Raw genomic sequence first — 72,089 nt, 5'->3', positions numbered from 1 at the left:
TTGAAGGACCTGAAGGCTGAGCAACAGTGGACTAGTCAAATAAGGTTCAAGCCAGAGGGTTTGCATAGAAAAAGCCCAAGAAATGAGAATGGGAGAAAAGCATCACTGAGATGGTTATTTGCATAACTTTAATGCAGAGAAGGGGGAAAATAAGAGAGAAAATGGAAAAGTAAATAACACCCTCTTCCCAAACATGTCTTTGAATACATTGCCAACAAACTAGATATGGGTGAAAGAATTGCCTTAGTGTAATCTGTATTTCAAAGAAGGATTTGATAGCATGTGACATGACAGATTGACTTTTAAGATCAAAAACATAGCTTACAGGAAGAACTATTGAAATGGATTACAACTTGGCTTAGGGCCAGGAACCAGAGGGTGTCCATGAAAGAGAGAAATTCAGGGTGAGGATGAGTAACAAGTGGGGTCAGTATTATAAGACCACTTTTGATTAATCTTGAATATAGGTGATCTTGACGAAGGTGAAATTTCAAAAGAGGCTTGCAAAGTGCTAATCACACAAAACTAGAATGTGGCAGCCAAATATAACTAAACAGAACAAAAAGCTCAGAAGGATGTGTTTAAGTTTAGCATAAGGGTGAACAAGTGGTTCATACAGTTCAATGCATGGCATGGAATATAGTGACAACAGTTCAAAGCACTGCAGTTAAAAGGTGATGTAGAAGGAACCAAAATATTTCAGAGATTTCAGGGTGTCAGCAATAAAGAAAGCTTACTTGGTTAAGGAAAAAAGAGGGAGAGGTCAGGCCTAATCTAAATTAGATATAAAATCTTGTCTAAAAATAGGTTAGCTAATAGGCAAAGTATATTTAAATCTTAACTAGTAGAGAATGGGTGTAACCCATACTAACCCAAAAGGCTCCTTGTCTCCCTCTAGCGGCCATCCAACACAAAGATGCTTAAGTGAGTCAGTTTATGATGAGTCCCCTAATCTCAAGCAGTAGTTAATTAGGATTTAGATTCAGTAATCTTAGGTTCAATCCCCCAAAATGCTCCAGCTGGAGGCATTGGTATACAAACATGGGTATTTTAAAATTTTGTTTTATAAACTGTGCTTTAGAAAGTCACTAGTCAAACAATTTAGGTTTAAGCCATGTTAGCAAGTACCATTTTTAAACCATGCTAACATGTTTTTATACTCTGGCTAGCTGGAGACTGAGGAAAACTGAAGTCAAGGGACATTCTGTCTGATCAGAGGGAGTGAAATTCAGGACTGGGGTCCTTATTCCTGTTCAAGTCCCTTTGAATCTTGGGTAATTAGAAAATATTCAGAGTTTTTGTTAATACATCAGTGAAATCTGGTAGAGAGCAATCCTGCCTGGGTAGAAAGGTGGACTGGTTGATCTAATACCGTAGGTCATTTCAATCTCTAGCTTCCAAGATTCAGATAAGATCCCAAAAATTGAGATGCTTATCCAAAGTCTCTCCATCTCTCTTTGGCAGCCCCAAGAGGTGCAATGTCATAAGAACAGGTTTTCTCATGAGACTTCTAGTATTTCCTATGAGAGATGGGCCTGGATCCGAATACCTAGATGGGCCTGGATCCAAACATCCACTGAACTTGGAGGATGTTCAGATCTGTATATGAACTTTGCAGCTTGCCTATTTCTTCTTGCTTCTGGTCATTAAGCAGGAAATACTACTAAACCAGACTTTCTTAGGGTATTTTAATGTTTCTGGTTAATAGCTGGAAACACAGACAGGCAAGAAACTCTGTGGGAGGCAAAAATTAATTTTTTCGGACCTCAGAAAAGATTTGATTCTGCTTTCATTTTTTCCAAGCCAGTTTGTCCGTCTTTAATGTTAATGCAAATAGTGTAATGCAGTTGACTTGTAAATGTATGACTTCTATGAAAAAGTGTGTATATATAGCCTGAGTTCCAAAATCAATGTAGTAAACTCTGGATACTACATTCCAAGCTTTATTGCTGCTTTGACACATCTTCAGGTAAGACAAAGAGTCTATTACTTCAGACTTTGTAAAACACAACAGTTAAACACATTAAACACAACAATTTACATATTGTTGCAAATGTATAAAATCCATATTCCCCCATCATGTTGTTTAATAAAAATCTTGTAGGGTATGTTTCCCAGGAAATCCAGTGTTTTATACTACATATGTCAGATCTCTGGTTTTGTTTAATTTAACACAGAATTTGTGGCTTTTGCATTTGTTGGCACACATACTAAATGGCTAGGCAAAGTCCTGCCAATAGTACAGCTTTTTGTGATTATTTATGATTAAACCTTTACAGTCCATTCAAACATACACACTTGGTCATAATATTCATAAAAGTTGCTTTCCAATTTGTATAAATGTTTTTGTTAATATGTAATGTTGGTAGAAAGACCATGGCGTTTAAGGGTATGAAACTACCATCCAACTCTAAGTTGGCTCCCCAACCCTTTTTTATAATTTATTGGCAATGGCCAGTACGCCAGCTATAGGCCCGAATCTGCAAACCCTTACGCACATAACTTCTACATAACTATTCAAGTGAGCAAGGGTTTGCAGGACTGAACTGTAAGTGCGTCTGAGATGCTAAACTTGTTAATTCTTTTTCCAACCACTACCTCAATATTAGTTGTAATACTTTGCTTTCAGGTTATAAAGCAATGGAAAAAGGACATTTTGCACCAATGTTGTACACAACATAACACATTTTATAAATCTGTTAATTACACAATTTAAAATTTATTTAAACCTAAAATTACAATTTCCCAAGATGCATTAAGCCATCTTTTTTTTAATGCAGTGTGATTTTGATATATATCTATTGCTCTAATCAGAATTGGCTCTGGGTGTATGTCATTAAAGGACATCTGCTCAGTGGAAGGGTTGGAACTGATGGCTACCAATGTGTTTGGAAGGATAATTGTGTTAGCTCACGCTACGTCCAGGCACTAGAAATGCTGCGCAGTGCACTGTCAGAAGTAGGTGTAGGTTCTGACAACAGCAGCACCTGCTCACTGTCGCTTCTATGAGCCATTCCCATAATAACATTACTGCACACAGTGTAATCTTTATTTAGAGAGCCAGAAGAACTGGAGTTGACTATGAATTCCAGGTTGGTTACAGCATGATTTGTAAGTTTCTGGGAGATAGTTTGAAGAAGGTTTGACATCAGAGCATTTCAAAGGTTAGTTCCAAGTAAAGGAGACATAGAGGAATACCTGTTAACGACAGCGACTTTTAAAAACATTTAATACTATAGAAGAACTACTACATTATTGGAGGTGAAATGGATAATGAATTTGATTATAAAAACAACAAGGAGTCCGGTGGCACCTTAAAGACTAACAGATTTATCTGGGCATAAGCTTTCATGGGTAACCCACGAAAGTTTATGCCCAAATAAATCTGTTAGTCTTTAAGGTGCCACCGAACTTCTGGGTTTTTTTTTTTATCCACGAAAGCTTATGCCCAAATAAATCTGTTAGTCTTTAAGGTGCCACTGGACTCCTTGTTGTTTTTGTGTATACAGACTAACACGGCTACCCCCTGAAATTGATGATATTTTTATACTTGAAATCTGTTTTATATTCTATAATCAAGGAGACACTTAAGGCATAGAAGAAGAAATAAGTAGAGGTGAAACAAAGTGTTCACCATAGCTACAAACTCATATAAACAAACTTCTCAACTTATGAGCTGAGCTGTCTTCTTGATGTTCATTCTATGCAGTTAGTTTCTCCTAGGGCTCAGGTGAATCTTATTTCCTGGCAATGAAGAGTGAATCAAAAAAAGCTCAAATATTGTGCCAAAGAACTGAGAAGAAAGGAAAACAGATCATTTGGAGAGACCCAGAATAGCTCTTGAAAAGGAAAATCCCAAAATTGGCCTAGTTGGAAATTTTCTGTTGGATAGCAAATTGGGTTTTCTGCCAATATTTCACACCAAAAAATCTGCTTTCCACTGAAAATTTAATATTTTTTTTCATGGAAAACTTTTCAACCACAAGAACTTTTGGATTTTGGCCAAAAATAATAATATCTGTATGTGTGTTGTAGGGGGATTGTGTGTGTGGCGTTTCTTTCTGCCCAAATCTCTCCAGAATAGATCCCTGTGTTGCTTACAGAGTGAGACAGCGCAATGTGAGCATTGTTTTGGTCGGTGGTCCTCTGACAGGCTCCATTGAAATCAATGGCAGAAAACCCACTGACTTAAATGGGGCCAGAATTTCACCCCAACTCAGCATGCTAAGAGGGAAGGATGTACAGTACTTGCATAGTTGAAATGGGGATTGGAACTCAAGAGTCCTGGGTTCTAGTCCCAGCTCTATCCTTGAGTGATTTTGTGTGTATATGTGTGATGTCATATAACCACTGTGTATTTCAATTTGCCCTTTTGTATTTGTGAATAACAATTAATTTACCCATTAATTCAGTCCACAACAACAGAACAAGGGAGTTCTGGGAGCTGTAGCTCCCAGGATGCATGGGAGCAGTATGCCTGATAACAAGGCATGCTGGGAAGGAGTATCAAGGGGTATAAGTAATTCTTCTCTTAGAACAGGGAGAGAACAGGGGAAGGAAAAAAACCTGCTACAAGTCTCTACAGGCACAGATTAGGAGAGGGAATTGTACTCTGAGTGTCTCCAGTCTAGGAGAGTCTGTGAAAGGTTTTTGAAGAAGCTGGTGAAAGGGACCAGGAAGAGGCCTAAAAGACCGCAAACCGAAAGGAAAATGGACCCAAAGGAGGGGGTGTTGCATTGGCTAGAGAGCCAGAGAGACAGCGAGCTAGCTCCCAGGGAAGAGAATTGAGGGACTGTGGTAGAGCAGAGGTAGATTTGCTGGACGAGAAGGGACCCAAGACTGGAAGTGGTGGTAGAGTGAGAGTGAAAGCTGCCCTTTAACTCTGAGGGATCACTGGGGACCATTCCAGAGAGGGGAGAAATTTGACAGCCTCTTAAAGAGAGGACTGTGAGAAGTCTGGGAGACAGTTTTGTCCTTTGTTTACCCTAGAAGGGGTGGAGTTTTGACTTAGTTGGAGGGCTGAACTACACAGCCAGTGAGAGGAAAATTGAGGCAGCAGCCACATTATATTGTATTTAGTATTACAGTGAACTTGGAGAATATCTTTTTAATGTGTTCAGTGATTTGTGCAAACATGCCAGTACTAGCAACATTACTTTCTACTTCTGAGGCAATTCAAGTTAAACTTCTTGCATATCTCACTTTGATCTAGACTTGGCAAATACAGGAGTCTATTCCAATCAGGATCAACGTTGTTTTTTTCTCTTAGCTTTTGAAGTGCTATAAGTGCATTTCTACTGACATGTTGGCATCCGTGGTGGTACTTGTAAACCGTTCATTTCAGAAGGTAGACTAGAAGGAGGTGAAGTGAGAGAGAACACAACAGTTGCAGTTACCTTGCCTTTTGCAAGATAATTTCGTAATTATAGTTTTAATATATGTATTTTTTTAATAGATGAGATGGCTCTGATACTGGTTTGGCTGACTTCACTAATAAGTAAAATAGGGTTGAGGAACTTCAGCCCATTATTTTGCTGGTTTGTGGTTATAAATAAAAGAGCAATTGTACTTTTCTGACCTTCATTTACAGTATCACTCAGTGGGTTTTTTGCAGTTTTACATTTGTCTATAAATATTTTAGGAACGGAGCTCTTAATTTATATTAGATCCCCATCCTGTTGTGTGTCTGTCTTTTGGTACCTAGCACAGAGGCACACTTGCTAATGATGTTGCTTTTCCCTCATGAATATATTTAAAAGTCTGTAGCAAGGAGAATAGTATTTACTGTATTAGCAGTTTCAGGGCATTTAGTAGAAACAAATGGTCTTTGTTTCAATCTGATGATCTATAAAATGCCTTGCAAAGGTTTGTGTGGGTGTCATTTATCTTTTAAAACATGATCCTGTGAGGTGCTGAGCATGCCTGTAAAGTGTTGAATACCTAAACTCCCATTGAAGTCAGTGGGAGCTGAGAGTGCTTGGCACCTGGTACTATATAGCTCTGCCTGCCACCCATACTTTTTAAGACATGGATTGTGAAATCACATTAGTATGTGCACAAGTGCAGCTGCTGCTTAAGTTGGGGCTGAACCTGTTTCACAAACATTGGAAACTTCCAAATTTTTGTAATACTTGTTATCTTTGTAAGGCAGCAGGAAAGGCTGGTATTTCACTACCCACACACCACTGGAATCAGGTAGTTGATAGTGTATCATTAGCCTGAACTGGCTTTGGAGGAATTAGCCTCTACATGCCAGCCTTTGGTTACTTGACCCACCTGAAGATGCTGATTTCATTATCTCTGTTGTGAGATGAATGGCCACATGTTGGTAGTATCAGTGTTATGTCATGTTACCAATATCTATTTTAAAATGTTTAATAGCATTAATCACAATTGTTACATGTATGTATCTGAGCACATATTGCACTTCTAATTATCTGTACTGTGCTGCATATCCTGGGTTCACTATGGGACTACCTTGCCCTTCCTATAGTGCTAAATGGGAGAAGGGTCCCAGCTAGATCTCAGTGAGATGGGAGGGGGTCTGTGTATGGAAAAGATAATGGGAGGGCAGCTGGTAAGGAAAAGGTTGAAAACCATCAAGACTGAAGTAATACATGGGTCACAGAATGAACAGGGTTAAGACCAAAATGCAAGTACCTACCTGAAATTAATTAGCATTCATATGCCATTTGCTCTTTTTCTTCTGAGAAAAACGTGCCTTCTCTATTCCTTCTAATAAAAATAAAATTTGTCATAACAAAATGAGATTCTTGGAAGAAAGACATAAACCAGCTGAACAGATAGTAAAGCCAGTGAGCCCATCCTCTCTATTCATTATAGGTGAGGAGTAAAATCCTAATCCTAGTGGAGTTTTGCCATTGACTTCAGTGGGCGCAGGATTTCATGCAAAGTTTGTAAGGGATTTTGAAAATGCAAGTTTTACCCCATTAGTATAAAGTGAAGTGCATGGGTCTAGATATTCTTTTTACTAGAAAGGGGAAGACAATAAAGCAAATATATCCAAGTTGTTTCAAACCAAGTTAATTTTTTGATGTCACACCAAAGCTAACAGCAGAGGGTTGGGAATTGGAATCCTTTTCTATTTCAAGTTTAAATCAAATTCAGACTAACTTCAGTTTAGATTAACCCATAAAAGTTACTGAAGACACAACTGATTTAAAAAAAACAACCCTGTAAAATGGTCCATGTGTCACAAATCCAAAAAGACAGGCTTCCCCATGCCACCATCTGTCACTGCTCCTTTCAGCACATCCAAATTTATGAGGTGCTAACAAATGGGCTACTCTGTTGCACCATGGAGTGCTCTCTGCTCTAGTGGGTTTTCTTACACTTTTGTTTTCTGTATTGATCTTACTGGGTTAGGTGAAGAATGCAGATTTTAAGGGTAGACAGAGGTAACCATGCATCCTAGCTGCTAAGTTGCTTTACATTAAGTGTTCCCAGTTCCTATACTTGATAAATGCAACCCAGTTGTGCACATGTATCTGTCACCCTGCCTCTCACATTGCAACCTCAAATGTTCTTAAAATAGCTCAGACATGACTGGCAAGACTGTAGTAAATAGCATATACTGTGGCACCATATGCTAGGATTAGGTGACTCTGTTGGGGGCTGGGGTGAGAGAGAGTGTAAATATTTTTAAAACCTATAAACTTTTTCTTTTTTTAACTTTTGGGTCCTTCAGAACTCTTCAATCAAACTATTTTTTTCTTGGCTTTCAAGAGAAACTAATTTAAGATATACATTTCTAGCTAAATAGACTCCTGTGTTATGCAATGATAGTTCTTGTCCTGTTTTTCGAAATGTTCAGTGAATTAAAAATAAAAAATCTGAGCTTGGGTTTGCCAGAGTCAAATGAAACATACATCTTAATTTTTTAAAACCATGCTCCAATTGTAAAACCCACCATTTAGGAGTGGATTCTTGAGTTGGTGAAATGAGTTCTCACCTGATGATAACTTCAGTATAATCTCATTTATATACACACCATACAGATACATACCCTCCATGTGTGTCACATGCTTTTTATACATAATATGAACAATGATAGCACCAAGCAAATACAAAAATAATTTCCCCCACATTCACTCAAAATTTTAAATAAATAAATCTATGTCCCTTTTGTGTGTTCACCTTCCATGAACATTAATGCATTCAAATTGTACTGGCATGAATGTTCGCAGAAAGTGAATTTGTATTTGTGAGTATTCATGGATATTGTATTTTAAATGTGTACATTGGTGAAATTCGCCTTTGTGCATGGTCCTTGCACAAAGGTGAATTTTGCGAGTGTTTGTACCGCAGGTGCTGCTCACTCAGTCAGTCAAGAAATAGTAACATATGAATTACCTGTCAATCACAGCTTGAATAGCAAATAGTGAATATGACATTTTCACTAAATGGTTTACAGTCAATCCAGAAAATTCACAAAAATATTTTGCTGAACTCTTTCCAATAATCAATAAATGTGAGGACATTACAGAAGATGCACGAGAAAATCACAGACAGAAAGAGGATCAGATTAATTGGATGAATTATTACTTATCTTTTTACTTGCCATCTGTGTACATATTGTATGCGTGTGTGTAAATGCACTTGCAAGCTGGCTAGGTAGATAACTGAATCTGTCTAGTAGGGGTATAAATATGATCTAAAAACTGTTAAAAATTAGAATTTTTTTGCAGACATTGTTTCACCATTTTGCAATTTGTAAAATTTGTAGTCAGCTCTAATATTATATATGAATACTGATATATTGAGGCCACTTGATTTCCCCCCCCCCCCCATGATTGGTTAAGTATCAACCATTTGCCAAAAAATATTTGTACCCTTTTCTTTACCCAGAGAGTAAAAGACTCACATATATAGGGAAACAGGCTATGTTGGATGTGATGGTGTCTTCCGAAGGCCAATAGGAGTAGAAGGGGTAAACATTTTAAGATGAAGCTTTATAAGTTTATGAAAAGGACTATCTAATGGGGTTGCCTTGAGGTCTCTTCCAGTCTTATGTTTAATAGCAGCTGACAATCTAAACAGTCATCACTGGCATCAGTACCCCTGACTCACCTCACTACTAGTGCTCCAAGCCCAGGACAGATAGCAGCCAGGCCAGCAAAAAGAAAAGATTGATTTCCTCCTCTGTAAAATACAGCAAGATACTCATCTGAGGCTAAGAGCACACAACACAGCTCAGGATGGTTGCCTTTGTCGTCTTAGAGTCCTGGGCTATTTGTGTGCAAGGCTGGTACCTTGGCATGGGTTAGAGAAGACCGAAGTGCTGGCTATCAATGGTCCTCAGGGCCAATACAACACCTCGGGATTAGCTGAGTCTCTATGAATGTATTATTCACACCACCTTTCCTTGGGTGTGTCCCATACATGAGCTTCAGGAAGAGGCTTGGATGGAACTGCTATGCTGGTTTTACACCACGGTCATCTGCAAGATCCCCCTAATTGTGACAGACCGAGCAGCTATTGTGTAGCTCAGGATCTGGGCCATCATAGGCTTAGCACCTTCCATCTGAGGACCTCAAAGCGCTTACAGACTTTAAAGAGCTAAGCTTCACAACTGTTCTGTGCAGAAGGTAAGAATTATCTTCCTTTTACTGCTCGATAAAATGAGGCACTGAGAGCTATATTACTTGCCTAGAGTTGCACAGTGCATCATTAGTAGAGTGGGCTATACACCCCCAAGAGTATGACTCCACATTCCCTGCTCTAAACATGAGCAAACTTTCCCTTTCAGTAACAATACCCATCCTGTATCCAAATATGTGAAGAGAAAAGGGCTTTGCCATTTACACGCCAAAACAAACATCCGATGCTGCACCACCTTCAGCGCTTCTAAGTAGACAGAAACATTAAAGTTGGAAACAGAAAATGCACTGTTGGTTGTTTTGCTTTATAGGTGCTGACTCTGTGGGTGCTCTGGTGCGGGAGCACCCACAGGGAAAAAAATAGTGTGCGCTCAGCACCCACCAGCAGCCCCGTGGATCAACTCCTCCCTCTCCCTCCCACTGCCTCCTGCCCGCTGTGATCAGCTGTTCAGCGGCGTGCAGGAGGTGCTGGGGGGAGGGTTGGTATGGGGGTGGGAAGAGGCAGGGTGGGAAGAAGTGGGGTGGGGGCTTCAGGGCTTGAGGGAAGGGGTGGAGTGGGGGTGGGGCCTGGGCTGGACTCTCAACACCCTCAAAGAAATCCCAAAGTCGGTGCGTCTGCTTTGGTTATTACACCTAGCCATCTAGATGCTGAATCTAACATGCAATTTTGGAATCCCTGTCACAGCGGGTCGCTCACGATCAGTGAATCAGTAGCTTTGTTTGTTTTTCTCGCTGAGTTCTGTGGTACTGTGTTGTGCTACTTTTCAAATGCAGCTATGATCAGTTTTGTTTTTCCAGTCTTCTGCTCAGTTTTTGCTAGTTTATGCTGTCTCAGGATATACTTTGTCCTGCAGTGGAGAATCCTTCTCCCCTCCCATAGATACAAATAACTTTTTGTGGACTACAGTTTAAATGTGAGCTAGATTTATGAGCAGAACTAAATATTACTTTGCATTCTAAGTATTTGATATTACTCACATATGACATTATCAATCACAAGGCCTTGAGAGCAGTGGTTGTGACTGAAACACTGAGCCTGTTATGAGGATAATTATTATTATTAGTGCCTCTGGGCTATTCTCTCCTTATGTGCCATTTTGGGAGCCTCCTTAAAATCCATCTGCTGCTAGCTAGCTGGCAAAAAGAAAAATAAACATCTGCATTCCTCGTGCGTGTGTGCGTGTGTGTGTGCGCGCGTGCATGCATGCACAACAAAGTATTGTATGGGGTAAGGTGTGCTATTCCCTGTGGCAGCCCAGAATCTATTACTTTGTTCTGTTTTTTTTCTGATGAAATTCAGAGTCAAGCCCTTCAAGTTCCATTACAGAAGATGTGAAGTCCACAGAATAATTAGGAAACATTTTTGCAGGTAATTTAAGTTGTTTGGATAATTTTTTGGTCATAAGATGGATTCAGGTGATCTCAGGACATTTTTGTAATGACCATCGTGAGCACAGGCAGGTGTAGGTGTAACTATTTCACTTCTGGTCCAGTTCAGTGCTGCCTGTGTATAATATATTGTCACACATGGATCTTTGTAATATTTTTGCTTTTGGTCTAACAATCTAGTCCCCGGCAGGCAATTTATTAAGCTGCCAACTTGTAATCATATAGTTGACTTAGAATCTGAATGAGTTTCTAAATATCCAACTGAAGTCAATTGTGACTCTTTATTTTAGGCCTCAGGCAGCTTGAAATTGAGACAATAAATGAGAGTGCCTCATTCCAAAAGAATGAGAGTTGGCAGCTTTGCAGAAGGCTGAAGGACGGGGGAAGCAACCAAAGGCCCAAGTTTCCTCTCCAAGAAAGAACAGTTGACATTATATATGTATCAAATAGGCTTGTGTTTGCTTTTGTCATGTTTGCGCTTTTTGTTTAAAAGGCTTAACTCCTTCCAAGATCTATTGACACTATACATAGACAAAGAACTACTGTCAGTTTGCTGTTACTGTTTTTCTGCCTACTTTTGTATGGTAAACCTTAGAAAAAGAGAGTTACTGTAATAACTTTAAAAGACACAAGGCAGATCTTTAAGTGTCGCCATTATTATTTCTAAGAATTTCATTAACTAAAAAGTTCATATAAATTGATCTTTTAAGATCAATATTTTTGTTAAATTTTGTAACATGCCTAAAGTCTCATTTCTCTAAAGTAACTCTTTCTATGCCAATACATCTAAATTACAGTAGACAGCTACTATTCTAGAAAATGACAAGATGAGTAGTTTTTACTTTTCTCACTCTTTACTATTTGCAAATGTAGCTATGACCCCAATCTAGAAGCCTTTAATTCAATTGTATTGAACAATATTTAAAACTCTGAACAGATGTATGTGCCATGAGATTAGCACAAGTTTTACCATCTACATAATCTCTCTTATTACTGTTTGAAGTTCTGCTAGTACTGTAGGTTGAATTTGTTTGGTATGAACTGGAAATCTAAATAGCTGTACAAACACAATGACAGATGGCAAAATCCCAGTTGGAACGTGTGACCAGCAAACTGGCTGCTATTTGTTTTCACTCCAGGGTAGACAGCAGACATACTGTGTCTGTAGAACAGCTGTGACAAATATTGAATTCCAGAACTTTCTAGCACTGGGGAGCATTTCCAGCTAGCGGGGAAGGGAGGCTACCTGTGTGATTGTTTTGTCCTACACATGGGGGGATTGAGCGTTTTCTTCAACTCTTTCCTAAAACTGAGGAAATAAAAGGCCAGGAAGTTGTGACTGAGTAACAATATACTTGTACTTACTCTCTCAACTAATTATAGTGTGTTGTGTTAACTGATTATGAAATACATAGAGTTCTGGTAGTGTTTCTTCGTGTGAGAACATTTTTTTTTTAAATGCTTGAGAGAGTTTGGATCTTCAGAATGTTGAAGAACAGTATATTTTTTTCTTCTTTTTAAGGCAATGAAATTTTGTTTTTAAAACCTCTTTTCTTTTACAAGATGACTGTTGGAAAAGGACATGCTGTCATGTGAAGCCAAGTCAGCAATGCTTTATCACAGCAAAGCTTTGGAATTGATTCTTTACTATTGGAACAACTTTATGTTCCTTGGAATTAAAAAAATCAAATCAGACACTAATACTAGACTAGAGTATTGTCAGGATTGAGAGAACGAAGCCAACGTAACACTTATAAAATACTAGATATAATAAATCTGAGATTTTTTTTGATGCCTTTGGTTCCAGGAACGGCTAGTCTTGCTAGGTGATATGTGTTAAAGATCTAGTTTCTTTTTTTATTTTTCCTTTTGTTTTAGGAAGAGACAGTTTTATTGGCATATTAAAAATAAGTGGTTTTCTCATCCCCCTAAGGTCACTTAAAACTGATGATCAAATGTTGTGTAAAATATTCTAGGGCCCTGCCATATGCTCTAATGCTCCTGGGCCCTAAAGAGATAATAGCCTGGGTTTTTTCCAGACACCAGCTACTCTGGGACCACTTCCATTCTGTCTGCATATGTCTCTCTCATTCCCTTGGGGTATGTCTGTCACAGAACTCCTGGAATGGGTAGCCTGAATCCCTGTAACTTCCCTGAATCCCTGAAACTTAAGCCTCTGGGCTTAAAGGGCCAGTATACCACGTTACAGGTCCCATGGCAAAAATACAAATCATTTAATTTAGCTAGAGTTATAGGCTTACTTTAAGAAAAGAATAACAGTTGGTTTTTTTTTCCTATTTAAAAGAAAGGCTCAGGACTTTTTCAAATTCTTGGATTTAATACAAAGCTAAATTCTTAAGAAAGGACACTTAAAAGGGGACTAAAAGTATTAATGAATTGTAATTTGGCCACACCTATGAAATATGAAGACATGTTAGCATGTGAAATCCATTTATATATAAAATAAGGAATGTATACAATCTTGGGCTTCTTTTACATTACTAAATGAGGTCTTGGGCACTTTCTCACTACATAGAAAAACTAGGTCACAGATCTCAATGCAGGAAATGTTTATTCTGTTTCTCCAAACATAAGTAATCACAAAACATGATTTAGATCAGCTTCTCTCAATCTCTACCTTTTATGAATTAAACAGCATTAGTGCATAGTCCCATAGTATATAAAACTTAAATTTAGCATCCATTGAGACCCATCATAGAGGCTTCTGAGGTTGCTGTGCCTATATGGGAAGGAGTTTCACAGATTGGGAGTTCATGGAGTTGAAGAAGAGTAGACTTGCTTGGGGAGCTTGGGTTAAGAATGAGAGGCTGAGCTTTATTTAAGAGTCATGGTTAGGAGGGAGGATCTGAGGCCTATGGGAGGGTTTTGGAGAGGCAGGCTAGGCCTGTGATAAGATCATGGAGGGGTGAAATGTTATGGTGGGAGTTTGCTAGATGGCCCTGGAACATGTTAATATATTGCTACACTAACAAAGCAGATTGTATTACAATCTCTGTTAGAACTTCTAGGAATAATAATAATAATAATTAATAAAAAACCCTGCTAGCTCTAAGATGCTATTGATCTGTTCAAATCACAGATGTTAGGGAGGCTACTACCATCTACACCCCTTCCTTCACTTCTGCTTTGCCTAGTGAATCTGTGCTACCCTTTTACAAACTGTTTGTATGTCTGAAAATTATATTTTTGCTATTATGATGAGTCTGCTGAAGTCTGGAAGCCAGTTTGCTAATAAACTATCTCGGTACTGAAGCCCACTGCATACTTTATACACCTCTACTTCTGATAACCTGTACTTTGCTCAGTTTCTCCAGACAGATGTTGAAGTAGCAGAGATGCTGGTGGGAAACATGGTAAAGTTTGCGAAGCAGATAGGCTTGCCTATAAAAATTGACCCCTAAAACTGTTTATTTTTTAAAAAAAATTTTAAAGGAGGAAAATACTTTTTACCCTGACAAGTACCTACACCACTCTAACCCCATAGTGTAGATGAAGACTCTTGGAATGGAAGGAATTTTCCATCATTGTAGGAAGCCCACCTCCCCGAGTGATGGTTAATGCTAATTGCATTTATACTGGGGATTAAATCGGAAGACTATGGCATTCAGGGTGTGGGTTTTTCAATTTATGTTGACCTACATTTTAAGTGCAGGCCAGGCTTTGGAAAGTGAAACTTTTCTTTCAGTGGAAACACAAATATACAGTCAGTCAACAATGATAGCAGTTTTCCACAAACGACATCCAAGAAACGAATTACTCATAAATCTCCTGAGGAAGTTTGATACAGAGTTCGATCTATTCACATATGTCCTTCAGAGACCATATTCCATAGTGTAAGAGTGTAGTCTTTCCTGCTTTCCCTAGGATCTCACATGGGGAGGTCAAAATATTGACAGTGCCCAGAAGGGCCCACAGCACGCTGCTTGGGTGGGAGGTGAAATAAAGTTTACCACAAGGGAGAAGCTTATGGTAATTATCCTTACCTATCATAGTACTCTTTTTTTTTTTCTTTCTTTTTCTTTAAGACATAAATCTCAAAGCACTTTATAAAGGTGATTGAGCATCATTATCCCCATTTTACAGGTGGGAGAAAATGAGGCAAAGAGAGGTGAAATGACTTGTCCAAGAGCATTGGCAGAGCCAGGAATAGAACCGAGGTATCCTGCTTTCCCAGTCCCATGACCTACATGGGAGGAAATCTGCCTCTCATAGAACTACAAAGAATACAAATAATGATATATGTCATCCTATAAAGGTGGGGCAAATGGAGAAATACATCAGAGTAGGGTATTTTCAATTGGCTAGAAATGAGCAATTCTTCTAACTCTGCTTAACTTGCAAAATTCAATTCAACAGAAGCACGTTTTGATAATGACAGACTGCACAACTGCCATGCCATATATGAATCGGAAGAGGGTGTGGAATGTAATATGCATTATGCAATAAGTTCTAAAATGCAGAGAACAATCTCCTATTCATGTGAGCCCACCAGGGGACCTCTAAACTGTCAAGCCAACTTGCTCAGAAGACCAAATAAGCCACATTGATATTGCATTTAGGAATATTCAAAAAAATCACAAGGATCCTAGGCAACTCAAAATAAGTGTGAGCCTGGAGAAGTCAAGGGATGTCTTGTGGCTTTTCTGCAGATGCGGAGAGATGCAGCAACATTAGGAACTGATTTCATAAACCCGTGAAGGACTTTTTCAGTTGCGCCCGACAGACTCACATCTGCACCTAGTCTGTTCCCTAGGATAATTCCACTGATTTTGAAAAACCACTCTGAGGTTCAGTGTCATTGGGATAATAATTTAGTGTACGGGAAGACACCCGCACAACATGAGATATAGATGAAGCTGGCTTGAAAGTTTATTTTTCTAAGTGCCACTTGAGGCATATACAATTTTATTTTTGTGGGAGGATTGTGATACTGGAAAGGGGCATATGGCCAAATTCCAGAGGGAGTGGCTCTTTAAGAAAACCCCAGCATTCTCCAGGAATGACATACTCATTCAGAGCATCTGTTAGCCATTCAAGGAAGCTGGGGGATAGGAATAGCCAAGCCCTCTCTGCCTGTCCCATCCTCCACGGATCCAGGTTTTAAAAGCTCACCAAGAGCCTCACTGTCCACCTCTTCACTGTGCAGCCCCAAGGGGCAATGCCTTTACAATCTCAGGTACCCTGATGATATCTGAGGTTCCCTTTCTCACCCAGAGAATTTCCCAACTTGAAGTCCAGAATATCTCTCTCCACTGCTTTCCTTTCTATTGTTTGTCATACTCACTTATTGAACCTTTTCTTTAATTAGATAGTAAACACTATGGGGAGGGACCAAGACCTTTGTCTTTGCATAATGAACCATCAATCCTGATGGTGGGAGGCTCTGGATATTACTACAATATAATTTATAACAATAGTTTATATGACTATTTTTAATTAATAATAGTTAACAATAGTTTATACAGTATTGTCCCAGCTAATTAGGCACTGAAGGCAGCACATGAGACCACTTCAGAATTATGGCATCAAAAGCAGAAAGTCTTCTGGTTTGATTAAACTCTAGGAAGTAGCTCCAGGCTATATGTAAATTCAGCTTCAACATGTACACAAGTACAGGGCCTGAGTTTAACACATAACATGCAGTGTATGGTCTCTTCTTCCATGACAATACCTCCACAAGATAATTGTTTAGTAGAACAAGCTTGTGGAAACCTAATCAGATCTATAGCCATGCAGCTAAATGTCCTAAAGCAGTGCTGACAACTTGCCCAATGGCTAGTAAATGGTTCTGAATAAATTTATTACATTTATTCACTTCCCAAATTGTGACAAACCACCTGCTTTTCTGTCTTGCTTTAGGAGCTGGTAAAGCGCTCCACCAGTCATATGCTTTTGAATGGCAGCCCACAGAAAGGGTAGACCAAATTTGGAGCTATTTTTGCAGGGGCATAGATTACCAAAAAGAAGACTAATTAGGGAAAAACACATCTTTATTTGGTGTTCTGCAGTAAAACTGGTTAAAGCTTTTCCATTCTAGATTCTTACAGCTGTCTGTAATAAATGTAGCCAAATGAAGACACAAAGTATTTTACAAGGGAAACTTTTTATCACTATCATATGTACAATAGAATTTTTTGAGGGAAAGCTAGATGTTATAAATCCATAATTTTTTTGCTCCATTGAATAAAGGGCTAAAATGCATTAATAATTAATTGTAAGTAATATAATGTGACATTTACACAGAGTGGAAAGGCTAAGGGGAAAATTCAGATCTGGCATAAATGGATGCATCTTCATGGGCTGGCTGGTGCCACTTACACCAGATTTGCATGTGGCCCTAAAGCTATTTTGACAAGGCAAACTGCCAGTTCTTTGCTCTATTCCAATATTCTTTCCAGGTGAAATTCATCATTTTAACATCATACTTCCAGCAGACCACATTAACACTTAACTTTGGTAAACCAGCACCTTGGTTACTGTTATAATTAGGTTAGAGAAAAATATCCATTGGGGGAAAAGATTTCGAAAGGAATAAAGGAAATCACTATCTATGGTGGTGCGTACATTCATTTTATATAAACTATTTTATATTAGGGCATTTGTACACACTTAGCATACAGAAAAGTTGATATTTTTCCCTTAAAAAATTGTACAATGACAAATGATTTTGGGGTGGATCTACTGTCCTTATCCGGGCACAAGAACTGTTGATTTTAGTCATCATTGTCATAGTTTATATGGCTAAAAACAGTGATGTTAAATGTCCCAGGTTGGTGATCCAGTGGATTGATTCAGGTGATGCAGAGTGAATGATAAAGCTACTACCGGGATATGATTGTTTGGGACATTGAAGTCAAGCTCTGCAGTCACACACAGGATTGTGTCTTGGTCCCCATTTATGGAGGAGGTAGGCACATCTGTCATGTGATGTTTGGATGTGATTCAAAGTGGACCATATTTTTGTGAAAAGTTTGGGAGTGAAAAGCCACTGCATTCTTTTGTTTGGTCCTTGATGCAATGTTTAGTCACGATGGTGGTGTCCTTCCCCCTTGCTTGCCATTCATCTGCAGGGGAAAACTGCAAATCTTTGAGCTCTTGCATTGCAAGCCAAAAAGGTTTTTTGGATTTAACTTGGAATCTTGATTATTTAATTTAATGTTAATAGTGTTAATGTATTGGAAGATCTTTGTTCCTTTGGATAAGATGGAACTCCTGAATTCTCATATCATGACAAATTTGGGTGGATGGATATGCACTAGTGGGGGAAGCTGTGGTTGTGGTATTAATTTTACTGTGCCCATAATAATCTGCATGCCAGTGTTAAGTTGAGAATTGACAAACGATATATGGGGGCTATGAGTCCAGACAGGTGGGCAGTATTCTGCAGTAGAGTAGACAAGAGCCAGTGAAGAGGTCCATAAGGCGTTTGCATCAGTTTCCCAGGTAGATCCTGCCAGTTTCTGGATGAGATTTCCACACATCTTGATTTTCAGTTGGGGTCTTTCTTGAGAAAGGACTTTAGAATTGAGCATTGGAAGAAATCAGTTCTGTAAAATGTAATTTGTTGTACTCCTTAGGCATGCTGTTTGCCAGACATGCAAACATTTTTAGATGGGTTTTGGAGCTGGGTTTTTTGCTATTATTTTTTGCTTCTGGCAGATGCCAGCATCTCCCTCCTGACTGCTAATGAGTCCCATCACCCTTCTTGGATTGGTTTGGTCAAGTGGTGATTTTTGGCGTCTCTCCACTCATTGTTCCTTCAGCAGTTTTATGCTCCCATTGTAATTAGCCCTCCCCCTTATTTTCACAAAGTAGTTACAGGCAAGCATTGCATCATTCTTACAGCAACTAGAGCAGCAGGCAACCGTTTCAAAAGACAACCATTAGAAGGAGTTGAGAGAGGTCCAGTGATCAGGTAAAGGATCACACTGAGAATAAAGAACTGATCCAAAGCCCACTAAAGTTAATCAGAGTTTTTACATTAGCTTGAAAGGTCTTAGGCTTTGGATGAGGCCCTTAAGTGAATCAAATGTACATTTCTATATTCTATCAAACATGGACTAAACCAAGAAAGTGGGACAATGGCTGCTTGAAACTTCTACAGCTCACTTCTAGATTTGTTTTGTGAAAATGTTCTTTCATTTACCTAACCCCTTTAATACAAAAAGGAAGTATAGAAATATTCAGCAGCCAACGTTTTACTTTATTTTCAATTTTTATAAATTAAAAAAAAGAGAGAAACTGATAAACATAGAGAAAAGATAACTGAGAACTTATGACCTTTCACATTACATGGATAAAAAAATGTCATGGAATATTTAATGGTTTTCAACTGGAAACAATGTTTTCTGTTTTTTTAATACATTCCCCTGTTGTGTTTGCAAAGTAATTGCTGCATAGTCTGATGGCTGACATATGAAAACGGACAAAAAGCAAAAGTAAAATCCTAGTCTGCTTTCATTATCTGAGTGAAATGCAGAAGGTAAACATCCCCAACAAAATGGGTGAAAAGTAAATTAGATTTGTATAGTTATTTCAGTTTTAATAATTTCAGGTGGTTTTAGCAGTATACAATAGGCCAAGAAATTTGTGTTCTTTTTACATTTTTAATCTGTTGACATTGAAAACTGTCTAAAAAGCTACTTAGTTTACCACACTTACATTATTCTTCTACTAAATATTTCTCCCATCAGAGTGGGTATTACCAAGATTGGTCACCCATTCAGCATGCCAGGTTAAATGGCAGTGTTCCATTTCCTCCATGCTCCCGGGCCACAGTTCAACATTTAAGACTGAGCCTTAGAATTTAGAAGACTAAAATTCACATTTTTGAAGATGAGGCATTAAACTTTTTCTTTAGAAATCTCAATTATCTGAGAATTTAGGACATGACTGCCATTAAACTATCAATATATTTATTGTTAGGTAACCTTGCTTTGTGGTTTCTTTCAGACATCCAGTAATACCAAATAGGATTTTGCTTTGTGTTGCTTATAAGCTTTGCATGTATCCATTGTTTGCCAAACTTTACACAATTTAATAATGAAAACAGGCTATTCAGCTAGATGATAGGAGTAGGTCCCTATCAAATTCATGATCCATTTTGGTCAATTTCACAGTCATAGGATTTTTAAAATAGTAAATTTCATGATTTCAGCTATTTAAATCTGAAATTTCATGGTGGTATAATTGTAAGGATCGTGACCCAAAAAGAAGGGGTGTGTGTGTGTGTGTGTGTGTGGTTTGCACCTGGAAAAGAATGTGAACCAGTCACTCCTTGATCTGCACAAGCTGGCAACTGACAAGAATGACCCTCATTTGTGTGACTTCATTGAAGGGGGGGTTGCGGTACTGCTACCATTACTTCTGCACTGCTGGTGGCGGCGGCGCTGCCTTCAGAGCTGGGCAGCTGGAGAGCAGCAGCTGCTGGCTGGGAACCCAGCTCTGAAGCCAGAGCCACCGCCAGCAGCAGTGTAGAAGTAAGGATGGCCTGGTATAATAATACGACCCTTACTTCTATGCTGCAGCCTGCAGAGCTGGGCCCTCAGTCAGTAGCCACCACGCTCTGGCCACCCAGCTTTGCAGAAGGATGGCAAGGTATGGTATTGCCACCCTTACTTCTGCGCTGCTGCTGGCGGGGCTCTGCCTTCAGAGCTGGGTGCCTGGCCAACAGCCACTGCTCTCCGGCCACCCAGCTCTGAAGGCAGTGCAGAAGTAAGGGTGGCAATACCTCAATCCTCCTAAGATAACCTTGCGATACCCCTGCAACTCCCTTTTGGCTCAGGACCTCCAGTTTGAGAAACTCTGGTATCCCCCGTGAAATCTGTGCAGTACAGGGTAAAAGCACACAAGACCAGATTTCAAGCAGGGGGAGACCAGATTTCACAGCCCGTGATGCATTTTTCATGGCCAAGAATTTGGTAGGACCCTAGATATGAGTGAGTAATGCTACCTCTTCTCCCACATTTAATCATCTCCTGCTATCCAGTTGTTAAGGAGACACTGCTCAGAGTATCACTCTAATATGACTGGTTTACTATTAACAATATACATAAAATACAACTTACAACATAGGCAACATTCAGCTCAGTTTATCTCCGCTTTTGCCAACCGCAAAATGTGTTCATAGTTACTGCATTTAACAGAATTATACTGAGAATACTAACTGACCCTGCTTGGGCCAAAAGTGAAGACTGAAACCTGGGCCTTCAATACTAATGGTCAAATCCTACACAAATTGTAGTCAGTGGCAACATTCCCATTGAATTGAAAGGTTGCAGGACCAAAGAAGCATGGTGCTCTACATTGAGCTTAGTGACTAAGTCCCCTAGCTGGCAGCTGTAGAAGACTCATTAACCTTATGTGTGGACCAGCCACTAAAGGTGAACAAAGACCCACTCTGTGTTAACGACAGTTAAATTTAACTTGTGTGATCTTAAGAGATCATAACCAAAGTGGTATGGACCCACGTCCAGAATATTGGCCATATGCACCACTGCCTCACCTCTACCACTGTTGACATTTTCTTTCATATCTGCATCTCCTTTTGCTTTCATTGCAGTGTGCCCCTTCTCTGTGAACTCCCCAACTTTTGGTTCTCCAGCATATGCAGCATGCTGTTGCCCCACTCTATTCCAAAGGTCAACCAAACCCTCATCCCCTGACAACTCCATTTGTTCCCAAGGGATTAATTTATCAATTCCCTCCATTTGTTTACACTACTGTCCTCTCTCTACCACACGCGTGTTGCCACTTTTGGCACCAGAACCCTCTCTGTGGTTTATGCCATCTGGAAAACCCTTTTTGTATGGTGTCTCTTTGCTTTATTGACTTTCCATCTCACTGCAAATGTCAGCTAAAATCTTATCTTTTATCCCTTGCCAGTACCTTCTAATTCCCCTCCCCCCCTTGGCTTGTATTTGGCTGTAACTGAATTGTTTAGCTCTCTGAAATACTTAGTGTCTGGAAGACACTGTATAGATTAAAGTTGTTTTGTCTGTTAGAGTTTTGGGGTGAGCCTCTGACAATTTTTCTAAAAACAAATATAATTTAAATCAGCAAAAATTTCCTAGCTTCCCATTGTAACATCAAAACTCATATGACTACTGGCTTTATATACATATTCCAGTTGAAATTTCCATCTTCCAGAAGACAATGTTACTCCCCATAAACCGCTAGCTATGGAAATAATTGTACATGGCTATAAATACACCAATCACTTGTAGATTTTTGGTAAAATATATAAACCTGAAGAAAATACTCTTATCAGCTCTATGGGGCTGATCCTGTGGCAATGAGTTCAGTAGCCGCAAGATCAAGCCTTGTAGCACCTGTAACTATCGATCTGGTTAGTTTTAAACTAGAAATTTATCTTTGATCTCTATTTTTCCTCCTTTTCAATGAACATTTAAATGAAAGGTACATATGCATCAAATTCTGCTCTGTTACATTTATGCAACCCCACTGAAGAGACAGGTATAAAATAGAACAGAAATTGCTGCATGTGGAATTTATTGGCAGCATTATTTCCTTAAGTATTTTGAGAATGAGTCTCTCTCAGCAGCTTCTTACATCCATGGCATTAGCAATACATATATAACTTAGATATATTATTTTAAGTTTAGTCTTTTGTCATTAACTAATACATTTTATAATCTTCTACAAAATGGCTTGTATAAACTATTGTTGAAAGAATTAACATTCTCTTACCAAGAATATGGTTAAATAAAGTAGCTCAAACTAAGGAATAGAAACTTTAATGTGAAGGTTCATTGGCCATACTTAACTCATGACAGTTTGCGTTCTTTTTCATAATGCTGTGATTAAAGTACAAAGGGCCAGAACATAACTGCATTGATTTCCATGGACTTACACTCGGGATGAATATGGCTTCTAGTGTCTAGTTTGTTCCTTAGATCAGTAGTTCTCAACCCGTGGCCTGCTTGCGGCCCAATCAGCACACAGCTGTGGCCCATGTGACATCCTCAGGGCCATACAGATAGTATGTATATTATGTGGATGTGACCCACATCACATAGAGAGCTAAATATGCGGCCCACAATGGTAAATAGGTTGAGAACCACTGCCTTAGATGTATACATATAAGAAATCAATACAAATTCCATCTACATAACTCAACCCAAAGTGTCCAGCTAAACTCTGAGATTTTTGAGCTTTGTTAGTTTGTGATATAGCTTTTATATGGTTGAACTGAGGGTAATGTGGGAGGAGGAGAGGCTTATTACCATACTCACCCATATACATTTATGGTTTAATTAAATGTCCTGTGTGAAACTGGAGTCAGTAGAGTTGTTGGTGTAAATGAGGACTGAATTTAGCCCACTGTTTTTTCTGCCTGCATTCTGACTTTGGAGATAAAATAAATGCTACTGGACATAAAGTTTTAGTTACTTGTTGCCAGTTTTGGCACCCTTACTCTCACTGAATAGTACCTTACTCCTTGACTGGTTCCTCTTGCAATCAGTAGGGCTACTTGTGGACTAGGGTATTACTCAACATGAGTAAGGGAATACAAATATCTCCCTTGATAACTCTCTGATATCCCTAGGCCATCTTCCGCCCTCTGTTGCATGCACAGTATTCAATGGGAATTGCCTGTACTTATCTGAAGGCAAAATTGTTCCCGTGTTGTCCCCTATATCCTTATTGTGCTTTGGCGGGGATGGGGTGGGGGGGAGGGAGGAGGATATTTCATGTGTGAAGATGTACATACATTACAATTCAAAGCTATTGCATGTTAGCTATGTCTAGCAGCAATCTGAATTGTACTTGATTAATTATGGCCATTGCTCTGCTAATAGTCAATCAGAAACTCTAAAGTCTGTGTTTTGAAAATTAGCTATTCAACAGTTAAACTTTTAAGAAAAGTTCAGCCTAAGTTTCTTTATTCTCTCATTAGCTTCTTGGAGAATCCAATAGGGATTTTCTTTCAAATGCTGTTGCAATGGTAGTGATTGATTGCCTGTCAGATTTATGGATTGTACAGTGACAGTATGCAAGAGATTTCTCCCAAAGGATGGCATTTACTACTGTGAACTCAGAGTTTGTTGAACTGGTTTAAGAGGGAAGTAAAATTGGGATAACTGCTGAGTAACTTCTGAGAGAGTAGGGGGAGTGGTCACTTCGGATGAGCTATTACCAGCAGGAGAGTGAGTTTGTGTGAGTATGGGGGTGGGGGAGTGAGAAAACCTGGATTTGTGCTGGAAATGGCCCACTTTGATTTTCATGCAGGTTGTAAGGAGAGTGGTCACTTTGGATAGGCTATTACCAGCAGGAGAGTGAGTTTGTGTGTGTGGTTTTTGGAGGGGGGTGAGGGGGTGAGAGAACCTGGATTTCTGCAGGAAATGGCCCACCTTGATTATCATACGCACTGTGAAGACAGTGGTCACTTTGGATGGGCTATTACCAGCAAGAGAGTGAGTTTGTTTGTGGGAGGGCGGAGGGTGAGAAAACCTGGATTTGTGCTGGAAATGGCCCAACTTGGTGATCACTTTAGATAAGCTATTACCAGCAGGAGAGTGGGGTGGGAGGAGGTATTGTTTCATGGTGTCTGTGTATATAATGTCTTCTGCGATTTCCACAGTATGCATCCGATGAAGTGAGCTGTAGCTCACAAAAGCTCATGCTCAAATAAATTGGTTAGTCTCTAAGGTGCCACAAGTCCTCCTTTTCTTTTTGCGAATACAGACTAACACGGCTGTTACTCTGAATTCTGAGAGAGAGAAATTCCTTCTGTGGAAATAGACTGCGTCTTCATTTTCTGGGTAGCATACTCTTCCTTGGTGAGGGCTATATTCTGCCACCCTTATTCACACTGAGTAGCAACTTATTCCATGAATAGTCACATTACTTGCCCCACCAAAATGAATGAGATAGGGTGCTACTCAATGTGAATCTACTCCATAGTCCATAGAAACTGATTTTTTGGATCCAAGTTGCCCTTCCTTGGTTTTACAGATAGTTTTGCCCTTCTTGGTTTTGCATAGGCTGTTGAGTCTTTTTTTTTTTTTTTTTTAAATATTCAGTACAGGCACTTAGTGCCCTGGATAGACTTTTTCATATTTTGCATATTGTGGACTTCTGGAAGCAACATGCTCTTGAATCTAGGTACTGTACCAAGGAACAACATTTGGAGCAGACTGTCAGATTAATCTTTCTGTGCTTTGTAGCAAATACTGCATTCCTTCAGCCATGGAATTACCTTAATTGTATTTTATTGATATTTTTTTGTTTTGTTTTTATAAAGGCTCTATTTGGATGTGTTTGCACTCACTGTAATACTATTGTCTTGAAAGTTAAACTTGAAGTCAAACATAATTGGGTTCACATTGTAATTAGGAGGTGCTGTGACACAAGGAGCAGAATTAAAATCACTATGTGATAAAAAGGAACAGAAAGAAGGCACCCTTTTATGCCACTTTTTATAGGAAAAATATGTGGGTTTGGGTTGTGTTCAGTCACTCAGGAATTCCCGGAGAAAAGCTTCATGACCTCAAAGTTGTTTCAAGAACATGATGGTTTAAAATCAGAGCTGGCTTTAGCAACTTGGACCTTGCAAAATGATTTTTCACCTCTTTCTCCCCTGCCCCCACTAAAGTCACACCCCTGAGCACATGCTGTTTTAGGCCCCCGTTCTGCAGTCAAGTCTCCTGTGCCTAAGGACCCAAAGGTCTTTGCAAGCAGATCCAATTGCATAATAATAAATGCTACTATCCTGATAATGATGGCATTTTTCTCAACAATAAGACAAACTAAACAAACCAAGTGAAAGTTAAATCAAATGTGATATGCTGTGAAGCTCATTAACTAACTTTATTTGGTTTGTTTTTAGTTAATTAATCAAAATGTTTCACAAACCTGCATGTCCTGTAAGAACCCTCTTCAAAAAACATGTATTTATAAATGTAACACTAAGCTGCTACAATTTCCCGCAAGACACTGGGGCCTGATCCTGCTGCTATTGAAATCAATAAGAGAACTCTGGGTTCAGCTAGAGCAGGATCAGGCCCTTGAAACTACTAAGACCATAGTCAGAAAATGATTTGCTAAATCCTGTGAACCTGAACCCAGTTTTGATCAAGTCTGGGTCACATTATGATTTTGTGTTGAAATCAGGCAAGCTTTGCATTTTTACATGGTTTTGGCATGAAAGCTAGTTTCTCAACTGACTTGCACATCAGCTGAATCTGGAGGAAATGTTTGCACAAAACCCTGCAGAGTGAAACTTGGTAGCTTGCTACCCCATTCCCCTCTGGGGTTTGCAGGATGCAGCTGGATGGGCTATTTCTTTGCCCTGGGATTCTGGGGTGAGGCGCAAACTCTCTCCCCACTTCGACACCCCTGATATCTTAACTGATATTGAGGAGTTGAAGGGTTAGAAAATACATGTCTAGTCTAGCTCTGGTTGCGCTGTCTGCCTATTTACTCTGGTTGTGAAACACCCCAGAGTTTACTGTGCTGGGATTTTTCTGTTGAAGTCACAGCTGGTTTGTATCAGCCCCAAACCGAAATAAATTGTTGTATCAGTATGACTAAATGAGCATTTCCTGGCTCTACTTGACAGACTAGGGGTGGTGGAGGCAGGTAGGTTGGCTATTCCCCAGAAGATACCAAGCCAAATAATGGGAGCTGGCCAGTCAGCTATTTAGAAACCAAGATGGCGAAGTAGTCCAGCCAGTTGCCCCTTGAGTCTCCAGGGTCATGTAAATGTAGGAAGGGTAAACATGACTCCCCATCACATAAGGGAGAACTTGGACTGGCTGGGACTCAGGAAAGAAAGCTGGATCCTGAGCAGTGATGAAACGATACATTTCACAGGATTTGCTTGATGTTTTAGATGAACCCTAAACTCAAAGTGAACCTAATGGGCTATGATCATATGTGATCTATCCTCACAGGAATGGTTTGCCAATAGCCTCCATGGTTGCAAGGCTGCAGTAATGACATATGAATCTATCCATTGGTATTACTGAATCAAGCTAATGTAAGAGAATGGTCCCACAGGAGCAATGTCTTCTCTTATGAAAATAAACATCTTGGCTTTGCCTCTGTTTTGCTTTGGCTAAATGTCGAGACGTTTACCTAGCAGCAGGAGGCTATTATGTTCTGATAAGGCTCCTGTGTTGCATTATCACTAAACCAGTTTGGTTTTTTTGTTTGGACCTCTCTTTTGCATGTTTAATGAAGCATTTAAAATCTTCGCAGAGTACATATTAAAATAAGACATTTTATTCTGCCAACATAATCCTTAGACGAAAAGATAAACCCATAGCTGCTGGCCTCATGCAGCATACTCAGAAGCTTTGGAAATGTTGGCATGTCATCAGTCATTATGCACCTGGTTTACAGCTTGTGAGAAAAGCATTTCTTAAATTGCTGCCCATGAGGGGTAGAAACATAAAGGCACAGGGACTGAAAGAGGTTGCTTGCACATGCCCTACTCAGAGATTGCAAGGGGCTGCGTCAGCTCCTTGTGCAAACTAAGGCAGCCCTGCAGGCTGCCATAACTTGTCCCCCCTTTTGCTAGTGTCCCTATAAGCTTTGCGGCAGTAGAATATTGCCAGTGCAAAGGATATAAACAGTTGGCCCCACAAGTGTAGTCAAAATATGTTCAAGATACCTTATCCTGTGAAATACAGGGAAGTCCTCTTGGGGCTTGTCTAGACAGAGAGTTAGTGCCGGCCAACCTGGGGTGTACAACTGCAGGGCACTAGTGTGCCATGCACTAACTGTCATGAGGACCCTACTACTGCACACTAAATGTTCCCGAGTGAACCTTGATCTACTGCTATTTGAACTGGGAGTAGATCAGAGCACACTACAGAACTTCAATCTAGAGCACGCTAGCAGACTCCATGCAGCTAGTTGTTATGCACCAGGCTGGTGTGCTGTAGATTTACACCCCAGTGTGTTGTGCACTAACTCTGTCTACACAAGCCCTTAGTTAATTAAAATGATTAGGAAAGCTCTCTGGGTCAGTAATTACATGGGAGATGTTGGGGTGCACTATGCTGCGGGTATAATCTTGTGCCTACAAGAGAGAGAACTCTTTAAGCGATCTATAGTGAAGGGGTGGATAGGAATGAGTTGTGTCTGGGTCATTATTGCTAAGCAGATGCACAATTAGCACTCCACAACCAGAAGTTTCTGGAGTTGGGTGTGTTAATTTTGGGTATGCTCAATAGGTTCTGTTGCTAGACTTAGACTCCGGGAGGACAAGTAGTCAGGGCAGCTACTTTGCAAAAGGCCATGTGTCACTATGTGGATTAGGAGAAACTGAGCCCCAGGAGCAGAAAGCAGGCTGGTTTGCCCTAACTCTGAAGAATTTGGGAAACCCTGACTGTGTTAATTACAGAAAGGGGAAATTGGGAGGGAAAGCTAATTTCTTTTATTTAATTGTATACTTGGAAGCTTGTTTTTAGCCAAACTGTTTTAGTTAATTTGTCTCAACTAGTATGATTCATCAGCTTTTCTCTTATTTGAATGTAATGATGGGGAAAGAGTCATTTATATTTTGTATCAGAGGGGTAGCTGTGTTAGTCTGGATCTGTAAAAGTGGCAAAGAGTCCTGTGGCACCTTGTAGACTAACAGACTTATTGGAGCATAAGCTTTCTTGGGTGAATACCCACTTCGTCGGAAGCATGTAGTGGAAATTTCCAGAGGCAGGTATAAATATGCAAGCAAGAATCAGACTAGGGATAACGAGGTTAGTTCAATCAGGGAGGATGAGGCCCTCTTCTAGCAGTTGAGGTATAAACACCAAGGGAGGAGAAACTGCTTTTGTAGTTGGCGAGCCATTCACAGTCTTTGTTTAATCCTGAGCTGATGGTGTCAAATTTGCAAATGAACTGAAGCTCAGCAGTTTCTCTCTGAAGTCTGGTCCTGAAGTTTTTTTTGCTACAGGATGGCTACCTTTAAATCTGCTGTTGTGTGTCCAGAGGAGGCTGAAGTGTTCTCCTACAGGTTTTTGTACATTGCCATTCCTAATATCTGATTTGTGTCCATTTATCCTTTTACGTAGGGACTGTCCAGTTTAGCCGATGTACATAGCAGAGGGGCATTGCTGGCACATGATAGCGTAGATTACATTGGTGGACCTGCAGGTGAATGAACTGGTGATGGTGTGGCTGATCTGGTTAGGTCCTGTGATGGTGTCGCTGGTGTAGATATGTGGGCAGAGTTGGCATTGTGGTTTGTTGCATGGATTGGTTCCTGAGTTAGAGTTACTATGGTGTGGTGTGTAGTTGCTGGTGAGAATATGCTTCAGGTTGGCGGGTGGTCTGTGAGCGAGGACTGGCCTGCCTCCCAAGGCCTGTGAAGTGAGGGATTATTGTCCAGGATGGGTTGTAGATCACAGATGATGCATTGGAGAGGTTTTAGCTGACGACTGTATGTGATGGCCAGTGGAGTTCTGTTGGTTTCTTTCTTGGGCTTGTCTTGCAGCAGGAGGCTTCTGGGTACACATCTGGCTCTGTTGATCTGTTTCCTTATTTCCTCATGCGGGTATCGCAGTTGTGAGAATGCTTGGTGAAGATCTTGTAAGTGTTGGACTCTGTCTGAGGGGTTGGGGCAAATGTGGTTGTACCTCAACGCTTGGCTGTAGACAATGGATTGTGTGGTGAGTCTGGGATGGAAGCTGGAGGCATGAAGGTAGGCATAGCGGTCGGTGGGTTTTCGGTATAGGGTGGTGGTAACATGACCATCGCTTATTTGCACCGTGGTGTCTAGGAAGTGGACCTCTCATGTAGATTGGTCCAGGCTGAGGTTGATGGTGGGGTGGAAGCTATTGAAATCATGGTGGAATTCTTCCAGGATTTCCTTCCCATGAGTCCAGATGGTGATGTCATCAATGTAGCGTAGGTAGAGAAGGGGCGTGAGTGGACGAGAGCTGAGGAAGCGTTGTTCTGGTCAGCCATAAAAATGTTGGCATACTGTAAGGCCATGTGGGTCCCCACACCAGTGCCACTGGTCTGGAGGTATATATTGTCACCAAATTTGAAATAATTGTGCGTGAGGATAAAGTCACAGAGTCACAACCGGTTGTGCTGTGCCATCATCAGGGATGCTGTTCCTGACAGCTTGTATGCCATCTGTGTGGGGGATGTTTGTGTAGAGAGCCTCTACATCCATGGTGGCTAGGATGGTGTTTTCTGGAAGATCACCAAAGGATTGTAGTTTCCTCAGGAAGTCAGTGGTGTCACAGAGATAGCTGGGGGTGCTGGTGGCGTAGGGTATTTATATTTTACTATCCTCAGTTTTATATTTTTCTTGTAACAGTTTTTTTTCCTATATACATAAACTGAGTGGTTGGTTAACTAGCTGACTAGCTAATTGAGTGATGTCAGCAGAGGATGAAGAAGAGTCTGCATGGAGTCCAGCTGAAGGTTTCTACAAGCAAGAGGAAAGAAGATATTGTTGCAGTGCTTTTGACTGAGTGGACTATATAAGATTTTTTTGATCAAAGACTGTAACTGAGACTCAGGTGAACTCAACCTTAGCTTTTGGGAACTCTGAGTTACTTCTCACTGTGTTTTTGTGGAGACTGACCTATTGAGATTTAATTTGTTTTCTTTGTTTATGCATAACTGAAGACCGTATATGTGGGTTATAAAGTAGCCATGTTATGATGTTGTAGAAATTAATGACAGGTTTCAGAGTAGCAGCCGTGTTAGTCTGTATTCGCAAAAAGAAAAGGAGTACTTGTGGCACCTTAGAGAATAACCAATTTATTTGAGCATAAGCTATTGTGAGCTACAGCTCACTTCATCGGATGCAATTGGTTAGTCTCTAAGGTGCCACAAGTACTCCTTTTCTTTTTGTAGAAATTAAGTTGATTATAATGTTTCTTTATCATAAGATTTTGTAAACTTTTTACTTAACTTAATTCTTAATTCCTTTTGTTCTTTTTGGACTTGATTTGATGAGGTTGACCCTGTGCAATCCTTGCTGAAAATCCTCAGTGACTGAATTCTAGGTCTCTAGGTGCTTTTCTGTGGGAATTGTTTTTAGATACTGGGAAACGGGCAGTGAAGTAAACTCTCTAGCCTACCCAAAAGTTACACTGGCATCAATTTTCAGATGGAGTATGGGTCCAACTTGCTCATGATCTTTGCAGCCCCCAAGATATTCTTTAGCCACACTACTAGTTGGATTCCAATTCCAGTTTGCATTCTGCCATTAAGAATTATCGTTGCAGTACTGATTGGATGATATCCAATATATCCTTGCAGTACTGATTGGTAGATATTGCTTCCTATCCTTAAATGTGCGTGGTGTTGTGCACTGTCAGAGATATTGCATTCCTCTCTTCAGTTGTCTGCACTTCAAGTGGTGCTAAAGATTTTCGACCTTAGTGCCAAGATTTAGAGTTTGGCAGCATTTGGTAGGCGCAGGGATCCCTCCACTGTCCCTTTTCCCTATTAGCACCAGCTGTGGGTCTCCTCTCAGATAACTTCTATACTTGATTTGTCTCCCCCAGAAGGACACTCCAACCAGCAGCATCACCTGGGAGTAGATGGATGAGGGGACTGGTCTTCCCTGTCCTTGCCACACCTCCAGATTGTGAAGGGGTGTCACTGCACAGACTCCAGGGCCTAACAGCCTACCCCTCCTCTCATCCATGTTGGGCCCCTAACCACTAGCTTCATTAGCAGATGATCTCTTCTGGGAGGTGCTTTTCTAGAACACTCTGCTCCCCTGCAATGACCTTCCAGTCACCAGCCATATCAGACAAGGAGCAGGAAAGTTATATTTTTTACAGCCTGCAATGTCAAACTCTTCTTAATGTTAGGCATCCAAGAAGCAGCTATTCTCCCTGACAGTAATTTTCATTAAGTGAGGCACCATTTCTCAGGAGGGAAGATAAGACTCTCCAACCAGCATAGCAGTTCACACATTTAGTCTTACTTGGGCCATGACTCTATGGGTTTCATGCAAGTTTTCACACAACCTCCTCCCCATAGGCACTCCCTATGGGCTGTAATGTGGGGAGCAGGAAGCCCCTGCTGTAGCCCAGTCCCTCTTTGCATGCTGCTGGATGCCAGAGACTATGATCAATTAATTATTCCCACCCAGTTCACTTAATATTCTGATATCACTTGACTAAACTATGAACATCTCCACTAATCTTCCTGGTCTTTATATCTACCTTTCCTCCCCTGTCCCCAGCCACACACTTATCATCGACTTATCTCTTCTCTCCCAATCCCTTTTTTACCCTCTTATTTTCTGTGACTGCCTGGGGGACCATCTCCTTAGACCATGTCCCCTAGTGGACAGAGAACTGGCTAGCCATACCATCTAGTGATGTAAGTCCAGGGGGTTGGTAGTAGGAGAACCTGGGCCCTCCTGTTTCTCCAGGTTCCAACTCATGGCTGTGGGTGGGCAGTTCAGGTGGGTCACCTGGGCTAGGGAGTCACCCAGACTACTTTCTGGGTTATTTTCTACTACAACGCGGCCTCTCTAGAAGCATGGAGAAGGCTTGTCTTATGGCCCACAAAGTGTCACCCCTAGAAGGGGGCCAGGAAATTCCCTTGCCCACTCAAGAGCAGCTATTCTGCTGTCTCTTCTGTAGTGGCTTGTGGAGCTGAGTTGAAGTTGACTTCAGGGTGGTGTGGGGCTCCTGCTGGATTCTTGCAGGAGCTACTTGTGCAGGTCTGCTCCCTTTCACTGAAGGCCCTGAGTGAGCTAGGCTGCACCCTTTGAAACTCCACCTCCCCTGAGAGCACACCCAGCAGGTGCAGCTGGGCAGAACCACCTGTGACCAGAACTGCTCCTTAACCCCTGCTCTCTCATGTGGGGTTGGAACACCTCATCACACACCCTGGCCCTCAGCTTTGGAGCCATGGGGCTGTTGTCTGTTTGCCATTTCCCTCCATCCTAAGAAAACCACATGCTTGTGCGTCTTCCCTGGACGAGGATGCACTATAAAATCATAGGGTTGTAGGGAGAGATACAACCTCATGATCTGGGCATTGGCATCCTTCATGGAATTCAGGAAGTGGAGGGGTTTGTGGTCTGTGACTAGTAGGAACGTGCTCCCCAGTAAATAAAAACACAGCACATATAGCTCCCACTTCATGGCTACGGCTTCCTTTTCGATGGTGGAGTAGTTTTACTTGTGGGAACAGTTTTCGGCTAATGGGACTGGATGATCCTCACATCATCATTCTGGGATACCACTGCTCCAATGCCCACATCTGATGCATCTGCCTGCAGGATAAACTGTTTCAAGAAGTTGGGGTGGAAAAGTACTGGCTTATGGGTTAGAAGGTTCTCTAAGTCTTTAAATGCTCTGTCGCAAGCTTCCATCCATTTGACCTTTTGGGGGCTAGTGTCCTTTACCAGGTTTTGGGGGGGGCACAGTTGTTTCAAAGTCCAGTACAAACTGCCTGTAATAGCCAGCCAAGCCCTGGAACCCTCATACCTGCTTCTTGGGCAATGGTACTGGGCAGTTCTGCAAGTGTAGTTGTCCTTTCCTCATGGTATACTGGAGGTACATCACTTCACTTTTTCCCAGTCAACACCTGGCTGGATTTGCAGTGAGCCCCGCCTTTTCAAGGCTTCACCTGATCCTTCCAGCTGTGACTATAGATGACTACATCTCTGATATAAGCGACTGCTTATTGGTTGTGCAGTTGCAGAACTTGATCCATGAGCTGCTGGAAAGAGGCTGTGGCTCCATGGAGGCTGAACGGCATGGTTACAAATTGGTACAGGCCAAACGAGATAGGGAAGGCCATTTTTAACGTGACTTTGCTGAAATTGGGATCTGCCAGTACCACTTCATCAGGTCTAAGGTGGAGAAGTATTCAACGGTCCCCAGCTTCTCCAGCAGTTCCTCCACATGGGGCATTGGTTACATGTCAAACTTGATATTAGGTTGACTTTGCTAAAGTCTATGCAAAATTGAGTCTGTTTGTCTTTGGCACTGGTATGATCAAGTTTCTCCACCCACTGTGGGACTGTGTTTCTGAATTCAAAGCAGGCCATTGTCTTAGTCATTGGACTCTTTGCCATTCCCTGGCTATTTATTTCCACGTCCTATTTAGGGTCTGGTCCTCTTGCTGTTTCCTTGCAAAATCCACATCTTCTCTTCTCCACTAGATGCTTATAACTTCGGATGCCACTTGGTTGACAGGGTATTGGGTTGGCTGTGAGGGGGTACCAGCTTCTGCATCTTCTGTCTTCTCACAAGCTCCCATGGTTTCGTTGTTTCCGTCATTCCGAGGTTGGGGCTGGCTTTCTCTGGCTGGTCTCCATCACACAGTCCTCATGATCTCCCTGAAATGCTTCCTAAGATTACAGGATAGGCCAAAGTGACTGACAACCCCACAAAGCAAGACTTTGTGTGGTTCCTGACCTTCAGTTGCACTTCCCTCATGTGGTAGGGGTGCACATTTCTGTGAATGCATTGTAGGTTGATAGAGGAACCTGAGGGGTCACAGGCCTCCACTAAACTCTCCCACAGTAATATTTGACTGCAGCCTGAGTACACTAGGCCTGTTACCTCAGCCACATTGACCCTTGTTTTGGTCAGGTCCCATTTGTGAGCTCTGGTATTGCTGTCCAAGCTTGCCTGTAGCTGTAATCCATGAATGGACATTCATGCTGAAAATATCCCCTCTGGACACATTCAAAGAAGCTCCCAGTTAAGAGTGCTGCTGGCTTCTCCTTTCTGGGGAATGTGGGGCTCCTGGTGGAGTCTCGCTTTCTTTCTGGGACTCTGTTCTCCCTGTTGCTTGCTATCGGGGGGGAGCGGGGGGTTGCCACAGCTTCTGGTTGGGGACAGCCTTGAGATTAGGGCTGCCCTCCCCTCTTCACTTGACCTTTGGTAAGGATTGGTATTCTGGGTTCTGTTGTCTCAGCTCTTGGTGCCATCCATCAGAGTCACCCCCTCCCCTATTGTTGCTGGCTGGTGGCACTTCACCCAGTCCTGTCAGTTGGCGGGAAGTATCTGGCTAAACTGCTCCAGCACAATGTCTTCAGCCACCTGAACTGCAATCTGCTTCTCAGGGTTCAACCAGCACCAGCACTGCTCCTTCAAGTGCTGTGCCACCACCCGGGGTTTTGTCCCTGGCGGATACTTCTCCTTCTGGAAACCTTGGCAGAATGTCTCTGGATTAATGTCCAAGTAATCCAAAATGGCAGTATTCACCTTAATGTAGTCCAGTGCCTTTGTGGGGTCTAAACCCCTGTAGGGTACTTGAGTGTTGCCAATCAAATATGGGGCTGTGAGGGTGTTTTCAGCAGCCATTGAACCGCAGTGCCCACCTGCTCAAAAGTGACCAAGAAGGTCTCTGAGTCATCCTCTGGGCCCTTTTTTGTGAATCTGACTGGAATTCTGGGGCTGAGGAACTGGGGGTCATGGTGCTAGGTTGTTGGATGCCCCCTGGGGCTGCAAGAATGTCAATACCTGCTGGACTAGTCATTGTTGCTGTTCCTGGTGTTGTACCACCAGATCGAAGAGGAGGAGGAGCTGCCGCTGTTGTGATGTTGTGAAAAGTTCCTAAGAACAGAAGGACAATGGAACATACTGCCTCAAAAGCTGCACCCCCAGCTTCTTCACTTGAAGCTTTCGAAAGGAGGCTGGATAGCCATTTGTCTTGGATGGTTTAGCCACAAATCCTGCATCTAGGCAGGGGGTTAGACTTGGTGGTCCTTGCGAACACCTCTAACCCTGTGATTCTATTATGTTTGCTGCTGTTGTTGGGCAGCTATTTGTCGCAGTAGCTGGCTCTCTTGTTGTTGGCTTTTGATCATCCATTTGAGCAGCTTCCCTAAATCTATGTTCTCCCCTGTGTGGTTTGTGGTCCCCCCGCCTCCATTTTGTCCTTCCAGCTGGACTGGGGCTATGCCAACACTCTCCATCAGATATGATGGGAACCATGTCTGCTAGTGGTCAGAGCACTGGCTGGCCACACCAGCTAGTGGTTCAAATATGGGAGGGTTGGAGGTAGTGAGTAATGGTGCAAATCCAAGGAGTTGGCAGTAAGGGAACCTGGGCCCTCCCACTCCTCCAGATTCCAATCCAGGGCTCTGGAGCAAGCAGTTCAGGTGTGTGACCTAGGCTAGGGTATCACCCAGCCTACTCCCTTGATTACTTCATATGGCATCCCAGCCTCACCAGAGTCATAGTGAAGGCTTGTCTTATGGCCTGTAAAATATCCCTCCACCCCCCCAAGTCAGGAGAGTCCCTACCTCACTCATGAACAGCTACTCCACTGTCTAATCTGTGATGGCTTGGAGCTCTGCATTGAGGCTGGCTTCATGTCTGCTCCCTTGCACTGACTGCCCTAATGCACTGAGCTGGTCTGCTCCCTCTTAAGCTCCACCTCTTCTGACAGCACGACCAGCAGGTGCATCTGGGCAGAGCCTCCTGTGACCAGAGTTGCTTCTTAACCTGTTCCCCAATGCGGGGTTTGTACACCCCATCACACATCCCACCATCCATGTATTCTCTCTTGCTCTAACATTCCCATATTTTTGCCCTTTCTTTATCACCTCAAAGCAAATCTAAATACCAACAAAAGCATAAGCCTATAAAAATAATGTATGTAAAGGAAAAAAAATCCAGGAATCCTCTGTATCCCATCAATTTGTGCATATAACTTGCTAGAGTAACCATGAGACTTTTTTTATTGCAGTCCATGCCCTTACTCACCCCTTACTCATTGTTTGCTAAACTCATTTGTGTACGATGGCCAACATTAAATTTTAAACTTTTTGGGGCCTGGTCTGTGTCTTCATATGCTCTTGTACAACACCTTGCAGAGTGGGATCCTTGTCCTGTTTGGAGCCGTTAGGAGCTATCATAAGAGCTATGAGATACTTGGATGTTAAAAGAATATAGAAGAGCAGCATTATTATTTTTTATTACTTATTTTATTATATCATTAAATATTTTATTTCTTGTGCATGTTTGTCATGCCACAGTATCAGCCCCATGATTCCCTGCTTCCCTGACTATGTCATTAATACTAACACCTAAAAATAAATGCTGTCTGTATCTTTGAAAATTAGTTATATTTTATCCTAATTACAAACAGCTGGTGGCTTCAGGGATAATGATGGATGAAGTTTCATTTGAATGACAAGAGTCGATCTAACAATTCTACTGTTGCCTGACTTTTTTTTTTTTAAATAAAAACAAGCAATAGACTGCATGACAATGATCAACTTTGCTACCATGGAAAAGTAAAAGTCACACAGCTGAGCTTTGTTTTAGTGCAGCTGAAAACAACACTGGAATGTTAATTCACTTTTTCTTAAATTACTGTTGGCTTGTAGTGTGTTAAGCCTTGATCCCACAATGAGTTCAATACAGGCAGACCTCTGTGCCTGTGTAGAGATCCACTGAAGTCAGTGGGAATCTGTGCATGCAAGAGCCTGCCTAAATGCAGGAACAGGGCCTTAGCATTCACTTCAGTGATTCAGAACAAATGCTTTTTTCCCTTTGTTACTCCTGGGGGGATTCTGCGCTACTGTGCAAGCGCAAAATTAATGACCCCCTACAGATTTTTTTCTCCCCTGTAGAATAATTGATTCTGGTGGAGAGGAAAAGGGAAGCTTTAATTACACCTTTTGCCCACCATGGGCTGATGTGGGGCCAGAAGAGAAGGCAGCTGGCTCATGGGCTGGAGCAGCCAGCTCAGAGAGGGAGTGGGCAGAGGCTGCCTTCCTCATAGCATCCTGCCTGTGGGGCCAGGTGAGGAGGTATGGGATAAGGTGGGGATGGACAGAGCAGGGTACATGGGGCTGCTGGGGTGGGGTCACAGACTGGGGTTCAGAAAGGTTAGTGGGGGGACAGACTGGGGTGAGGACACAGGAGCTAGTGCGGTGCAATATTGAGCAAGGAGCAGGAGTGGGGAGTGCAGGACCACAAGGGGTTGTGGGGGGTGCAGGGCCACATGGGAACATGTGCAGATCTATCTGGCTGAATGGGGGTGCAGGGACACACAGGAACAGATGTGCCTGACTGAATGAGGGAGGCTAGGGATCAGCCAGAGTCTTCATGGGGGAGATTCCCTAACAATCCTCCCTCCCAAAAAACCCTGTTCCATACTTCTCTCACCAACAACCCTCCAGGTTCACTCTCAGACTCCTTTCCAGAAATTACTTCTTTCTCCCTCAGCTCCTCCATTACTCCAGCTGTTTTACTTGCATTTTCAATTTACCAATATTTTTCTTCTTTATTTTGACAGGATTACTTTAACTTTTTGATTTTCTCTCAGAGATGATATCTAGGTTTGTTCTTCAGGCATTGTGTGCTGCTGTTACTGTTTTTTGTGGGTCACTCTTAAATCTTTTTGGAAGGAAGTGCAGATTATTGATGATCTTTCAACTTGCCTCTAAAATTTCTTGGGGAAACATTGTTTTGATTTACTATTATACAAAAAGAAATGTTCTTACACAGTCATTTTTGAAGGTCAGAAAATCTCTAGTTTCTAATTATTGTTCTCTTTTCCTCTCTAGTGTGCTCCTTGGTATTTTGCTGAGGCTTTTTTAAAGAACAGAAATAATTTCCAACATATACTCGCAGTTATTCAGATGCTTTCTTTCTCACGATTTCTACATTCTGTGTTTTCCTGATCAGAGGTTAGATAGGGAAAAGAAAAAAGAGACATGGAAACAAGTATTTCAACATAAAACTTTTTGCACCTCTTTTAGGAAAGATAACTTGGTTAAGCTTGAAAGAAAAGAATAGAGGAGAGAGTTCAGTATCAGTTGGAAGGGCCCAACTGCTATGATAGCAATTAAAAGAACCTAAGATCTGTCACTGAAACTGAAGGGCCCTAACATTGCCCTATAAGAAGGGTTACTTGGGAAGAAGGTCGGTCTCCTCTCTTTTCCTTTTCAGCTTTTTTGTAAGAGGTGAAAGCTCCTGAAGAGAGAAGCTCTCAGGAGACCTCACCAGAGCAAGGAGCCTAGAAGGTGTGCTCCTATAGAAAGGAATTCCCCTAAGGGATAGGAGCTCCCAGAGAATATGATAGCAGCAGCAGCTGTGGAGTTCAGTGCTGGAAAGGAGGAGCTGTCTATGGAGGTTGGACACTATTCAATGGGCCCCCCACACCAGACCAGGCAGTAGTGGAGAAACTGTTCTTGGGAGTCTCTGCTGCTGAGTGAATAAGCAGAAGCTTCCTTTATATAGCAATTTTGCTCTGTAATCTCAGAGAGATTGGAGATTTGGAACAAGTGGTGGATGTTGTGAACTCTGGAGCCTGAGTCTAATGGAGGGGGTGAAGATTGTGGAGGGGAGTTTTGGTGAGGAGCCTCCCTCTCATCTACGTTGGACTGAGACTTGATTGTTGTGAAGTCGTGTCTCCCTGGTAAGAGTTCATGAAGCTTAAATAGAACTTTTAAGTTGAGAATTGATAGTCATTGATTATTTTGGAGAGGAGCTCACCCTCTCCCCCCTTTAGGGAGTTGCAATAGCACAGGGGTGATGGCTTAGGGTATGTCCACACTAGAATAAAATACCCATTGTACAGCTGAGGCTGACCTGGATCAACTAACATGGGGTCTTTGGGTTTGGACTCTGGGGCTAAAAATTGCTATGTAGACATTTGGGCTCAGGCTGGAGCCCAAGCTCTGGGACCCTCTCCCTTTGCAGGGTCTTAGAGGTGGGGCTCCAATCTGAGCCCGAATGACTACACAGCAATTTTACAGCCTTGCAGCCTGAGCTGACCTGGGCCAGCTGAGCCTGTGGGTGTTTAACTACTGTCTAATAAGCTGGGAAGGAGCCCTTTCTTCCCTCTTTTAGGCATAGTGGGATGGCCCCAATTGGAAGGCTGAGAGCACTATTCACCCTTCCCTAGTTGAGGGAAATCCTGAAGTGTCTAAGCATTACCCCTGAGATTGTTTGTTTACTCTGCCCTAACTCATCATATGTATCCTCACCCACTGCAGTCTAAATTAAATGACTTCTCCAAGATGCAAACTCTCCATCTCAGCACCAGAGGTTTGGCGCACATCAATTCTGATGATCCTGTTACTTTGAAGGCTCAGAGAAGAAATCCTCCAGAATATCTTTACTGACTATGCAGTTTATTGATAAGGATCTTTTATAGATTTAGAACTTACAAATAGCAGAAGCAACATCCATGAACCTATTTTGTCAGACTTGGTGGATTATGACCCTCCTCCTTTTTAATTATTTTCAGTTTCCATTGGTTTTATCTTTTTTGAAATCTCTTATGGAGGAGTTAGAAAATATTACGAACTCTCTCTTTGAATTTAAAATTCTGGTCTGTGGATTATGGGAAGATCTGGTCGAACTGTCAAATTAGATGCTCCTCACAGCTAAGTCTGATCTGGAGAAGGAAAAGCCTAAAGTTATAGATAATTGACTCAGACTCAAGATCGGAATATACAGAGCTTCGTTTATATTCCTATGGAGAATGTCAGAGAAAATGACTTTTTTTCTTCTTCCTTGCCTTGAGACAGAATTTCAAGAGGACTCTCTCTCTCCTCTTTTCCCTGCCCCCCCACACTTATGTTCACAAACTCCCATGCAGATTACTCTCAAGAATAATTGGGATTTGGAGATGAATCAAATTTCTATAATCAGGCTGTTGGATCAGTTTCTTATATATGACAAGATTGTCTTTCCCTCCACCCAGGGAGAGTTTTTGCAAGAACAATTTACGTGTTTTATCCTGGTATTTATGTGGGTATTGTAACAGGGTCGGACCAGATGGCTACAGGAGAGTAATCTTATTGGGATCCAGGAGTGCGGTCAAAGGGTCAAACAAAGGGAACCGGACGGGGACACCGAGCAGAGAACCCCGGACAGCACCCACTGCTCCTCAAAGGCATCAAGGGAGTCAGTGGACGCCGCCCAGAGGAACTCTGCCCGGAGGTGTGAACGGACTGAGGATCGGAAATAGGCCCCACAGTCACAGGAGACTCCATCGGCCAACCTCCTCACCCTGGTTTCATAGATGGCCACTTTAGCCAGGGCCAGGAGGAGGTTGACCAGGAGGTCCCGTGACTTAGTGGGGCCACGGACAGGGAGTGCATAGATAAGGAGGTGAGGGGAAAAGTGCAACCAAAATCTTAACAAAATATTCGTGAGGAGCCGGAATAGGGGCTGCAGCCTGGTGCACTCCAGGTAGACGTGCGCCAGGGTTTCCCTCATGCCGCAAAAGGGGCAGGTGTCCGGGATTGGGGTGAACCGCGCCAAGTACATGCCCATGCTCATGGCCCTGTGAAGGAGCCGCCAACTGATGTCCCCGGCGGCCCTTGGGACCAGGGTGGAATAAAGGCTGGCCTACCGGGGCTCCTCACCCTCTAGAGGTGGCAGGAGGTTCCGCCACTGTGTGTCGGGGCGGGATGCGAGCGTGAGGATGTGAAGGGTGTGGAGCACGAGCATGTATAGATGTTTCCTTGGTGCGGTCTGGAAACGGACCGGCTGCAGCTTGTGTAGCTGGCTCACAGTGAAGGGGCGAGGGGGTCAGTCAGGTCCACAGGGCAGGAGCCCGATGAAAAGGTCCGTATGGCCTGGGGTGGAGGGTGAGCGGGGCACGCCTTCCCGTAGGACCCGGTCGAGGTAAACCTGAGCAGCGGGCGGCAAAGTGGCTCTCACCTCCTGAAGTACATGCAGGGGAGTACGAGGTCTGGAGAGCCCCATGCGCTGAGCGAGCGTCAGGGGATCCAGCCAGTCTCCCCGGTCGTAGTCCAGGAGGTCTCGAACTCCGGTGACTTCTGCCAGGACCAACCTCTGGTGCACCGAGGGGGACTCTGCCACCTGCACACAGAGCTGGGGGTTGTGTAGCAGGGGATCCACGAGGAGATCTTCTCCCACAGAGGCCGCCACGGACCTGGTTGCTGTGAACAGTTTCCAGGTCCGGAGGAGGTCCTGGTAGAAGACTAGCAGCCCAGAGAGGTCTCGTGGAAGACCTCTCGGATGGAGATAAAGGAGCTGCCAGTCATATCGGACCCTCGGAAGCGGCGCAGGGAGGCGTGTGCCAGTATGCTCCATGCCGGACTACCTGCACCATAAAGGAGCCTCTGCAGGGCCTGGAGGTGGAAGACATGGACCTGAGTGTGGAGACACTTCAGGCCCTGCCCTCCCTCCTCCAGGGATAGATGGAGAACCCCTGCAGAGACGCAGTGCAGTCCTGACCAGAAGAACTCCAGAATCAATGTCCGGAGGTTGGCCAAGAAACCCGGGGCCGGGATCAGGTTGTTGAGCCAATACCAGAGCATGGACAGGACTAGTTGATTAAGCACCAGTGCCCTCCCTCGAAGGGAGAGGCACCAGAGTAGTCCTGTCTATCTCTGGAGCTGCTCTACCACCCTGCCCTCTAAACCGTGCTAGTTCTCCGGCAGAGAGGGATGCATGGCAGAAAGGTAAATGCCGAGATAGAGCAGCGCCCTCCCGCACATCTCCACCGGATCCATGAGGGGGGTGCCGTCTTCTGTCAGAAGGTAGGTGACGTGTTTCTTGGCCCCCCTCCTTGTCTCCAGGGTGTAGAAGAAGTGGGAGCCGCGATACATCTCCCGAAGGAGACGGATGCGGGATCGAACAAAGGTCCCGATGGTCCTCGAGGGCCCGCAGCTCCTCCCGCTTCTCCCAGCACGCTCCGCAGAGCGCGGATCCTCGGGGCTGGCAGCCAGATGCCTCTCCAGGTCTAAGACCTCCCGTTCCAACCGCTCTATCGCCGCATCCCTCCGTTGGCTGGCGCCCCGGATGTAGTCATGGCAGAAGAGCTGGGTGCGCACCTTCCGCAGGTCCCACCACCACCGCGCCGAGGGAAAGGCACACCACTGCCCTCGCCAGGCCAGCCAGAACTCCCAGAAGGATGTCATGAAGCCCACATCCTCCAACAAGCTGTTGTTGAAATGCCAATGGGCCGGCCCCCACCTCCCCGCGCAGAGGGAGGCTGTTATGGTGGCTAAATGATGGTCAGAAAATAGGGCTGGCCGGATGCTGGAGGAGTGGGCTTGTGAAAGGTGGAAGCGTGATAAATAAATGCGGTCCAACTGGGAGTGGCGTGACCGATGGGCCTCCACCCGGGCAAATGTGAACGTGGAAATGTCATGTGGGTGGTGGTCGCGCCAGACGTCCACCAGAGAGTGGTATTCGACTATCTCCCGGAGGATGTCCGTGGCGGCCAGGCATTGCTCTGTTCCCGAGCTGTCCCACTCCTCAAGGGTGGTGTTAAAGTTCCCACCCAGGACCAGGCACTCATGAGGATCCAAGGTGCTGAGGAAGGTGGATGCCTGCTGATAGAATTGCAGCCGCTCCGGGCCTGATGTTGGAGCATAGTCGTTAACGAGGTTGACCAAGAGCCCCTCCATATGGACCCGGAGGTGCAGCAGATGGCCCGGCACAGCCTCGGTGACCCCCGGCACCTCGGGCCGTAGGTCGCGGGAGAACAGGATCACCAAACAGGATCGCCAAACCGTACAAACTGTGAGATGGCTAAAGTAGACCCTGTCTCCCCATTCCAGCCGCCAGCTGTCTTCGGCGGCTGGATCCGTATGGGTCTCCTGCAGGAAAACCACAGAGTACCCCCGTCCCGAAGGAAGGAGAGCACCTGGCACCTGCGGAGACCCATCCTTCAGCCTCGGGTGTTCAACGTTACGATGGTGAGAGGTGCCATGAAGAGGGCTGGGGGGGATCCTCGCCGGCAGGGACGGCTTGCGGCTCCCAACGGGCTGCGCAACAGTCCGTGACCTACCCCGTAGGTGAGTAAGGAGTCATGGAAGAGGTGGACCCCCTGATAGGCCGCGGCAGCCTGCCTCCTGGTCCTTTTACCTTCCCCCATAAGGGCCCTCGCGGCCCAGAGGATTTGATGGAAGTCCCCCCATCGCTGGAGAGCGAGCTGCACCTTGTTACGGGAGCCACGGACGTCCTCAAGGAACTCCTGCAGCTCCTCTTGCAGCGTATGGGGGGCCGGGGTCACTAGCCCCCGGCTTTCCTCCGGAGGGACCACTGACACAGCCCCATGGCCCACCGAGACAGGAAGGCAAGGGGCGGACCCTCGAAGTGGCACCCGATGGGCTGGCGGCACGTGGCCCCCCTCAAACCTTGGCTCAATTGTGGGCGGCGGAGGGAAGATAGCAGCCCCTGGTGAATCGGGACAGGGAAATACTGAGGCCGCTCCCTGGGGGCTGTCCTCTGGGAGTGAGGAAATGACGGCCCCGGGGTGGCAATGGTATCACAGGAAGTGGAGGGGACAGGGACGGGGTTGGCATCAGGGGCAGGGCAGGGATCTAGAGTAGGAGAGGGCAGGGATCAGGAGCAGAGTCAGGGAGAGGGGCAAAGGCAGAATCCTGGGCTCCAGTAGCTAGGCCGCTGGGAAATGGCCCCTCTCAGTCAAGCTCAGGAATCTGGGGGGTGGGAAGGGGGCCCTCCGTGATGCTGGGCTCTGGCTCCATGGCCGGCGTAGTAGCCACGGCATCGAAAGGTGGACAGCCTTTAGTGGGGCCCCGCCTGGGAAGGACGTCGGTTGCCCCAAGCCCACGAGGGAAAGCCCGTGGGGCTTGGGTCCCAGCCGCATGGCACCGGTGGTCGCCTTGGTGGGCTCGGCGGCCAACAGCAGGGTGCCACCCGCGGCCGGGCAGATGGAGGAGCCCAGGGAACCCTCGGAGGTGGGAGCAGAAGCAGCGGTTAGGGGGAGGCAGCATGGAGAAGGGGGGGCCAGGGTGAGATCGCTCAGATCGAGGCCTGCTGGCAGAGGGTCGTCCTCCCCCTGGGTGACTGGTGTCAGACTCAAGGCCTCGATCTCCTCATAGATGGAGGGGAGCTCTCCTTCCACCACCTCGGAGTTCTCCCCGCCAGTGCCTGAAGTGACGCTCGCCTTGGGGCTCACAGGGGCTCCAGATGGTAACGGGGCAGGAGGGGCTCCATCGGGGGCCTTGGAGGGAAGGGACTCCAATGGAGGGGCAGTACTGCCCTCCCGTGCTGCCACATCTTCCCCAGCCAGTACCGGTGGATGGCACGCGCCTACGGGCAAGGCAGAGGGCTCGGCATCGGTGCCCCCCTTTCTTGTCTTCCTGGGGGCTTCCCTATCGGTGGAAAGGAGCAGAGCTCGAGCCTTCTGCTTGCCCCGCTTCCCCTGGACTAGGGCCCAGCCCTCCATGGCATCATCAGGGGGCCGGCTAACAGGGGTCAGGTTGGGGGGCAGGGGCGATGGCTCAGGGACTATGGGAGGCAGCGGTGGGGCGGCACGAGGGAGGGAAGATTCCCCCTGGGGCGGGCCCTCTCCCATGCTTGGTGGTATCCCTGCCGCACCCTCCTCTAGGGGCCCCGCTGGTTTGCGGGCAGCAGAGGAGGGGCTCTCCCGCTCATCTGGGTGCACTGGGGGAAGTACCCCTTGGGCCCAAACAGGAGCACTGGTGGACTGAGGAGGGGCGGCTCCTGGTGCCGGGCAGCCAGGGGCACCAGCGATGATGCGGCCGGCGCCCTGCTGGGACTTGGGGGTCCTGGATGCCCCCCTTGCGGGCCAGGGGGCAGTCCCTCCGAACGTGCCCCATCGCCCGGCAGAGGTAGAACCGGGTCTCCCCTTTGGAATAATGCCCCCGGTAATGGGCCCCCTGGTAGGGGACCAGGAAGGACCCCTCGAGCGCCTCTCCATCACGCGCTGCCGGCGGCAGTTGAAACTGTACTTGCCGGCGGAACGAGAGGACGTGACAGAGGGCGGGGTCTTTGCAGCCCAACGGGAAAGGGCTGATAATAGAGATGGGTTTTCCCAGAGTGGAGAGGGCGGGTAACAGGGCGGCATTGGGAAGAAAGGGAGGGACGGAGGTCAGGACAAGGTGGACGCCCAGGTCCTCTAGCGGTTCCAGGGGGATGAACACCCCTCCCGCCAGGCCTTTCTCCACGGCCTCCTGGGCAGCGGCCTCCGATGCTAAGAAGAAGATGACCTTGCCATACATTTTGGAGGCTGCCACAATGGCTGTGGGCCCCACTGCCCTCGCCAACACCCGCACTTAGGTCTCCACGTGGGGTGAGGCGGGCACCAGGAGGCAACGGATGCCGTGCTTCCTGGTCATGGTGGGAAAGGGGCCCCGGCCGCTATAGATGGTAGCGGAGGTGGTGGGCGGGAGAGATGACGTAGCGGTAGGCGGGAGGGCTGCCGCCACCTGGGCCTACGCCCTGGGGCTGGGGGAGGTGCACCCGCAGAGCTGGTGGATGGAACAGCAGGGAGGGACGCCACGGCCGGTGGTGGGGCCACAGCAGTGGGGGCAGCCCCTGCCATGGAGGGCCTGGTCTTTTTAGCGGGCCCTTCCCCTTCTTCTTACCCTGGCCCTTCCCGGTGGCTGGGGGGGCTCCCCCAGAATCTGAGGGGGCAAGGGACGTGGCAGCAGTGGAGGAGGGGCATCTAGGGCTGCTGGAAGGGCCCCACCCGTCTCGTCCCCCGCCGTCATGAGCAGGGAGGGAAGGGGAGACACCAGAAGGAGGAGGGGAAAGGGGAAGCAGATCGACCACTCTTTCCCGCTAGGCTGCAGGCAGGGGAGGAGGATGGCAAGAGCGGTGGGCTGGACTAGGGGACAAAACAGGGTTTAGGGGTCAGTTGCCGACACGGGGTGGAATTCCGGCTCCTCTAGCTTCACTAGGAGAGGGGGGGATACAATAGCATTGGGGGTGCAGGGAAGAGGGTTTCAACTAAAAAGGGGAGTGGCACAAGCACATATTTATTCCATCCCCCATATCCTCCCTATTTTATTCTGAGTCATTGTGGGAGTGCCTGATGAACAACTGGATATGGTTGATATTCAATTCCCAATGGCTCATTTAATTATTTTGGGAGGTTTTAATGTTTGAACAGGTCACCCAAAGAACCCAGTATAAGGGAAAAAAACTTGAGGAGATTTTTGAACTTCCCCCTTGAAACTCCAGAGACCAGGTGGTTAACATATTTGGACAAAAATTAAAGGCCCTATTAGTTACCTGTAAATGGAAGAAGTGCAAGGGATAGAGAAGGACATTTTACCTATATGTCACTGGCTGGTGGTAGTATTATTGATTCTATTATTATCCCTATAGTTCATTGGCCCTTCTTCGGGGATTTCTCTATATTTTCTTGCCCAGATAGTGACCACCAACCTCTCTATATTTATGAATCATGTGCCCTTTTTGGAAAGAGTTTTATTTCCAATGGGTGAAGATGCCATAATTACCTCTTTGGAACAATGTGGCTCTAAAAGACTAAAATGGACCCCAGCCATTATGAAAAATAATCTTGGAGATTGGAGGACTCTGATGTTTGATTTCTCAGAGGTAATTAAGTCTGAGAATTCCTCTCAAATTTTGTGAATCATATGAGTGGCTTGTAAAATCTTTACAACCACTTGTCTCTGAATAATAGATTTTGGTTTTAATTATCCCAAAAATGCTTTCGAAAATAATCACACTTGGTATGATGTAGACTGCGTGAAGTAAAAGTCTGCTCTGGCATGTATAACTAATAGAGTAAAATGCAATCCCTCTTCTAATTTACTTCAGAATTTAGTAGCTTGCAGAAGATATAAAGGTTTATTGTATCATAAAAAACCAAAAATATTTTAGATCCTTGTGAAAGGATTTTGAAGCAGCAACTACAGCTAAAAATTATTCAACATTTTGGAAGATGATGGCCTGGGCCTCTGGTAGATATACTCCAGCTGAGGAACCCTACATTAATGATGAAGCCAGGATAACACATTTTGGCCAGGTCTTTGGCCCCCAACCATTTTTTAAAATGTAATTCCACCATAAGTGATGCAATGACAAATCCTTCTTTTGACTTAACATTCTGGCCTTCCAGCAAAGGACAGTGAAGTCCTCTCATTTACTTTAGCACAGTGATGGGGGTGGGGAGAAGCTCCAGAGAAGATGTTTTCCCCACTGAACTTTTTTCAGGAGGCTCTTGCTTGGTAGTTCCCAGTCTTGGCTAATTATGTATGTCATTAATCCTGTTGGATGTATTCTGTCTGGCTGGAAGTCTATTATCACAGTTCCTATTTTTAAAAAAGGGGACAGAAAGACTCCTGCTTCACGTAGACCTATTAGTCTATTAGATGTGGCAGGGAAAACTCATTCCAGATTTTTGCTATCTAAACTTGAAATATGGGCTTTAGAGGCTAATTTGCTACACAAAGAGCAGACCGGCTCTGACTCATGCAGAGTGAACAGAACTATTAATTAATTTCTGGCTGCACAATCTTTGTCGATGAGGGACAACTTAGAAAGAATGCAGCTTGTCTTCCAGATTCAAGGATGAGTTTGTGTGATTGACATTTAACCCCCCCACCCCCCCCCCAAACATTTTTCTTTACTTGTAAATTGAGCCGATTTAATCTGGAAATCATGGATATGCCATAAACATAAGACTCCCCCCGCCTCCAACTGCCGTACTGCAATTTTGACACAGCAACTTTTCAGATGAGAGCTGCATTTCTAGGGAAACTTGTTTTTACAGCAGTAGAAACCAGTTTAGATTTATATTTAGTGACTTGCATACTTATTCAGTGATTTAGACTGCTTTCCATTTTCTGGCATGGATAAAATGGTATGTTAAGACAGGATATAATCCTTTCACATGCTGCAGGCAATGGCACTGTATGCTGCTGGCACCACATTAGGCTTCATTTATCCTAGAACATGTTGCATATTCACTCTTGGCACTCTTTTAGAGGCTGCAGGCAGTAACCCATGAGTAATCTTATTACCTACAACCAACTGTATCCACATGGAATGGGGGCTGACTACAGAGTAGAACACAATTACAGTTTTTCTGAGATTCAGTTAGAACACTGTTGGTATAGGCCTTTCTGTGCTCTGAAGTAGACTTGTGCAACCTCCTTCAAGCTGACTGTTTCATTAAGAGTTGCAAATAATGAACATAATGAACTATTAATGTTTCTCCTCCTCATTGTTTTGCTCCTCAAAAGCATTTTGCAATCAGTTTGCCTTGAATATAAATGACATATTTATTCATATAATTTATGCTGTTCAGAAATATTAATTTTATTAACTTGCACTTCTGTGTTTTAAAATATGGCCCAAAGTTTCTCATCTCTTGCTATACAGTATAGCTCTGCCCAAGTTGGCTGTGCACATGCTTTTTAGTAATTAGGAGATAATGTGAGGCACAGAACATTGTGACAGGATAATGGCCTCCTGCTGGTAGGCAAAGTCCACAGGAAAGCAGAGCACTTTGTCAAATATGAACACCGAGACAAAACATAGATGTTCATGTAAAAAGCAGGAGAGATTGATTCTGTTACACCATTCTCTTCTATGCAAATATCTTTATTTATGTCCAGTAAATATGACCTAGAAGGTAGATGTAATTATGTTGCTTGGTGGACACTGATGCAATGGATTAACTTTTGCTTTTTGTATCATTAGTATTAATTTGTTTATTGCCACCAATGCTCTCTTTGTGCTGTATGGGATACAGGAAACCAAGACTGTATCTTCCCCCCAAAAGCATATAGACTGAAAGATACTTCCTAAGCCAGTACTTTTGCAATACACCTTTTTCCTGTTAAAAATACATCTAGGACAGGGGATCTGATATCAAGGAAGCTGACAGGTGTGTGTGGCTTTTTATTTATTTATTTTTATTTTATTTTAAAGTCCATGGTGTTAGCTCTGGTATTAGGATCCAAAGCCAGAGTTTTATGAGTAAAATGGGTTATAACTCCTCTCTTTTCTCAGTTATGAGGAATCAGGCTGGCACGTGGGCTTTCTCAGCCACCCTCTCTCTGATTTCCAAGAACACGGTAGCTGGGAAATATAGTTCCTTCTGGTGGCCATGTCTGCTGTCCTAGAATCTAGCAAGGCCTTATGGGAAATAGAGGTGGGCATAATTGCATTCTTTTCCCTGAACACTGAGAGACAGGGAAGAAAACAGGCTTATGGGCTCTCCTGAAAATTATGGGCATGTAAAAGCACCATTGATATTTGTTGATGCGGTTTTATTTTCCTTCTTCTTTGCAATGAGTTTTGAAGCAGGCATCTCACTCAAACAGATTTTTTCTGACACTGTGGAGACACACAGAGTCTTTTACTCAAGACTGGATATCTTCCTAAATGCTATATGCTCTAGCTCAGGGGTGGCCAACCTGTGGCTCTGGAGCCACATGCGGCTCTTCAGAAGTTAATATGCGGCTCTTTGAATGGGCACCGACTCTGGGGCTGGAGCTACAGGGGCCAATTTCCAATGTGCTGGGGGGTGCTCACTGCTCAACCCCTGGCTCTGCCACAGGCCCTGCCCGCATTCCACCCCTTTCCGCCCCCTCCCCTGAGCCTACCATGTCCTCGCTCCTCCCCCTCCTCCCCAGAACCTCCTGCATGTTACAAACAGCTGATTGGGAAGTGTGGGGAGACGGTGGGAGGTGCTGATCGGTGGGGCTGCCAGTGGGTGGGAGGCCCTGGGAGCGGGGGGCCTAATGGGGGGCTGCTGACGTATTACTGTGGCTCTTTGACAATGTACATTGGTAAATTCTGGCTCCTTCTCCAACTCAGGTTGGCCACCCCTGCTCTAGCTCAACCAGAACTCATTGGGCTTGATATAGGAATCAGTGGGTGAAATTATGTGGCTTGTATTATGCAGGAAGTCAATGATCATAATGGTTCATCTGGCCTTAAAAATCTATGAATCTGCTAAATGTTTTTTTACTTCTGACTTCTTGGTATGGTAAAATTACAAACAAATTCCTCTCTAATGTGTAAAGGTTTTCAATAGTGAAAGTGAAGCAGATTGTGAAAACCTTTTGAAAAAGTTGCCAGTGGAGAAGAGGGCTGTGCTTCTTGGGAGCCATGTGGCCTTGTACACTGACAGGGCTTGACAGTATTTATAAAACAGAGATTGTTGAAAAAAGAAAAATCCTGTTTTGAATACTTAAGAGATTTTTAACTTAAAATCATGATTTTTTTCCAAAATATATTTTTGGGTTATTTGTATTTGCCTTCTGTGTTTTCAAGCTTTTCTCTGAAGTGATCCAGGCTAGAAACTTACATTAAACAGTCAAGATTCTCATAACTTGTGGAGCTAGGGCTTTAATAAAAACGCTGTGAGACTTGAAATAAAAGTAGCAAGAGTTTGCAACACTGAATTTGCTTCATTTATGACAGTAATATGTGAATCTGCACTATGCTAGCTGGCTGTGTTTTACTTGGTTTCTTTGCTTTGATGAACTTGTTTAACTTTAACTCTCTCTAAATTGAGGACTTGAGTTCAGGACATTTTTATTTATTTTTGTTGTTGTCCTTTCTCTTTCATGTATGATTACTTGATAACAGAGGAAGATACTAATGTATTAGTATTTGCTACTTTCAAAGGTGCAACTTCTTTAAAAACTTTTATAAGTTAAAAGACACAAATGTTTGAAGGACCTGTCAGCAGATTTAAAATCTGTTTCCCCCCAATGTTACGTATTTTTTCCCTTGTAGGTTCTTTCTCTTTGTTGATCGTTATCAAAGACTTTATTTGTATGCAAGCTTTCTCTTTTCTAATCAGACTCGTCTTTTTGTTTCTTCCATTTATATCACTGTAATGCATCAGGAAGCTGTTCTGAGATCAGAAGCATTATATGATAGCATTGAAGCCTGGCATACACTTAAAACTTAGGTCACCATAGGTACAACACTTAGGTGACTGACCTAGCTATGCTGATCTAACCCCCCCCCCCCCCAGTGTAGATGCAGCTAGGCCAATGGCAGAATGGTTCCATTGACCTAGTTAACCTTGTGTGGGGAGGTGGTGGCCCTAAAGTATCAGAAAAATCCTTTCTCTTGCTGTAGTCTGTGTCTATACTATGGGGTTATGTTGGCATAGCTATAGTGCCATTGCTATGCTGCTATAGTCCCTGTAGTGTAGACATGGCCTGAATGCAGCAGTAATAGGGTAAAGGGGTAGAAGGAGACAAATTGTGCCTCCATGCTAGAATTAGCAATGATGAGAAAGGAAATGCCCAGAATGTCAAAATAATAATACTAATAATAATACATTTCTAACAGTATTATTCTAAAAGATTATTCAGTTTCATTTTAGGACTCCAGTTATGAAGATGATAGAGATGGATCCAAGCTGCAAATCCCAGATCTAAACTTGTCTGAATTTCATGGGAGTTTAAGATCCAGGTTTTTGAGTTAGATTGATCATTTAGATGAGAGGTGAAAGAAAGGAAGAATCTGTTTTAAATTTCATGTGAAAAAGGTAGTCCAGTTGATTCTTAAACCATTCAGATGGAGCATAGAAATAAAGCATACATTCTAAAATGCATTTGACGGACACTTCATTCCAAAGTCTTGCAAAAGAAAGGTACAATTTAAGTGGGAAAGTTCTAACTTCTTTACCCTTCAAGGGTTAAGTACAAATACTAGGGAAACAAATGTAAATGAAGAGGAAGGTGTATGTAAACCTTTGAGCTTTACAACTGTTCAGGACAGAATAGCCATTTCATCTACTTCTAGATTCCCCTGACTCTGCAGGTACAGAAGCTGTTGAACATTAGACTTGCTTTTTAATATTGAAAGGCATGACACAGGAAATCATTTTACTCCTTCAACTCTGCCGATTAATGTGCGTATCCTAAATCTCCACTGGTAACAGCTCAATATGCAGTACTGTATATCTGGCTGGTACATATTTTGTAACAAGTTCTGTGGGAGGCAACGTCAAACATCTTATCATTAGTATGCCAGACTACTTAGTTACAGTCATCACTTCTAATAATTTAATCAAATTCACGCACACATATATATTTGCTGTCCAAAACTATGCATTTTCACTTCTGTGGTTACTTTTAATGAATCACTACGTGTCGAGGGACGTGGTCAAGATCAGCATTCATTATTAGTCACTAAAGGTTTTAGGAAATTGCCAAGAGATTTTGCAAGTTTTTTTACTGATCTAATTAACCACAGCTGTGACCCTTAATTCAGAAAGGCAAAATGTGTAACCCACATGATCCAAAACTGAATAATCTGTTAAAGAATGGTGGAACATTGCAAAAGACATTCCCAGACTTTTGGCTCTTCTGGAGCCTTTCCTTTGATGTCAGTGCAAGAAAAGAAAGGTTGGAAATTGTATTACAGGTTTTTGCATGACCCATAAGCACATCCCCTAGAACAGAATGCAATTCAGGTCAATAAATAACAGTAGTGAATGAAAGATTATTCAGTTTCATTTCAGGAGTGAGTTATGAAGTAAAATACATTTTTCTACAAACTTGAGTGGTATAAGTTTAATAGAACTTTGGTTTAAGTTGGTACCAGCTCTTAAACCATCTGTTTTTAACTTCTTTGGTGGAGAATGTTACAAGTTCACGCTTATCTTTCAACGGTATTACCCTGCTTCATCTGCTCAGATTGTCTCCTGGACTCTCTGTATGTGGATCTTTCTGTAGAGATATGTTTCTGGAAGATTGATTTGGAGACACTTTCTCATATGAGACAGTGTGGTGAGTGTGGGAATTTGGAGATGTGCCCTGAAGGTGGGGGTTGGGAACACCACATGGCTATGTGCAGCAGCTCACCAGAGATGCTCTCCAGTTTGTTTTATTAAAGTTTTTTTTATTCCTTTCTCATTCTCTGCTTTGTTGTTTTAATGAACCCCAAGATGGGTACACTTCTCATTTCCCCCTGAAAGGGTCTGAGGAGACAGCTGCCTCCACTCTACCCTTCTTCTTTCCCCTAGGGTTGCCAACTTTCTAACTACTGAAAACTGGATACCCTGCCCCACCCCTTTCCCCCAAGGCCCTGCCCCAGTCCCCCTTCTTCCCCAGGCCCCTCACAATGCTCGCTCCTCCCCCCGTTGCTCACTCCCCCCTGACCTGGGATTTACCTGCCATCTGCAGAACTAGGTTGGGAGTTGCTGACATGGAGCCTGCCTGCCTGCCCAATCAGGGCATAAAGGGGAGAGGGTGATGTTGGTTCCTAGAGCAAGGGGCAGGGGTGGGGAAATCAGGGCACAGCAGGGATATTCTCTCTCTCTCACAGTCACCTCTCTGCCAGAGAAGTTGGAGCCGGCTGAGAACCAACCAGCCACTCCTCTCCATAAGCGGCTGAGCAGAGAGCAGCTCCTCTAGGCTCCAGCCGCAGCTGTTGCACTTCCTTTCCTGCAGTGGCAGAGGCTGGTTACTGTGGTAACTGGACTTTTAGCTGACTGGACACGGCCAGAGGTTCCCTTTTTGTCCAGACTTTCTGGTTGAAAACCGGACATCTGGCAAACCTGCTTTCTCTAGACCTCATGAAGGACACTTTGCAGATCCAGAGGCCACATTATGGGCTGGGGCAGCGACTGGGAGGGATGACTGAGAAGACAGCAGACTGAGGCACACATCATTCTCTTTTAGCTCTGTGGAAATTCCCTGGGAGAGGTAATATAGTTGGGGAGTGTTATCTTTTTCCGCATACTCTCTTATCCCTGTTTGCCTCGTTCCTCTGCTGCCTTCACACAAACACACCAGGGGAAGCTGTGGCCAGAAAAATTCCCTGATAGTGCTACAGTAGTGGAGCCACGCTACTAGGGACTTGTGAAATGCTGGGAGCAGAAGCTATTGCCTAAATACAGTGTTTCCATGTGGATGGCCTGGGCCATTGCACAGATCCCTGGGTGTACAGTAGGGTTTTAGACTGCTCCCATGGCCTGTTTTTTGGAGATTTCCTCATGGAGTTTGTCCCCAACAAAAGTGTGTGTGTATGAGAGAATCTTTATGGATTTCTCCCTCTCATGGAGATTTTACCATAGCATCATAGATGCAGGGCATAAAGTGCTTACAGCATATTTTCCTTGTGTTCTAAGAGAACATCACATGGTGATGACATGTGATCTGTCCACTAGTGGCAGTGGAGGAGAATTCCCAAAAGTGAAGTTGGTGTTGATGACATATCATCTGACTTCAACTACTGACTGCAGTGGGGAGTTTACTTGAGTAAATAAGTTGCTGATGAGGCCTTGATTTTGTTAATAAGTATTGAATGTTTTGGTCAGTCTTTTATTTTTGATCTGGAAATATATAGGCAAGTCTCTGTTCGAAAAATGACAATAACACTGCAGTGAGAAAACCTTAATTTGCAGACCGTTTGCTCAATAACAGGTGTTTCCCCCCACGAATCTTGCAAATATCTCCCTGTTCTTCTTTTGCTTTTATGAAAATCAATAAAGAATAAGCCCACTCAAAATTCTAGCACAACTTTTTCAATTATTTCTGTCAACAAACCATTACACAGGCTTTATACCTCTGGGCACACATAGGCATCTATTTGGAATATATATATATATATTTCAATTTAAGTAAAGTAGCAGATCACAAGAAGCATCAATTTAGAATACATTTAGGGATGAATTTATTGAGTTTTATTGCTCAAGGTAGTGAGTGACTAACAGCACTGATCAGAGAAGTTCATACAGGCATTGTCACACAACTTTGCCAATTCATCTTAATATTCTAACCTCTCTCTTTCAATACGTGTTCTTTCCTAAGCAGAACATACCCACTATGCCAAATTGTGTGGTGCTTATTTGCACAAATATCTCCCAGTGTGTAAATAGAAATCATCAAGCTCAGCTCATCTGTGAAATGCATAAATAGCTGCAAATGGGGTAAGTGCAATGATAATAAATAAAATACATAAAAATTAGACAGGTCTCCAAAAAAGACCTCCATTAACCTCTGCCACATATTTGAAATATCAAGCCTTGAATGACTGCCTTCTTCACTTAAAAAGTTTACTTTGGCTATGAAGTTTTGGGAGAACTAAAATGTTAGAAAATGTATGGTTTTTTTCCAGCACTAAAGCTAGATGCTTGCTAGAGGTTTGAACTGTGGTGAACAAACACTTCTAGGCTTGTTTGGAAAAAGTGCATGACCTCACTGGCACTGGCATTTGTCTGTTATGTTTGGGATGAAAGCCAGCCTGAAAACTGCCAGCATTTATACAATATATGGGTATTTAGAGATTCATTTGTTTTATCGGAAAGTGCCTGTCTGGGAGAGAGACTATGAGCCCCACACACAACAGGAAAGCTCAGACACATTTAAGACCCCCCTTCTTTCTAACCCCCCCACCCTTTGGAGAGTTCTGTTTTAAATAAAATACTCCCTGGGCTCTCACACTGGTTTGCCAGATGTGGTTTTCTAGTATTTTTAGAGCTATAATTGTGTCCCAAACCAGTCTGTTTTATAGCTTTGCCTATACCTATGGCCAAATAATTAAGAGTTCAATTGTGCCTGTTGAGAGAGGCCAAAGCACAGAAGAGCCAGGGGTGGGCACACCTCCCCCATGGAGATGACTGGAGTTATTATACCTTTAAAAGGCATACTTCTTCATGGGCATTGAGGGAAATTCCCTTGTTATGCCTGTGTAGCAGATGTACTAAGTGTTCTCCCCAGACTGCCAGGGAAGCTTTACCTACAAATGTGGCCCTACTTGAACCAGCTAGAACAATTTGGCAATTTAGCAACCAGTTACCATACTCCCTGACCTGCTGTGATGAAAGAGATGTGTGGGTTGTCCACCCCACACAAGGCAAAGTTGGTTGAAGTAGGTCAATTTAACCCTGAATGTGGCACCTGCAGGAGAGCCAGGGATCAATAAAGCCTAATGAAAGATGAAGCTCAGCTGAGGAGCAGGTTGGGCCTCTATAAAGGGATGAAGCGGAGAACAGAAAGGAGCTGCAGGGAGAGAGTCTGCAGTCATTCTCTGGGCAGAGAGGTGTGTAGGAGAAAACTCATTAGGGAGTGAAAGCCCTGGTAGCCTAGCTCTGTGGGAAGGATTCACCCAGAGGAGTTGCAAGGAAGACCGAATCGGAAGAAACCCAGGAAAAGAGCAGTGAGGGTAGAGATTGTGTAAACACTGGCTGCTGATATCAGGGTTCCTGAGCTGGAACCCAGAATAGTGAGTGGATGGGGGTTCCCCACTAGCCACTGGGAAAGTGGCATTGGTCCTGGACTTGGACCAGGAAGACTGCCTGAAACAGTATGTGGACAGCCTGTCCAGTAAGAGAGAACTATAGTGACCTGGCCAGACAGCAGAGTCATGAAAATAGAGCACCCTGAGTCCAGAGAGAGAAACACAATGGGATGAGTAACCAAAGGAGGAGATGCTGGCTCGTGCAAGAGCTGATCCCCAGAAGTAGCCACAAGGAGGTATCCCAGCAGAGAATGTATCTTGTTACAAGGGCAGGTAACTATTACATTCCTGCTAAGGGTACAGAGTTCCTGTTCACTTACCCAGCCCAAAACACCTTGTTTGGCCACAAGAGTTATTTTTCTGCGTTGCTACATTAGAATTGCCAATTATCAAGTCCTAATCATGAAATATAACTATTCCAGTTATGGAAAGTTCAATTCCTTTATTGACCTGCATCCACAAAAAATGAGAGCCAAATTCAATCTCAGTATTTACACCCATGTGAATAAAAGGAAGTTCAGCAGGTCACAGACATCATAGAGCTCACCCCTGTTCAGTTTGAAGTCTAGCATAGACCATCAGAACCTTCTAAAAAGAAGCCCAGGTTCCAAAAGGAAAGGCCTGTTACTTTCACTACAGTGACAACACAACCTTCTTGTTGGGAAAGCATCCAGTTTGATGCCTTGGGTGAGGATACAGAACTTGCCCAATCCCTATCTACAGCTGCTTTCTCCTGTGCCTTCCCTCGCAGTCTTTGGGGATCATCTCTCCTGTTTTCAAAGATCCTGGGAATAGCTTATTTCAGACAAATGTGTTTTTTGGAGATTGTAACATTGGGCTACTCCATCCAGCCCACCATTCCTTGTCAGGGACCCATCTCATGAACATCTTCTGAAACAAGAAGTTATATCCCTTCTTCACACAGGAGCCAGTACCTACCCAATACAGAGGGAAAAAGGTTCTACTCCAAATACTTTCTGGTTCCCAAAAAGAAGGGTGTATAGAGGCTAATTATAGATCTCAGGATGTTAAATGCTTTCCTCAAAACACAGAAGTTCAGGATGGTGACACACTCGGCTATAATAGCGTCTCTAGTTACAGAGGATTGGATCTTAGCCCTTGACCTCTAGAACATGTACTTTCATATTGTGATGCACCCAGCTCATGAGAAGTTTCTATGCGTCATATTTGGCTGGAATCATGTCCAATATTGATTGCACCAGACTCTCTACTGCCCTGAGAGTCTTTACAAAGGTTCTGTGGTGGCCTTCACCTACATCAGTGACTGACTTCTCAAGGATCCCTCTGAACGAGAAGTTCATTCCACAGTCAAGAAGCCCTTAATCTTATTCTATGTGTTAGGACTTCAGCTCAACAGAGAAAAGTCCACTTTAATGCCAATCCAATATATAGAATTTTGGGAGTCACCCCAAACACCCAGACATCCAGGGATTCCTTTACCCCTGGACAGGCTTATCATACCTCATTTCTCAGGTTCAAATGAGCCCACAGACAAGAAATACAATGTGTTTGGAGACACTGGGTCGTATGGCAGCCTGTGCCTTTGTAACATTGCACGCCACCTTACACCTTTGTTGCTTCCAGGCTTGGCTGCGATTGTTTACACTCCCAACAAACACTGTCTTGGCAAATTAATATCAATTCCTCAAGAGGTTCTAAACTCTCTTAATTGGTGGGAGGAACCAGGCAAAGTGTGTATGGGAGTTGCATTCACTCTGCCACCCCCCCACTATAACTATAATTACAGATGAATCTCTCATTGGGTGGAGAGTTCATCTTCAAAGTCATATCATTCAAGGTCAATGGACCACTCAAGAATCCACTTTCCACGTCAATCTACTGGAGCTCAGAGCAATCAGTTACACCCACAAACGTTTCCTACCTATAATCAAAAGCCAATCCATCAAGATAATGACTGACAGAGCCAGCATGTACTATACAAATTGCATGGGAGGAGCAAGTTCCTTCTCCCTTTTTGCCAAATCAGTAAAGCTATCAAACTGGGGCATAGCCCAACAGATCTTGGCTTCATAATTACCAGGTCTCTAGAATGCCATAGTTGATGATTTGAGTAGATGCGTCTGCCAGGATCATGACTGGGAATTCAGTGACTCCAAAGGGATATTCCTTATTTTGGATTCTCCAAAAGTAGTCCTCTTCACCATTACTTCCAACAGGAAGTGATAAAAAGTTTGCTCAAGAGAGGTCTGGGCCATCATTCTCTGGGAGAGGACTTCCTCATTTCTTGCTTGAGAAATCTGCTATATGTCTATCGTCTGATGTGATTGCTCTTCAGAGTTCTAAACAAGATCTAGCAGGACAAACCCAAATTCATCTTAATTGTACTACCTTGACAGAGAAAAATAGGGTGAATCAGGTATGTGAATTATTTCTTGCATCTTGCACTTTGGCCACCAATGATACCCAACCTGCTAACCCAGGACTTGAGAAAAGTCTTTCACCCCAACTTGACAGCACTGCATTTCCAAGCATGGCACTTCAATGTCTCTCACCTATTCAAAAGAAGTGCAAGAAGTTTTGCTTGATAGCAGAAAAGAGTCAACTAAAAAACAAACCTGAAGAAATGGAACAGGTTCAACACTGGTGTTCCCAACAGCACCTGTCTCCTGCTGACTCTCCCTTACCAGATGAGGTATTGGATTATCTCTTGGGTCTGAAGAACTTGGGTCTCTGAGTTCCATGAAAGTTGATCAAGTGGCTATCACTGTTTTCCATTCCTCAGTTGAGAGGTGTTCAATATTTGTTCACCTCAGCACTTTCGCATTCATCAAAGGATTATCAAGCCTTTTACCTTACATTAGACAACCTACCTCTGTGTGGGACTTAAAGTTGTTTCTCAGTCTTCTAATGAAACCTTCCTTTGAACCACTGGATAAGGGTTCCCTTCTACACCTGTCTATGAAGACTGCATTCTTAGGGCATGTCTACACATACAGTGCTGCGGCGGCACAGTTGACTTCTTCTGCAAGTGGCAGAAGCTATGTTGACAGGAGAAGCTCTCCTGCCAACACAGCGCTGTACACATGTAAATTACATCACTCTGTGGTAGTTTATTCACACCCATGAGCGATATAAGTTATGCTGACATAAGCTGTAGTGTAGAGATAGCTTTAGTGGCTATTACCTCTACTAGAAGAATTTTGTGAGTTAGAGGCTTTAGTGACTGACCGTCCCTACACCATCTTTTATTAAAAAAACAAACAAACAAACCAACAGCAGTATTTTGCTGGCCACGCCCCTGCTTTTTACCCAAGGTAACCTTGGGCTTTCACAAACAGCCAAGACATTCAACTTCTGGTTTCTACCTCAAGTAGAAAAGAAGCTTTTCTTCACACCATAGATATCGGGACAAGTATGGGCCACTTACTTGGAAAGGACTAAATCCTTTAGGGTCTCTCCCAGACTGTTTATCTCTCTGCAGGCAGAGTTAGAGGGGCCCCTATCTCACAAAAGACTCTCCATGAGGGTTTCTGGCTGCTACAAGGCAGCTAATGTTCAACCCCCTCCTGGGGTTATAGTCCACTCTACTAGATCATGGGACTTTGTGTAAGAGAAGGAACTGAAGGCAGTTTGTCCAGCACTTACCGATATACCCTTGGTACAGGGATAGCGAGGGCGCATGTGTGGACCAAATGAGAACTGCTACCAAAAGTTTCCGTTCAAAGGTGCACACCTAAACTGCAGCACTGTTAGGGACAAACATCTCAAAGAACTCTAATTACTGTACAATTAATTCCTCCTTGGTACTGCCCATGCTTGGGTGTGCTAGTGAGGGAAGGAATCCCTGTTTATTTATAGAATCAGTGCTTACACACCTGGGGAATCAGTACATTTTTATTCAGAGATCATAAAACTTTATGAAAACTTAAAAAATACAAAAGCCATAGTATAAAAAGGAAAACTGTATGACTTTCCCTGCCTGTTAACAGTTCCCTGCTGCAGTTAGTTTCTGTATCATTGTTGTTTTAGGGCAGTGTGTTTGGGTTTAGTTAAATTTTAGCATTACTTCCTACTGTTTTGAAGTAGCCCCTTATCCCACAAAGGCTTTGCATAGCCCTTTTATGAAATTTTAAATTGTTCGTAAAACTTCCTTTTTCATGAGCGTCACATAAGTCAGTGTCTCCACTTTCAATAGGTATATGTGTATAGTCACATCGCTGCCCCCCTTGAAGATTTTTCTATAATGAAAGTTAGAAGGCAGCTTAGATAAAAAGCTGTCATCCCTTCCTCAACATTGTATCACTGTCTGACTCAGTTGTAATGAATTTAAAGTTTTTTTTTTTTTTTTTTTACATTAAAGCTGAGAGACACAGACTGACCTCTATAGGTCTCCAGCTCATAAACAGATATCCCTAGCCTGTGTTACCTAGGGTCACCAAAGAGTGTCTCCGTAGGCCTGGCCTGAACTATACACTTATGGAAGAACCTGTGCCTATGCCACAGGAACATCCCCTGTTATAAAGCTTTTGTAGATGGAGGGATACCATTTCAAGAATTATTGCTCTGAAATATTCTCATTGTTGGGTTTCTGAGAGGATGTTTGTTACTGTTCTGTATTGCAGAGAAAACATAAAATGATACTGGTCTCATGTGTAAAACATTAGAACATGTCATGAATTTGGGTTAAGAGAATAGGATTTCTCAGGATCATACTAAGCAGAATTTCACAAGCCTGGGATTACTCACAGAATCTTCAAATTTGTTGAACACACAGTTATGATCACCCAATCTCCAAGGCTCACTAAAATCTATGATGGTGTTGGAAGATTACTAGATTTTCATTGAGGAGAAAACAACAATATGGCTTTATAGTGTCCCAAAAAGATTTTCTAATTTGTGAAGAAAAATTTTTCATCTCCCCCACCCCCATAGCACCATAAAGAAATGTCTCAATAGATTTTAAGTTACAAAGCAAATAGCTGATGTGCTGTGTTCTATGTTGCATTATTAATGAGAGATTGATGAGTCATTACTAATGCAGTAGAAGCACCTGGACCTTTCCTCTTTTTTTCCCCCCAAAACATGCCTGTGTTGAAGGGTAGATTACAGGAGGATAGTTTTTAGTTATAGTTTAAGTGAGTTCAGGATTAAAAACCTCTACAAAACCAATGACATTTTAAAGCTGTGTATAATACCAGCCAAACTTAACTACTGACATTGCTATACTATAAACAAAGGGTCCCAGTGTCTTTTATGAAGAAATAATGTATGGGGGGAGAGAAATCGTCTATGAGTTACTATGAACTGTACTGTTAGGGGAGTGTGTGTAACATTTTCTACAGAAAAGGAGGGGTTTTTGCATCAATGCAGTTAATCCACCTGTCCAAGAATCAGTTGCTAGGTCAATGGAAGAATTCTTCTATCGACCTAGTGCTGCCTACCCTAAGGATTATGGCCGGCTTAACTATGTCGCTCAGGGGTATGAATTTTTCACACCCCTGAGTATTGTAGCTAGGTTGACCTAAATTTAAAGTATAGACCTGGCTTAAGAATCAGTCACAGCCCAGTGTGCCTGGGGTCCCAGGGAAGACAACTGAAGTCACTCAATTAGGGTGAACTCCAAAGAATGGGGCAGACAATCCCAAAAGCCGGTGGATATTCCAATACTTAGATTAGCAAGCCAGCACAAAACAGCTTCTATAATACCTCACTGATTACACAGAAGCCAACAACACAGTTCACTTAAAGCAACCCAGCCTCAGGCCTCCACCTAGTCACCCAAGACAAATATGATGAGGATTACTGAAAATCTTATTCATCATATAAAAAAGTTCTACCAATCCCAAAGGATCAGACACGTTACCTCCCAGGTTAATGAATATTTCAGATCTTCCCCATATAGACACTTACAGCCAATTCTTATTAACTAATAAACTAAAATTTATAAGACAATAAAAGAGAGAGAGAGAATTGGTTAAAAGATCAGTACACATACAGATATAAGTCATTCTTGAGATTCAGATTCATAGCAGAGATGGTTAGCTTTGTAGTTACAAAGAGTTCTTTCAGAAATAGTCATAGAATCATAGAATATCAGGGTTGGAAGGGACTTCAGGAGGTCATCTAGTCCAACCCCCTGCTCAAAGCAGGACCAATCCCCATCTAAATCATCCCAGCCAGGGCTTTGTCAAGCCTGACCTTAAAAATATCTAAGGAAGGAGATTCCACCACCTCCCTAGGTAATGCATTCCAGTGTTTCACCACCCTCCTAGTGAAAAAGTTTTTCCTAATATCCAACCTCAACCTCCCCCACTGCAACTTGAGACCATTACTCCTTGTTCTGTCATCTGCTACCACTGAGAACAGTCTAGATCCATCCTCTTTGGAACCCCCTTTCAGGTAGTTGAAAGCAGCTATCAAATCCCCCCTCATTCTTCTCTTCCGCAGACTAAACAATCTCAGTTCCCTTAGCCTCTCCTCATAAGTCATGTGTTCCAGTCCCCCAATCATTTTTGTTGCCCTCCGCTGGACTCTTTCCAATTTTCCCACATCCTTCTTGTAGTGTGGGGCCCAAAACTGGACGCAGTGCTCCAGATGAGGCCTCACCAATGTCGAATAGAGGGGAACGATCACGTCTCTCGATCTGCTGGCAATGCCCCTACATATACATCCCAAAATGTCATTGGCCTTCTTGGCAACAAGGGCACACTGTTGACTCATATCCAGCTTCTCGTCCACTGTAACCCCTAGGTCCTTTTCTGAAGAACTGCTGCCGAGCCATTCGGTCCCTAGTCTGTAGCGGTGCATTGGATTCTTCCGTCCTAAGTGCAGGACTCTGCATTTGTCCTTGTTGAACCTCATCAGATTTCTTTTGGCCCAATCCTCTAATTTGTCTAGGGCCCTCTGTATCCTATCCCTACCCTCCAGCGTATCTACCTCTCCTCCCAGTTTAGTGTCATCTGCAAACTTGCTGAGGGTGCAATCCACACTATCCTCCAGATCATTTATGAAGATATTGAACAAAACCGGCCGCAGGACCGACCCTTGGGGCACTCCACTAGATACCGGCTGCCAGCTAGACATGGAGCCATTGATCACTATCCGTTGAGCCCAACAATCTAGCCAACTTTCTATCCACCTTATAGTCCATTCATCCAGCCCATACTTCTTGAACTTGCTGGCAAGAATACTGTGGGAGACCGTGTCAAAAGCTTTGCTAAAGTCAAGGAACAACACGTCCACCGCTTTCCCCTCATCCACAGAGCCACTTATCTCGTCATAGAAGGCAATTAGATTAGTCAGGCATGACTTGCCCTTGGTGAATCCATGCTGACTGTTCCTGATCACTTTCCTCTCCTTTAACTGCTTCAGAATTGATTCCTTGAGGACCCGCTCCATGATTTTTCCAGGGACTGAGGTGAGGCGGACTGGCCTGTAGTTCCCAGGATGCTCCTTCTTCCCTTTTTAAAAGATGGGTACTACATTAGCCTTTTTCCAGTCGTCTGGGACTTCTCCCGATCGCCATGAGTTTTCAAAGATAATGGCCAATGGCTCTGCAATCACATCCGCCAACTCCTTTAGCACTCTCGGATGCAGCGCATCCAGCCCCATGGACTTGTGCTCATCCAGCATTTCTAAATAGTTCTTTCTCCACAGAGGGCTGGTCACCTCCCCCCCCATGCTGTGTTGCCCAGTGCAGCAGTCTGGGAGCTGACCTTGTTTGTGAAGACAGAGGCAAAAAAAGCATTGAGTACATTAGCTTTTTCCACATCCTCTGTCACTAGGTTGCCTCCCTCATTCAGTAAGGGGCCCACACTTTCCTTGACTTTCTTCTTGTTGCTAACATACCTGAAGAAACCCTTCTTGTTACTCTTAACATCTCTTGCTAGCTGCAACTCCAGGTGTGATTTGGCCTTCCTGATTTCACTCCTGCATGTCGAAGCAATATTTTTATACTCTTCCCTGGTCATTTGTCCAATCTTCCACTTCTTGTAAGCTTCTTTTTTGTGTTTAAGATCAGCAAGGTTTTCACTGTTAAACTAAGCTGGTCGCCTGCCATATTTACTATTCTTTCTACACATTGGGATGGTTTGTCCCTGTAACCTCAGTAAGGATTCTTTAAAATACAGCCAGCTCTCCTGGACTCCTTTCCCCTTCATGTTATTCTCCCAGGGGATCCTGCCCATCAGTTCCCTGAGGGAGTCAAAGTCTGCTTTTCTGAAGTCTAGGGTCCGTATTCTGCTGCTCTCCTTTCTTCCCTATGTCAGGATCCTGAACTCGACCATCTCATGGTCACTGCCTCCCAGGTTCCCATCCAATTTAGTCCATAGGTTATAGTCCAATGTTTATATTCAGGGTGAGCCAGTTAGATCTGGGATCTCAGTCCCTGTGGCTTTGGCTTCCCCTGCATGAAACCTCGAGCAGATCTGAGATAAACAGGATCAGGACCCAAGCCATTTTTTATACAGTTTCTGGTCTTTGGCAGCTTGGAGTCCTTCAACAATAGATACTCATTTCCTAAGCATTGCTGGTAATTATCCACATGGATTAATGTAAGGCAATTGCCTGTTTTTTCCACCATTCCCATGATTTGCTATACATTTTAAAGAGATGAATACAGCAATGTCCTATGTTTACAGTTCATTTAAATGCTAAGATGTCCTTTTGATCTCTGAATTAACAGAATACAGCATAGACAGGGACTGTTTGATTACATCGTTGACCACTACTAATATATATGTAAATACACAAAAACACAAACATTATCTCCCCATGTGTCTTTAAGGGTTGAATTTGAGTCATTTATCCTGCAGGATGCTTAACCCTTTCCGGTCATGTGTCACACCCAGCATCTCAGCACTATTTGCCCACTCCTATTCAATCCCCTGCTATGGGGATCCGGATGCCTCAGACAGGGTTCCTCTGCTTGCAGAGTTGCAGTCTTCCCAGGGCACCTGACAGAAAGGGGAGCATAGGACTGTAAATTAACATGGAAATCCAGCATGATCCAGGATCTCCAGCTAGAACTTTGAGTTTGTCTGACAAACATGAGTGCTGTATGTTGTAATTAGCGATGCTGTGTCATTACCGCACCGCATCACAAAGGTGTCCATCGTCACAAAACAATTGAAGTTCTGCTGCTGAGACATTCCAGACAAATGGTAAAAGTGTGCTCATCCAGATGGATTAAAAAGGCCTCTGGGTAATGAAAGACAAACTATATTACAGAACAGGAATGTCATGCATGATCAGGTACTTCAGCTAAAGCATTTAGTTTATTTTTCCTTCAACTCTTTTGTGAAGGTGGGTTCAGCAGCTCAAGAAAAGAGATGCCACAGTTTCTGACAAGTTAATTAAGCTTTCACTTCTGAGTATTATATGTATGGTGAAGAAAAGAAACTTAATTGTCTTTGCACTGCTTGACAAAAAGCAAGAAAAATGCTTGCATATTTTCTCAGTTTTGTCTCTATTTTGGATTCTTAGTCAGTCTGAGCTTTATACTTTTATGGGCCTAATTAAAAGCCAATTTTGTGAGCTTCTTAAATGATAGTTTTTTACATATATCTGTGTTGTGATAGGGTCAGGCCAGATGGCTACAGGAGAGTAATTTTTTTTATAGGAGAGTAATTTTTATTTGCATAACACACTTACAAAACAAAACAACAGCATATGCAATGTGTAACACAGCAGCCAATCACAATTGTTTTCTCATTAGCTTCAGGGGAGGGAAGTGTTCAAGCTTGCCTGGACCCAGAGCAGGGGGCTTCCTCGACTCTTGTGGTCTTCCACCCTTCCGAGTTACCTGGTGGTCCAGAGCAAGGGGGCTTCATCGACTCTCAAGGTCTGCCACCCCCTCGAGTTACCTAGCACCACGCCTGAGTGTCACCAACAATTCCTCCCCTGAAAGCACCCAACAAAAGGGGCAGGCTGTGGGGTGGACAACCCGGGGGGGGGGGCACGGGCACCCACGTGTGAAAGGACCCCTCTAAGGTGGTGGTGTCCGCAGCAGCAATGGCTGGGGCTGGGGTCCCTTACTCTCTCCCCCAATCAAAGGGTCAAAACAAAGGGAGCCGGACGGGGACACCGAGCAGAGAGCCTCTGACAGTGCCCACCACTCCTCAAAAGCATCAAGAGAATCGGTGGATGCCACCCAGAGGAACTCCGCCTGGATACGTGAATGGACCAAGGATCGGAAAACGGCCCCACAGTCACAGGAAACTCCATCGGCCAACCTCCTCTCTCTGGTTTTATAGATGGCCTTTTTAGCCAGGGCCAGGAGGAGGTTAACTAGGAGATCCCACGACTTTGTGAGGCCACGGATGGGGAGTGCATAAATAAAAAGCTGAGGGGAAAAATGCAACCAAAAACGTAATAAAAGTTTTGTGAGGAGCCGGAACAGGGGCTGCAGCCTGGCACACTCCAAATATACGTGCGCCAGGGTTTCCCTCACACCACAAAAGGGACAAGTATCTGGTATGGGGTTGAACCGCGCCAAGTACGTGCCCGTGCTCACAACTCCGTGAAGGAGCCGCCAACTGATGTCCCCGATGGGCCTCGGAACCAAGGTGGAATATAGGCTGGCCCACCGGGGCTGCTCACCCTCCAAAGTTGGCAGAAGGTCTTGCCACTTTGTGTTGGGGTGGGACACTAGGGTGAGGGCGTGAAGGGTGTGGAGCATGAGCATGTATAGATGTTTCCTTGGCGCGGTTTGGAAGCATACCGGCTGCAGTTCATGCAGCCGGCTTGCTGTAAAGGGGTGAGGGGGTTGATTGGGTCTACGGGGCAGGGGTCCAATTAAAAGGTCCGGTGGGCCTGGGGTAGAGGGTGGGCAGGGCATGCCCTTGAGCAGGACCCGATCGAGGTAAGCTCTAGCAGCGGGTGGCAAAGCGGCCTTCACCTCCTGAAGTATGTGCCGGGGGGTATGAGGTCTGGAGAGCCCCATGCACCGAGCGAGCGTCAGGGGATCCAGCCAGTCTCCCCGGTCGTAGTCCAGGAGGTCTCCGACTCTCGTGACTTCTGCCAGGATCAAGCTCTGGCGCACCGAGCGGGACTCCGCCACCTGCACATGGAGCTGGGGGTTGTGTAGCAGGGGCTCTGTGAGGAGATCTACCCCCTCGGTGGCCGCCACGGACCTGGTCGTTAAAAACCATTTCCAAGTCCGGAGGAGGTCTTGGTAGAAGACCGGCAGCCCGGAGAAGTCTTGCGGAAGACCTCCCGGACAGAGATAAAAGAGCTGCCGGTCATATCAGAGCCCTCGGATGCGGCGCAGGATGGCGTGCGCCAGTATGCTCCACGCCAAACTGCCTGCACCATAAAGGAGCCTCTGTAGGGCCTGACGGAAGGCGCAGACCTGAGTGTGCAGACACTTCAGGCCCTGTCCTCCTTCCTTCAGGGGTAGATGAAGAACCCCTACAGGGGCCCAGTGCATTCCTGACCAAAAGAACCCCAGAATTGATGTCCGGAGGTTGGTCAGGAAACCCGGGGCCAGGACCAGGGTGTTGAGCCAGTACCAGAGCTTGGACAGGACTAGTTGATTAAGCACCAGCGCTCCCCCACAAAGGGAGAGACATCGGAGTAGTCCCTTCCATTTCCGGAGCTGCTCTATCACCCCGCCCTCTAAATTTTCCCAGTTCTCAGGCAGAGAGGGATGAGTGGCAGAAAGGTAAACACTGAGGTAGAGCAGCGGACCCGCGCTCCACCGGATGGTCTGAAGCGTGGGTGGGAGGGAGCTCGCCTACTGCCAGTCTCCTACCGCCAAGCCAGAGCTCTTGACCCAGTTGACCTGGGCGGAGGAGGCTGCCGAATAGATGGCCTGGCAAGCCTCCACCTGCGCCAAGTCGCCCAAGTCCTGGACCACGAGGAGCACGTCATCAGCGTGTGCCGACAGGACCAGCCGCAGCTCCGGCTCCCGCAGCACCAACCCTGTCAACCTCCTGCAGAGGAGGCAGAGGAAGGGCTCGATCGCCAGAGCGTACAGCTGGCCCGAGAGGGGGCACCCCTGCCATACTTCTCGCCCAAAGCTGACAGGTTCGGTCAGGGTCCAGTTGAGCTTAGCCAGACACTCTGCGGAGGCGTACAGCACCCGGAGAAAACCCACAAACTGGGGTCCAAAGCCAAACGCTCGCAGAGTGTTCAGGAGGTACCCGTGGTCCACCCTATCGAATGCCTTCTCCTGATCTAGGGACAGGAGGGCAAACGACAGACCGTCTCTACGCCTGACTTCCAAAAGGTCCCGAACCAGAAATAGGTTATCAAAGATACTGTGATCCGGGAAGGTGTAGGTCTGGTCTGGGTGGATCACGTCCGCCAGCACAGGCCCTAGCCGCAGCGAGATTGCTTTCGTTATGATTTTGTAGTCCGTGCTGAGGAGCGAGACGGGACGCCAATTTTGTAAATTGCGAAGGTCCCCCTTCTTCAGCAATAAGGCGAGCCCGGCTCGCCTGCATGAAAGAGGGAGGACCCCGCTCTGCAGAGACTCGGCCCAGATGGTGACTAGGTCTGGGCCGAGGACATCCCAAAACACGCGGTAGAACTCCACGGTCAGCCCGTCCATGCCTGGAGACTTATTGGTGGGCATACGACGGAGGACTTCCGAGAACTCAGCTAGAGTGAGAGACAACTCACCTCCTTCAATTTGTCTAGATCACTTTGGACCCTATCCCTACCCTCCAGCATATCTACCTCTCCCCACATCTAAGTGTCATCTGCAAACTTGCTGAGGGTGCAATCCATCCCATCATCCAGATCATTAATGAAGATGTTGAACAAAACCAGTGCCAGGACTGACCCCTAGGGCAGTCTGCTTGATACCTTTTCTTGGACCCAATTCCCTCTCTAATAAACTCTTATTAGCTACATCCCCAGGGTAGAAAAAAGACTCCCCTGGTCCAAGGCAGCAGAAATAATTTTGCATCTCTATGCAAGATCCAAGTACCTAGTGTTATGGTAGTTGGTCTGCTGGCCTGAATTAGCCGAAATAACTGCGTTGGTAGGCAGGATCCTAGCACTTGTTACTCTGGCACAGTACTAAAAGAGGTTACTAATATTCTGTGTGCCTTTGCATTACTGGCTGTTTTAGTCACATAGAGGGGCTCTCTGTCATCTTAGCCATTTTCTTTCTTACCATTGAAGATCAATTAACATCTCAAACCTTGAACTTTTTGTTCATGAGTTTTGCCAGTTTTCTAAACTTTGAAACTGGAGCAATTTTATGACATTTTACACTTTCATTGCCATTCACAAAAAACATTCTCATCTACAGCAGGTGTTTGGTCGCAAAATGTTGGAAAGTCCCCTGTGAATTTTGAAAAACCAGCAACAGAGAACCAAAGAACCAACGTGGTCTTCTGCCTGTCCTTACTAATATTTTGCAATTATGCTACACTTGTGTTAATTGTCATTTATTATATATATATATATATATTAAGTAGCAGGTAGAGGCTCCAATCAGGGTCATGATAGTTGCTGTATATACATCTAGTAAGAGACAGTTCCTACCTCAAAAATTTAAAATCCATTCTAAACAGAAGAGAGTGACTAATGATGGAAATGCCATGGATTGAGCCATGGGTGGTCAGGCCTAGTGATAGGAGCTGGAGTCAGGAACCAAGGAGGACTAGAGCAAGACAAGAGCAGGGCTGGGAACAAGACAGAAACAGAAACAATCATAGCCGCAGGCGTAATCATTGAGCAGCTGTCAGCCTAATGCTGCTGATGGAGTTAAGAGCATGTCTATTGGCTCCTCCAGCCAATCAGGTGGTCTGGCCAATCAGGTGATTGTGCTGAAAGCCAACTGGGATTCAGTTACAAGTCCTCTGTTGTTCACTAGGGAGGTGGAGCTAACTGGTTCCAGGCTTAGCTGCAGAGTCCTAATTCCTGATAGGGAAGGCTGGTGGAAGAGACACAAGAGTAACAGCAAAAGGGAATTCAAGGTTGTATTGGCTATGTACTTTGTTTTTCTTTCTTTCTTTCTTTAACAGGAGAGATTATGGTAGATGCCATCCACCTAGCTATTGTCCTTGAATAGTGTCCATGTGAACTGTGGTAGAAAAGAGCATTCAGAAGGACTTGAGGGAGGACAGTAAAGGGGTTTTGCAGATATAGTTGGGGAGAGGGTTTCATGAATAAAGAGCAGTATGGTAGAAAGAACTTGTGGAAGAAGGATTTAAGAGAGGCTGCCATCATTGGGAGAATGCAGGGGGTGGGCCGCAGTGTGGTGAGACAGAAAAATGGATAAATAGGAACGAGCTAGGCTGTGAAGAGCCTTTAAGGTAAATGACAGGGGAGAAATCCTGGCCACATTGTAGTCAATAGGAGTTTTATCATTGACTTATTTGGTGTTATTGTGGCCCCACTGAAGTTTACATTTTGATGTTTTGAAGGACTGGGGGCTCAAGCTGTACCCTGCAATACTCTTCATGGTACTGTCCCCCCTACCTCCCAGCAAGTCACTGAGACTTTGAGGCTCAGCTTTCAAATGTGTAAAACAGGGATTACTGGAGCACTTAACAACATGATGTAGTTGCAGATATCTGAAATCTTGTTTGTTATTGAATTTGACTCATAGTATATATCATTGCCTCTGTTACAAATGGGGAAGCTAAGGTTTGGAGAAGTAAATTAGCATATTTAGGAGGGCATTTCATCTACTATGTTCCTTCAGGGAGACATCAGCCCTATTTTATTATAGCTATATTATTTCTTTATAGCACCAATTGCCTCAGCACCCAGCTGCTGTGATAAAAAACATTGTTCATAATGAGCTGCATGGAGACCACCTCTAATAGTGTAAGCCACAGTAACCAATCATTACCATGGGCAAATCACCACTCCCTCAGCCTCCTATTCCCTGCCATATCAGACAAGCTCTTTTTTTAGTTCTTCATTCTTCTCATTTTGAAAGACTTGTCCAATGATGATGCCTTCCTTGTGTGAAATGTGCTTATGATGCTGGCTCTCCATTTGACAAGCCTTTTGTTGGAAAACCCACATCAGAGCTGATGCTTTAAACAACATTTCAATAGGTAACACAACTTACTGGAAATCCAGTGTGAACTGAGCAGAGATGTAGGAGAGGAGTAGAAGTCTGGCTGAGCACTTAAATGCTGGTTGTTTATTTAAAGAAGTGTATGTATGTTTGGGGATGAGTCGGTATTAATTTTATTGATGTGCTCCGCTCATCTCCTGAAATCAGGTCAGA

This window comes from Chelonia mydas, chromosome 11 (assembly GCF_015237465.2).
Source record: "Chelonia mydas isolate rCheMyd1 chromosome 11, rCheMyd1.pri.v2, whole genome shotgun sequence".
In the NCBI taxonomy this organism is placed as follows: Eukaryota; Metazoa; Chordata; order Testudines; family Cheloniidae; genus Chelonia; species Chelonia mydas.
Note: the sequence above shows the minus strand (reverse complement) of the source record.